The sequence below is a fragment of the Phlebotomus papatasi genome, unplaced genomic scaffold (assembly GCF_024763615.1).
Source record: "Phlebotomus papatasi isolate M1 unplaced genomic scaffold, Ppap_2.1 HiC_scaffold_131, whole genome shotgun sequence".
Lineage (NCBI taxonomy): Eukaryota > Metazoa > Arthropoda > Insecta > Diptera > Psychodidae > Phlebotomus > Phlebotomus papatasi.
The window spans coordinates 1-57000 of NW_026604378.1; the positions used below are offsets into that span (position 1 = coordinate 1).

At 31.9% G+C, this 57000-nt stretch overlaps 1 long non-coding RNA gene and 1 pseudogene across 1 annotated transcript; one reads left to right on the forward strand and one right to left on the reverse strand.

Moving 5' to 3' along the window:
• The first annotated feature begins 16070 nt into the window (after positions 1-16070).
• LOC129808859 (ubiquitin-60S ribosomal protein L40-like) lies at positions 16071-26203 on the forward strand (annotated as a pseudogene).
• Positions 26204-26512: 309 nt separating this feature from the next.
• LOC129808860 (uncharacterized) lies at positions 26513-27397 on the reverse strand. The gene is made up of 2 exons (XR_008752474.1): positions 27309-27397; positions 26513-27240 (listed from the first exon to the last, which is right to left on the reverse strand). It is a non-coding gene; the product is annotated as an uncharacterized LOC129808860 (long non-coding RNA).
• Positions 27398-57000: the final 29603 nt, after the last annotated feature.

Consider the following 57000-nt stretch of genomic DNA (forward strand, 5'->3'; position numbering starts at 1 on the left):
TCGTGAAAAAATCTATTGCGCCTAAAAACAAATTTGTCAAGGACAGGTTTTAGGGGGAAAGGATTTTGTGTTTTAGGTCGATGTTAAAACAGAGTTAAAAAAAAATTTTAAAAAAATTATGATACTTGGGTAAATAAAGCTTCGTGAAAAAATCTATTGGGGCTAAAAAAAAATTTGTCAAGGACAGGTTTTAGGGGGAAAGGATTTTGTGTTTTAGGTCGATGTAAAAACAGGGTTAAAAAAAAATTAAAAAAAAATTATGATACTTGGGTAAATAAAGCTTCGTGAAAAAATCTATTGGGGCTAAAAAAAATTTGTCAAGGACAGGTTTTAGGGGGAAAGGATTTTATGTTTTAGGTCGATGTAAAAACAGAGTTAAAAAAATTAAAAATAAATTATGATACTTGGGTAAATAAAGCTTCGTGAAAAATCTATTGGGGCTAAAAAAAATTTGTCAAGGACAGGTTTAAGGGGGAAAGGATTTTGTGTTTTAGGTCGATGTAAAAACAGGGTTAAAAAAAAATTAAAAAAAATTATGATACTTGGGTAAATGAAGCTTCGTGAAAAAATCTATTGCGCCTAAAAACAAATTTGTCAAGGACAGGTTTTAGGGGGAAAGGATTTTGTGTTTTAGGTCGATGTTAAAGCAGAGTTAAAAAAATTAAAAATAAATTATGATACTTGGGTAAATAAAGCTTCGTGAAAAAATCTATTGGGGCTAAAAAAATTTGTCAAGGACAGGTTTTAGGGGGAAAGGATTTTGTGTTTTAGGTCGATGTAAAAACAGGGTTAAAAAAAATTTTAAAAAAATTATGATACTTGGGTAAATAAAGCTTCGTGAAAAAATCTATTGCGCCTAAAAACAAATTTGTCAAGGACAGGTTTTAGGGGGAAAGGATTTTGTGTTTTAGGTCGATGTTAAAACAGAGTTAAAAAAAAATTAAAAAAAAAAAAGATATTGCTACTTGGGTAAATGAAAAAGGCTTCGTGAAAAAATCTATTGAGCCTAAAAAAAATTTGTCAAGGACAGATTTTAGGGGGAAAGGATTTTGTGTTTTAGGTCAATGTAAAAACAGGGTCACAAAAAAAAATAAAAAAAGATTATGATACTTGGGTAAATAAAGCTTCGTGAAAAATCTATTGAGGCTAAAAAAAATTGTCAAGGACATGTTTTATGGGGAAAGGATTTTGTATTTTAGGTCAATGTAAAAACAGGGTTAAAAAAAATTAAAAAAAAGATGCTCATGCTTGGGTAAATGAAAGAGGCTTCGTGAAAAATCTATTGGGGCTAAAAACAAATTTGTCAAGGACAGGTTTTAGGGGGAAAGGATTTTGTGTTTTATGTCGATGTAAAAACAGGGTTCAAAAAATTTAAAAAAAATTATGATACTTGGGTAAATAAAGCTTCGTGAAAAAATCTATTGCGCCTAAAAACAAATTTGTCAAGGACAGGTTTTAGGGGGAAAGGATTTTGTGTTTTAGGTCGATGTTAAAACAGAGTTAAAAAAAAATTTTAAAAAAATTATGATACTTGGGTAAATAAAGCTTCGTGAAAAAATCTATTGGGGCTAAAAAAAAATTTGTCAAGGACAGGTTTTAGGGGGAAAGGATTTTGTGTTTTAGGTCGATGTAAAAACAGGGTTAAAAAAAAATTAAAAAAAAATTATGATACTTGGGTAAATAAAGCTTCGTGAAAAAATCTATTGGGGCTAAAAAAAATTTGTCAAGGACAGGTTTTAGGGGGAAAGGATTTTATGTTTTAGGTCGATGTAAAAACAGAGTTAAAAAAATTAAAAATAAATTATGATACTTGGGTAAATAAAGCTTCGTGAAAAATCTATTGGGGCTAAAAAAAATTTGTCAAGGACAGGTTTAAGGGGGAAAGGATTTTGTGTTTTAGGTCGATGTAAAAACAGGGTTAAAAAAAAATTAAAAAAAATTATGATACTTGGGTAAATGAAGCTTCGTGAAAAAATCTATTGCGCCTAAAAACAAATTTGTCAAGGACAGGTTTTAGGGGGAAAGGATTTTATGTTTTAGGTCGATGTAAAAACAGAGTTAAAAAAATTAAAAAGAAATTATGATACTTGGGTAAATAAAGCTTCGTGAAAAAATCTATTGGGGCTAAAAAAATTTGTCAAGGACAGGTTTTAGGGGGAAAGGATTTTGTGTTTTAGGTCGATGTAAAAACAGGGTTAAAAAAAATTTTAAAAAAATTATGATACTTGGGTAAATAAAGCTTCGTGAAAAAATCTATTGCGCCTAAAAACAAATTTGTCAAGGACAGCTTTTAGGGGGAAAGGATTTTGTGTTTTAGGTCGATGTAAAAACAGGGTTAAAAAAAATTTTAAAAAAATTATGATACTTGGGTAAATAAAGCTTCGTGAAAAAATCTATTGCGCCTAAAAACAAATTTGTCAAGGACAGCTTTTAGGGGGAAAGGATTTTGTGTTTTATGTCGATGTAAAAACAGGGTTAAAAAAATTTAAAAAAAATTATGATACTTGGGTAAATAAAGCTTCGTGAAAAAATCTATTGCGCCTAAAAACAAATTTGTCAAGGACAGGTTTTAGGGGGAAAGGATTTTGTGTTTTAGGTCGATGTTAAAACAGAGTTAAAAAAAAATTAAAAAAAAATTATGATACTTGGGTAAATAAAGCTTCGTGAAAAAATCTATTGGGGCTAAAAAAAAATTTGTCAAGGACAGGTTTTAGGGGGAAAGGATTTTGTGTTTTAGGTCGATGTAAAAACAGGGTTAAAAAAAAATTAAAAAAAATTATGATACTTGGGTAAATAAAGCTTCGTGAAAAATCTATTGGGGCTAAGAAAAATTTGTCAAGGACAGGTTTTAGGGGGAAAGGATTTTGTGTTTTAGGTCGATGTAAAAACAGGGTTAAAAAAAAATTAAAAAAAAATTATGATACTTGGGTAAATGAAGCTTCGTGAAAAAATCTATTGCGCCTAAAAACAAATTTGTCAAGGACAGGTTTTAGGGGGAAAGGATTTTGTGTTTTAGGTCGATGTTAAAACAGGGTTAAAAAAATTTAAAAAAAAATTATGATACTTGGGTAAATAAAGCTTCGTGAAAAAATCTATTGCGCCTAAAAACAAATTTGTCAAGGACAGGTTTTAGGGGGAAAGGATTTTGTGTTTTAGGTCGATGTTAAAACAGAGTTAAAAAAAAATTAAAAAAAAATTATGATACTTGGGTAAATAAAGCTTCGTGAAAAAATCTATTGGGGCTAAAAAAATTTGTCAAGGACAGGTTTTAGGGGGAAAGGATTTTGTGTTTTAGGTCGATGTAAAAACAGAGTTAAAAAAATTTAAAAAAAAAATTATGATACTTGGGTAAATAAAGCTTCGTGAAAAAATCTATTGCGCCTAAAAACAAATTTGTCAAGGACAGCTTTTAGGGGGAAAGGATTTTGTGTTTTAGGTCGATGTAAAAACAGGGTTAAAAAAAATTTAAAAAAAATTATGATACTTGGGTAAATAAAGCTTCGTGAAAAAATCTATTGGGGCTAAAAAAATTTGTCAAGGACAGGTTTTAGGGGGAAAGGATTTTGTGTTTTAGGTCGATGTAAAAACAGGGTTAAAAAAAATTTTAAAAAAATTATGATACTTGGGTAAATAAAGCTTCGTGAAAAAATCTATTGCGCCTAAAAACAAATTTGTCAAGGACAGCTTTTAGGGGGAAAGGATTTTGTGTTTTAGGTCGATGTAAAAACAGGGTTAAAAAAAATTTTAAAAAAATTATGATACTTGGGTAAATAAAGCTTCGTGAAAAAATCTATTGCGCCTAAAAACAAATTTGTCAAGGACAGGTTTTAGGGGGAAAGGATTTTGTGTTTTAGGTCGATGTAAAAACAGGGTTAAAAAAAATTTTAAAAAATTATGATACTTGGGTAAATAAAGCTTCGTGAAAAAATCTATTGCGCCTAAAAACAAATTTGTCAAGGACAGGTTTTAGGGGGAAAGGATTTTGTGTTTTAGGTCGATGTTAAAACAGAGTTAAAAAAAAATTAAAAAAAAATTATGATACTTGGGTAAATAAAGCTTCGTGAAAAAATCTATTGGGGCTAAAAAAATTTGTCAAGGACAGGTTTTAGGGGGAAAGGATTTTGTGTTTTAGGTCGATGTAAAAACAGAGTTAAAAAAAATTTAAAAAAAAATTATGATACTTGGGTAAATAAAGCTTCGTGAAAAAATCTATTGCGCCTAAAAACAAATTTGTCAAGGACAGGTTTTAGGGGGAAAGGATTTTGTGTTTTAGGTCGATGTTAAAACAGAGTTAAAAAAAATTAAAAAAAAATTATGATACTTGGGTAAATAAAGCTTCGTGAAAAAATCTATTGGGGCTAAAAAAATTTGTCAAGGACAGGTTTTAGGGGGAAAGGATTTTGTGTTTTAGGTCGATGTAAAAACAGGGTTAAAAAAAATTTTAAAAAAATTATGATACTTGGGTAAATAAAGCTTCGTGAAAAAATCTATTGCGCCTAAAAACAAATTTGTCAAGGACAGCTTTTAGGGGGAAAGGATTTTGTGTTTTAGGTCGATGTAAAAACAGGGTTAAAAAAAATTTTAAAAAAATTATGATACTTGGGTAAATAAAGCTTCGTGAAAAAATCTATTGCGCCTAAAAACAAATTTGTCAAGGACAGCTTTTAGGGGGAAAGGATTTTGTGTTTTAGGTCGATGTAAAAACAGGGTTAAAAAAAATTAAAAAAAAATTATGATACTTGGGTAAATAAAGCTTCGTGAAAAAATCTATTGCGCCTAAAAACAAATTTGTCAAGGACAGGTTTTAGGGGGAAAGGATTTTGTGTTTTAGGTCGATGTTAAAACAGAGTTTAAAAAAAATTAAAAAAAATTATGATACTTGGGTAAATAAAGCTTCGTGAAAAAATCTATTGGGGCTAAAAAAATTTGTCAAGGACAGGTTTTAGGGGGAAAGGATTTTGTGTTTTAGGTCGATGTAAAAACGGGGTTAAAAAAAATTAAAAAGAAATTATGATACTTGGGTAAATAAAGCTTCGTGAAAAAATCTATTGCGCCTAAAAACAAATTTGTCAAGGACAGCTTTTAGGGGGAAAGGATTTTGTGTTTTAGGTCGATGTAAAAACAGGGTTAAAAAAAAAATTTAAAAAAAATTATGATACTTGGGTAAATGAAGCTTCGTGAAAAAATCTATTGCGCCTAAAAACAAATTTGTCAAGGACAGGTTTTAGGGGGAAAGGATTTTGTGTTTTAGGTCGATGTTAAAACAGAGTTAAAAAAAATTTAAAAAAATTATGATACTTGGGTAAATAAAGCTTCGTGAAAAAATCTATTGGGGCTAAAAAAAATTTGTCAAGGACAGGTTTTAGGGGGAAAGGATTTTATGTTTTAGGTCGATGTAAAAACAGAGTTAAAAAAATTAAAAATAAATTATGATACTTGGGTAAATAAAGCTTCGTGAAAAATCTATTGGGGCTAAAAAAAATTTGTCAAGGACAGGTTTAAGGGGGAAAGGATTTTGTGTTTTAGGTCGATGTAAAAACAGGGTTAAAAAAAAATTAAAAAAAATTATGATACTTGGGTAAATGAAGCTTCGTGAAAAAATCTATTGCGCCTAAAAACAAATTTGTCAAGGACAGGTTTTAGGGGGAAAGGATTTTGTGTTTTAGGTCGATGTTAAAACAGAGTTAAAAAAAAATTTAAAAAAAAATATGATACTTGGGTAAATAAAGCTTCGTGAAAAAATCTATTGGGGCTAAAAAAATTTGTCAAGGACAGGTCTTAGGAGAAAGGATTTTGTGTTTTAGGTCGATGTAAAAACAGAGTTAAAAAAAATTAAAAAAAAAAGATATTGCTACTTGGGTAAATGAAAAAGGCTTCGTGAAAAAATCTATTGAGCCTAAAAAAAATTTGTCAAGGACAGATTTTAGGGGGAAAGGATTTTGTGTTTTAGGTCAATGTAAAAACAGGGTCACAAAAAAAAATAAAAAAAGATTATGATACTTGGGTAAATAAAGCTTCGTGAAAAATCTATTGAGGCTAAAAAAAATTGTCAAGGACATGTTTTATGGGGAAAGGATTTTGTATTTTAGGTCAATGTAAAAACAGGGTTAAAAAAAATTAAAAAAAAGATGCTCATGCTTGGGTAAATGAAAGAGGCTTCGTGAAAAATCTATTGGGGCTAAAAACAAATTTGTCAAGGACAGGTTTTAGGGGGAAAGGATTTTGTGTTTTATGTCGATGTAAAAACAGGGTTCAAAAAATTTTAAAAAAATTATGATACTTGGGTAAATAAAGCTTCGTGAAAAAATCTATTGCGCCTAAAAACAAATTTGTCAAGGACAGGTTTTAGGGGGAAAGGATTTTGTGTTTTAGGTCGATGTTAAAACAGAGTTAAAAAAAAATTTTAAAAAAATTATGATACTTGGGTAAATAAAGCTTCGTGAAAAAATCTATTGGGGCTAAAAAAAAATTTGTCAAGGACAGGTTTTAGGGGGAAAGGATTTTGTGTTTTAGGTCGATGTAAAAACAGGGTTAAAAAAAAATTAAAAAAAAATTATGATACTTGGGTAAATAAAGCTTCGTGAAAAAATCTATTGGGCTAAAAAAAATTTGTCAAGGACAGGTTTTAGGGGGAAAGGATTTTATGTTTTAGGTCGATGTAAAAACAGAGTTAAAAAAATTAAAAATAAATTATGATACTTGGGTAAATAAAGCTTCGTGAAAAATCTATTGGGGCTAAAAAAAATTTGTCAAGGACAGGTTTAAGGGGGAAAGGATTTTGTGTTTTAGGTCGATGTAAAAACAGGGTTAAAAAAAAATTAAAAAAAATTATGATACTTGGGTAAATGAAGCTTCGTGAAAAAATCTATTGCGCCTAAAAACAAATTTGTCAAGGACAGGTTTTAGGGGGAAAGGATTTTGTGTTTTAGGTCGATGTTAAAGCAGAGTTAAAAAAAATTAAAAAAAAATTATGATACTTGGGTAAATAAAGCTTCGTGAAAAAATCTATTGGGGCTAAAAAAATTTGTCAAGGACAGGTTTTAGGGGGAAAGGATTTTGTGTTTTAGGTCGATGTAAAAACAGGGTTAAAAAAAATTTTAAAAAAATTATGATACTTGGGTAAATAAAGCTTCGTGAAAAAATCTATTGGGGCTAAAAAAATTTGTCAAGGACAGGTTTAAGGGGGAAAGGATTTTGTGTTTTAGGTCGATGTAAAAACAGGGTTAAAAAAAAATTAAAAAAAATTATGATACTTGGGTAAATGAAGCTTCGTGAAAAAATCTATTGCGCCTAAAAACAAATTTGTCAAGGACAGGTTTTAGGGGGAAAGGATTTTGTGTTTTAGGTCGATGTTAAAGCAGAGTTAAAAAAAATTAAAAAAAAATTATGATACTTGGGTAAATAAAGCTTCGTGAAAAAATCTATTGGGGCTAAAAAAATTTGTCAAGGACAGGTTTTAGGGGGAAAGGATTTTGTGTTTTAGGTCGATGTAAAAACAGGGTTAAAAAAAATTTTAAAAAAATTATGATACTTGGGTAAATAAAGCTTCGTGAAAAAATCTATTGGGGCTAAAAAAAATTTGTCAAGGACAGGTTTTAGGGGGAAAGGATTTTATGTTTTAGGTCGATGTAAAAACAGAGTTAAAAAAATTAAAAATAAATTATGATACTTGGGTAAATAAAGCTTCGTGAAAAATCTATTGGGGCTAAAAAAAATTTGTCAAGGACAGGTTTAAGGGGGAAAGGATTTTGTGTTTTAGGTCGATGTAAAAACAGGGTTAAAAAAAAATTAAAAAAAATTATGATACTTGGGTAAATGAAGCTTCGTGAAAAAATCTATTGCGCCTAAAAACAAATTTGTCAAGGACAGGTTTTAGGGGGAAAGGATTTTGTGTTTTAGGTCGATGTAAAAACAGAGTTAAAAAAATTAAAAATAAATTATGATACTTGGGTAAATAAAGCTTCGTGAAAAATCTATTGGGGCTAAAAAAAATTTGTCAAGGACAGGTTTAAGGGGGAAAGGATTTTGTGTTTTAGGTCGATGTTAAAACAGAGTTAAAAAAAAATTTAAAAAAAAATATGATACTTGGGTAAATAAAGCTTCGTGAAAAAATCTATTGGGGCTAAAAAAATTTGTCAAGGACAGGTCTTAGGAGAAAGGATTTTGTGTTTTAGGTCGATGTAAAAACAGAGTTAAAAAAAATTAAAAAAAAAAAGATATTGCTACTTGGGTAAATGAAAAAGGCTTCGTGAAAAAATCTATTGAGCCTAAAAAAAATTTGTCAAGGACAGATTTTAGGGGGAAAGGATTTTGTGTTTTAGGTCAATGTAAAAACAGGGTCACAAAAAAAAATAAAAAAAGATTATGATACTTGGGTAAATAAAGCTTCGTGAAAAATCTATTGAGGCTCAAAAAAATTGTCAAGGACATGTTTTATGGGGAAAGGATTTTGTATTTTAGGTCAATGTAAAAACAGGGTTAAAAAAAATTAAAAAAAAGATGCTGATGCTTGGGTAAATGAAAGAGGCTTCGTGAAAAATCTATTGGGGCTAAAAACAAATTTGTCAAGGACAGGTTTTAGGGGGAAAGGATTTTGTGTTTTATGTCGATGTAAAAACAGGGTTAAAAAAATTTAAAAAAAATTATGATACTTGGGTAAATAAAGCTTCGTGAAAAAATCTATTGCGCCTAAAAACAAATTTGTCAAGGACAGGTTTTAGGGGGAAAGGATTTTGTGTTTTAGGTCGATGTTAAAACAGAGTTAAAAAAAAATTAAAAAAAAATTATGATACTTGGGTAAATAAAGCTTCGTGAAAAAATCTATTGGGGCTAAAAAAAAATTTGTCAAGGACAGGTTTTAGGGGGAAAGGATTTTGTGTTTTAGGTCGATGTAAAAACAGGGTTAAAAAAATTAAAAAGAAATTATGATACTTGGGTAAATAAAGCTTCGTGAAAAATCTATTGGGGCTAAGAAAAATTTGTCAAGGACAGGTTTTAGGGGGAAAGGATTTTGTGTTTTAGGTCGATGTAAAAACAGGGTTAAAAAAAAATTAAAAAAAAATTATGATACTTGGGTAAATGAAGCTTCGTGAAAAAATCTATTGCGCCTAAAAACAAATTTGTCAAGGACAGGTTTTAGGGGGAAAGGATTTTGTGTTTTAGGTCGATGTTAAAACAGGGTTAAAAAAATTTAAAAAAAATTATGATACTTGGGTAAATAAAGCTTCGTGAAAAAATCTATTGCGCCTAAAAACAAATTTGTCAAGGACAGGTTTTAGGGGGAAAGGATTTTGTGTTTTAGGTCGATGTTAAAACAGAGTTAAAAAAAAATTAAAAAAAAATTATGATACTTGGGTAAATAAAGCTTCGTGAAAAAATCTATTGGGGCTAAAAAAATTTGTCAAGGACAGGTTTTAGGGGGAAAGGATTTTGTGTTTTAGGTCGATGTAAAAACAGAGTTAAAAAAATTTAAAAAAAAAATTATGATACTTGGGTAAATAAAGCTTCGTGAAAAAATCTATTGCGCCTAAAAACAAATTTGTCAAGGACAGCTTTTAGGGGGAAAGGATTTTGTGTTTTAGGTCGATGTAAAAACAGGGTTAAAAAAAATTTAAAAAAAATTATGATACTTGGGTAAATAAAGCTTCGTGAAAAAATCTATTGGGGCTAAAAAAATTTGTCAAGGACAGGTTTTAGGGGGAAAGGATTTTGTGTTTTAGGTCGATGTAAAAACAGGGTTAAAAAAAATTTTAAAAAAATTATGATACTTGGGTAAATAAAGCTTCGTGAAAAAATCTATTGCGCCTAAAAACAAATTTGTCAAGGACAGCTTTTAGGGGGAAAGGATTTTGTGTTTTAGGTCGATGTAAAAACAGGGTTAAAAAAAATTTTAAAAAAATTATGATACTTGGGTAAATAAAGCTTCGTGAAAAAATCTATTGCGCCTAAAAACAAATTTGTCAAGGACAGGTTTTGTCAAGGACAGCTTTTAGGGGGAAAGGATTTTGTGTTTTAGGTCGATGTAAAAACAGGGTTAAAAAAAATTTTAAAAAAATTATGATACTTGGGTAAATAAAGCTTCGTGAAAAAATCTATTGCGCCTAAAAACAAATTTGTCAAGGACAGGTTTTAGGGGGAAAGGATTTTGTGTTTTAGGTCGATGTTAAAACAGAGTTTAAAAAAAATTAAAAAGAAATTATGATACTTGGGTAAATAAAGCTTCGTGAAAAAATCTATTGCGCCTAAAAACAAATTTGTCAAGGACAGCTTTTAGGGGGAAAGGATTTTGTGTTTTAGGTCGATGTAAAAACAGGGTTAAAAAAAATTTTAAAAAAATTATGATACTTGGGTAAATAAAGCTTCGTGAAAAAATCTATTGCGCCTAAAAACAAATTTGTCAAGGACAGCTTTTAGGGGGAAAGGATTTTGTGTTTTAGGTCGATGTAAAAACAGGGTTAAAAAAAATTTTAAAAAAATTATGATACTTGGGTAAATAAAGCTTCGTGAAAAAATCTATTGCGCCTAAAAACAAATTTGTCAAGGACAGGTTTTAGGGGGAAAGGATTTTGTGTTTTAGGTCGATGTTAAAACAGAGTTTAAAAAAAATTAAAAAGAAATTATGATACTTGGGTAAATAAAGCTTCGTGAAAAAATCTATTGCGCCTAAAAACAAATTTGTCAAGGACAGCTTTTAGGGGGAAAGGATTTTGTGTTTTAGGTCGATGTAAAAACAGGGTTAAAAAAAATTTTAAAAAAATTATGATACTTGGGTAAATAAAGCTTCGTGAAAAAATCTATTGCGCCTAAAAACAAATTTGTCAAGGACAGGTTTTAGGGGGAAAGGATTTTGTGTTTTAGGTCGATGTAAAAACAGGGTTAAAAAAAATTTTAAAAAAATTATGATACTTGGGTAAATAAAGCTTCGTGAAAAAATCTATTGCGCCTAAAAACAAATTTGTCAAGGACAGGTTTTAGGGGGAAAGGATTTTGTGTTTTAGGTCGATGTTAAAACAGAGTTAAAAAAAAATTAAAAAAAAATTATGATACTTGGGTAAATAAAGCTTCGTGAAAAAATCTATTGGGGCTAAAAAAATTTGTCAAGGACAGGTTTTAGGGGGAAAGGATTTTGTGTTTTAGGTCGATGTAAAAACAGAGTTAAAAAAATTTAAAAAAAAAATTATGATACTTGGGTAAATAAAGCTTCGTGAAAAAATCTATTGCGCCTAAAAACAAATTTGTCAAGGACAGCTTTTAGGGGGAAAGGATTTTGTGTTTTAGGTCGATGTAAAAACAGGGTTAAAAAAAATTTAAAAAAAATTATGATACTTGGGTAAATAAAGCTTCGTGAAAAAATCTATTGGGGCTAAAAAAATTTGTCAAGGACAGGTTTTAGGGGGAAAGGATTTTGTGTTTTAGGTCGATGTAAAAACAGGGTTAAAAAAAATTTTAAAAAAATTATGATACTTGGGTAAATAAAGCTTCGTGAAAAAATCTATTGCGCCTAAAAACAAATTTGTCAAGGACAGCTTTTAGGGGGAAAGGATTTTGTGTTTTAGGTCGATGTAAAAACAGGGTTAAAAAAAATTTTAAAAAAATTATGATACTTGGGTAAATAAAGCTTCGTGAAAAAATCTATTGGGGCTAAAAAAATTTGTCAAGGACAGGTTTTAGGGGGAAAGGATTTTGTGTTTTAGGTCGATGTAAAAACAGGGTTAAAAAAAATTAAAAAGAAATTATGATACTTGGGTAAATAAAGCTTCGTGAAAAAATCTATTGCGCCTAAAAACAAATTTGTCAAGGACAGCTTTTAGGGGGAAAGGATTTTGTGTTTTAGGTCGATGTAAAAACAGGGTTAAAAAAAAAATTTAAAAAAAATTATGATACTTGGGTAAATAAAGCTTCGTGAAAAAATCTATTGCGCCTAAAAACAAATTTGTCAAGGACAGGTTTGTCAAGGACAGGTTTTAGGGGGAAAGGATTTTGTGTTTTAGGTCGATGTTAAAACAGAGTTAAAAAAAAATTAAAAAAAATTATGATACTTGGGTAAATAAAGCTTCGTGAAAAAATCTATTGGGGCTAAAAAAAATTTGTCAAGGACAGGTTTTAGGGGGAAAGGATTTTATGTTTTATGTCGATGTAAAAACAGAGTTAAAAAAAATTAAAAATAAATTATGATACTTGGGTAAATAAAGCTTCGTGAAAAATCTATTGGGGCTAAAAAAAATTTGTCAAGGACAGGTTTTAGGGGGAAAGGATTTTGTGTTTTAGGTCGATGTTAAAACAGGGTTAAAAAAAAATTAAAAAAAAAATTATGATACTTGGGTAAATGAAGCTTCGTGAAAAAATCTATTGCGCCTAAAAACAAATTTGTCAAGGACAGGTTTTAGGGGAAAGGATTTTGTGTTTTAGGTCGATGTTAAAACAGAGTTAAAAAAAAATTTTAAAAAAATTATGATACTTGGGTAAATAAAGCTTCGTGAAAAAATCTATTGGGGCTAAAAAAAATTGTCAAGGACAGGTCTTAGGAGAAAGGATTTTGTGTTTTAGGTCGATGTAAAAACAGAGTTAAAAAAATTAAAAAAAAATATGATACTTGGGTAAATGAAGCTTCGTGAAAAAATCTATTGCGCCTAAAAACAAATTTGTTAAGGACAGGTTTTAGGGGGAAAGGATTTTGTGTTTAAGGTCGATGTTAAAACAGGGTTAAAAAAATTAAAAAAAAATTATGATACTTGGGTAAATAAAGCTTCGTGAAAAAATCTATTGCGCCTAAAAACAAATTTGTCAAGGACAGGTTTTAGGGGGAAAGGATTTTGTGTTTTAGGTCGATGTTAAAACAGAGTTAAAAAAAAATTTTAAAAAAATTATGATACTTGGGTAAATAAAGCTTCGTGAAAAAATCTATTGGGGCTAAAAAAATTTGTCAAGGACAGGTTTTAGGGGGAAAGGATTTTGTGTTTTAGGTCGATGTAAAAACAGAGTTAAAAAAAATTTAAAAAAAAATTATGATACTTGGGTAAATAAAGCTTCGTGAAAAAATCTATTGCGCCTAAAAACAAATTTGTCAAGGACAGGTTTTAGGGGGAAAGGATTTTGTGTTTTAGGTCGATGTAAAAACAGGGTTAAAAAAAATTTAAAAAAAATTATGATACTTGGGTAAATAAAGCTTCGTGAAAAAATCTATTGGGGCTAAAAAAATTTGTCAAGGACAGGTTTTAGGGGGAAAGGATTTTGTGTTTTAGGTCGATGTAAAAACAGGGTTAAAAAAAATTTTAAAAAAATTATGATACTTGGGTAAATAAAGCTTCGTGAAAAAATCTATTGCGCCTAAAAACAAATTTGTCAAGGACAGCTTTTAGGGGGAAAGGATTTTGTGTTTTAGGTCGATGTAAAAACAGGGTTAAAAAAAATTTAAAAAAAATTATGATACTTGGGTAAATAAAGCTTCGTGAAAAAATCTATTGCGCCTAAAAACAAATTTGTCAAGGACAGGTTTTAGGGGGAAAGGATTTTGTGTTTTAGGTCGATGTTAAAACAGAGTTAAAAAAAAATTAAAAAAAATTGTGATACTTGGGTAAATAAAGCTTCGTGAAAAAATCTATTGCGCCTAAAAACAAATTTGTCAAGGACAGGTTTTAGGGGGAAAGGATTTTGTGTTTTAGGTCGATGTAAAAACAGGGTTAAAAAAAATTTTAAAAAAATTATGATACTTGGGTAAATAAAGCTTCGTGAAAAAATCTATTGGGGCTAAAAAAATTTGTCAAGGACAGGTTTTAGGGGGAAAGGATTTTGTGTTTTAGGTCGATGTAAAAACAGGGTTAAAAAAAATTAAAAAAAAATTATGATACTTGGGTAAATAAAGCTTCGTGAAAAAATCTATTGCGCCTAAAAACAAATTTGTCAAGGACAGGTTTTAGGGGGAAAGGATTTTGTGTTTTAGGTCGATGTAAAAACAGGGTTAAAAAAATTTAAAAAAAATTATGATACTTGGGTAAATAAAGCTTCGTGAAAAAATCTATTGCGCCTAAAAACAAATTTGTCAAGGACAGGTTTTAGGGGGAAAGGATTTTGTGTTTTAGGTCGATGTAAAAACAGGGTTAAAAAAAATTTAAAAAAAATTATGATACTTGGGTAAATAAAGCTTCGTGAAAAAATCTATTGCGCCTAAAAACAAATTTGTCAAGGACAGGTTTTAGGGGGAAAGGATTTTGTGTTTTAGGTCGATGTTAAAACAGAGTTAAAAAAAAAATTAAAAAAAATTATGATACTTGGGTAAATAAAGCTTCGTGAAAAAATCTATTGGGGCTAAAAAAATTTGTCAAGGACAGGTTTTAGGGGGAAAGGATTTTGTGTTTTAGGTCGATGTAAAAACAGGGTTAAAAAAAAATTGAAAAGAAATTATGATACTTGGGTAAATAAAGCTTCGTGAAAAAATCTATTTGTGCTAAAAAAAATTTGTCAAGGACGGGTTTTAGGGGGAAAGGATTTTATGTTTTAGGTCGATGTAAAAACAGAGTTAAAAAAAAATTAAAAATAAATTATGATACTTGGGTAAATGAAAAAGGCTTCGTGAAAAAATCTATTGGGGCTAAAAAAAATTTGTCAAGGACAGGTTTTAGGGGGAAAGGATTTTATGTTTTAGGTCGATGTAAAAACAGAGTTAAAAAAAATTAAAAATAAATTATGATACTTGGGTAAATAAAGCTTCGTGAAAAATCTATTGAGGCTAAAAAAAATTTGTCAAGGACAGGTTTTAGGGGGAAAGGATTTTGTGTTTTAGGTCGATGTAAAAACAGGGTTAAAAAAAAATTTAAAAAAAATTATGATACTTGGGTAAATGAAGCTTCGTGAAAAAATCTATTGCGCCTAAAAACAAATTTGTCAAGGACAGGTTTTAGGGGGAAAGGATTTTGTGTTTTAGGTCGATGTTAAAACAGATTTAAAAAAAATTAAAAAAAAATTATGATACTTGGGTAAATAAAGCTTCGTGAAAAAATCTATTGGGGCTAAAAAAATTTGTCAAGGACAGGTCTTAGGAGAAAGGATTTTGTGTTTTAGGTCGATGTAAAAACAGAGTTAAAAAAAATTAAAAAAAAAAAGATATTGCTACTTGGGTAAATGAAAAAGGCTTCGTGAAAAAATCTATTGAGCCTAAAAAAAATTTGTCAAGGACAGATTTTAGGGGGAAAGGATTTTGTGTTTTAGGTCACTGTAAAAACAGGGTCACAAAAAAAATAAAAAAAGATTATGATACTTGGGTAAATAAAGCTTCGTGAAAAATCTATTGAGGCTAAAAAAAAATGTCAAGGACATGTTTTATGGGGAAAGGATTTTGTATTTTAGGTCAATGTAAAAACAGGGTTAAAAAAAATTAAAAAAAAGATTCTGATGCTTGGGTAAATGAAAGAGTAGAGATGGTCAGAATATTTCACGGTGAAATTTCACGGTGAAATTTAACTAAATTTAACTAAATTTCATAGCGATTAAATTTCAAATGAAATTTCACAGTCTATTTCTCACCACAAGTGGTGAATATAATTCGAAAGTGAATTTTATTTGTTCGTTATTACACTGTTCAAGTTATGGTATAAAATGAATGAAATAGCGAAAAAGCAATCAAAATTATGACAAAATTAACTATTTTATGTGTTCCCCACAGCCTTCTAATTAAAAAGAATAGAAAATTCAATCAAGGGAAATACAAAACACAGAACACTCTGAAAAAATACGAAATTGTGAGGTTATGTGTCATTGTTTACATTTACTTTGACACAGTGTTGCTTGTTTTGCAATTAAATTACGCGATAATTTCGATAAAAACTAATGTATTTGTGCCTAAGGAAAGTGTAAATGCAGTCTGGAATAAAGAAATGTTTTTTCTCGTAGTTTTGAAACTAATTTTTCTGTGGCATACAATCCAATCTGCATAATGTTTTTTTTTCGGGGAGGCATAGAATCTCTGTGAATTCAGGATTATTAATTACCAGCTAATGAGCACACGAACAGGTAATTATGAGTTTCCCTGTGTGAAAATAGCCTGGGATTCTAAACTAAAAAAGATATTTCAACAGTTATTTCTCAGAACATTCCGGAGATCGCGCCTACAGAAGAGAGTGAGTTCGAAGATTTAGGACAAGGAGGGTGTTCCTCTGGATCAGCAGCGTCTGATCTTTGCCGGAAAGCAGGTTGAGGATGGCCGTACACTCTCGGACTACAATATCCAGAAGGAGAGCACCCTGCATCTCGTGGTAGCATCATCGAGCCATTGTTGAGGATTCTGGCCCAGAAGTACAACTGCGACATGATGATCTGCCGCAAGTGCTACGCCCGGCTCCATTCCAGGGCCACCAATTGTCGCAAGTGCGGATATACCAACAATCTCCGAGCCAAGAAAAAGCTAAAGTAGAGTGGATGGCTTTTGGTTGGGTAGGAGACTTCCGGAAACCGAATTGCTGTTCCCAAACCGAAAATTCTTGTGGTCAATAAAATGACTTCATCTCAAAAATAAAAAAAAATACGGAGGAAAGATCAAAGTGGATCTCTGTGACCGTGAAGTACTTGTCGACCAAGAATTTCCAGCATCTGCAGTGATAGGATATAGACGCAAATCTGCTAATTTTCTGAAATTTCACCATTAGACTCGATCGACTGGAAACGCCATTTCATTATTATAAATTGCAAAGGTATGTTTTTGATTCACGTTATTAGAAGCTACTATGAAACATAGAAATATAACACTATGCAACACGATTTTTGGCACACAGAACTCACATGGTACGTTTGGTATAGTCAAGTCTCCTCCTAATTAATATTAATTGGTTTTTGCTGTTTTGTCTCTTATTGTCAATTTTTCCTATGTTTCTAGTGTACAGAACTTAATAAATGGGCATCCATTGGAAAGGTACTTCGACTTAAAAGTATGTGAAATTTGTAAAAAAAAACAAAAAAAGATCCTTGGAGATAAAAATACAAAGTCTGACTAAACATTCTCAAAAGTTACCTTAGAGAAGAAATTTAGAAAAATCATATAAACTAAACAAACCAAATGGTATTGTATCCTCTTTGGCACTCAATAGATACTACTTAGGATTACATTTTTGCTCACATTTTTGACAGCCTGCTCCGATTCCCCTAAATGCTTTATTTTTTGATTTTATTTGTCTTCCAAAAAACACAAATTTTATATCTTTTTGCTAAAACACTTATTTTCTGAACGAAATGATGCTTGTACCGACTTGAAATGTTCTAAGTATCCAAGTTAGTTCCAACAATCTAAATTTAACACCACAATTTCCTTCCCACGCCTCTCCTTACTTCCAGAAACCATTCTTTTGGGAATATCTGAAGAACTAAAACTAAACCATCGATGCTTTTCTGTTTTAGACATGTTTTATAGGTCATCCTAGTGAACATTTTACCCATCCATTCCAAAAATGTCCCACTCTTCCTTTCCACAAATGGTAATAATCTGGTTAAAAAAAATTCTTCTATTGAATTTTCTAAATAAAATTAAAAAGCATTTAGAGTAGAGGAATTGGATCAGGTCAGTATATCTTCTATGAACAAAAATGTAGTCCTAAGTGATATCTATTGATTGTCAAAGAGGGTACATTAATATTTGGTTTCGTTTAGTTTATATGATTTTCAGAACTTCCTGTAAGGCTATTTTTAAGAATTTTTAGTTTGACATATTTCTTTGCCCCCAAGGATTTTTTTTTCAAAAATATTATGTATTTTTAAAGTTGAAGCACAACTTTCCAACGGATGCCCATTTATTAAGTTTTGTACACTAAAACTGGAGGAATAATTGATAATATGAGACAAATCTGCAAAAAAATCATTAACCCTTTAAGGACGATTGGAACACCGGTGACCCATAAAGAAAATTATTTTTCCTGACCACCTAAAGTTATTAGGTGTGATTCCTTCTAATCACACCTATTTTTTCCTTATGTTTGTACGTAATTTCAAAGTAGAAGTTTGAAGGAATCTAGGATATTTTCTATATTGTAAATTTTTAATCTAAAAAATGATGAATTTTTAAATTCTCAGAATGAAAATTAATTTTAAATATTTTTTATACTTTCATTTTTTTTAAGCGAAACCGTTTTGTGAAAAGAAACTGCAATACTCAAACATAATATTTTTCATTAGATTGAAAATTATCATTCATTAGTATTGTCAGAAAAATTACTTAATTTTTTTTGTCCCAATCATTCGTAGAGGCAAGAAATAAATCAAATCAGACTCTGTTGGCTTTTCGAAGGTCAGATATAAGACCTTTTAATGCTTTTGTTCATTGGTTTCATTTTTATTGCTGATTTTCGATCCACGAAAATGGTCTCGTTGTTAAAGGGTTACAATCGTGGGCAATATTAAGATGTATCTTGACTAAAGGAATGAATGTTCTCAGTTTTATTGTTTTATATTTTATATCAGCGACATAATAATCAAAACTTTTTAATCTCATTAGCCAGCAGTGTAATTTAAAAAACATGTTTTTTATAAAAAGTTTCAGAGATTATACGCTCTTGTTTTTTTTACTTAAAGATTTTAAACATCAAAATTATATGCGGGGATGTTTGGGACACCTGAAAGGGGATGAATGGGACGTTGATTTTTGACAAGATTGTAGGCGGTGTGCAATTTTTCATTGTAAAAACGGAGAGTAATGCCTAGTTTCTACTGGAAATCTCCCTCTTGTGCAAAACCAACAATGTTTTGGGATTCAATCATTTCTTCTCCAGAGGATATTTGAACTTTGCCCAATCCCGTTAAAAAATGTTTTCTCAAAACTTTCTTGAGCAATATCCTCTACAAATCTCACAAGTTCTCAAGGCAAGGCGAGAGCTTATTCAGAGAAATGTGGAAGAAACAGGTACCATGCAGTTGTCATAAAATGAAACGCGTTCAAAAATAAAAGTTGCAAGAAAATGTACTCGCCTGAGGAATTTGATAATCATGATCATGGGCGTACCCAGCTAGGGGCAGGGGGGGGGCAGCTGCCCCCCCTAGAAGCGTAAAAAAAATTCAAAAACAAATGAGAAGTAAAAAAATCTATTTGGTTAGCAAAAAAAAAATTTGATCAGTAAAAAAAAAATCTTTTCAAAAATGGGCTTCATTTTTCAATCCATAATGATCGAAAGTTTCATGAAAATTCTACTGATTTTAAAGTTGTAAATTTAGTCACTTCCAAAATTTGATGTTTTACTGCTCATTTGTAGAGGGTCAATACAGAAATGAACTTATAAAAACTCAAAAACTATTAAAAGCCCGATGAGAAGGGGGGCAGGACAAGGCTCTTGTCCGTATTGTTCAAGAATTAAAAAAGTGTAAAAATGGACAAATTTCGTAACTATTTTTGATTTCTTTTTATAACGTAATTTCAGTAATAAATTTATTCAGTAATATATTTTTCGAAAAGAAGGTCACGTAATCTTTGTCATAAAATAAAAGGATATTTAAGGATTTAAACCGAAAATCTAAAAAGCCACGCAGAAAGTAAAAACAAAGGATTAGAATTTGTTTTAGAAAAGTCGTCATCGAGACCTCTAAAAATCGTTTTTTTTTTGCACCAACAATTTAACATATATACTATTATTGAGAAGAGAGCAAGTTTCTTAAAATAATTTATCGATATTAATTTCTTTTAAATCTTATCCTTAAGATATCTTAGTAACTTGGCGTGATGGACCTCAAGTTTCTTCGGGAGATATATTTAAAAAAAAAGCACCAACGACTCCGAAAGTTTATTTGAAACCATCAGATGGAGCAGTCAGAGGTGAAATTTAAGAATAATATAATTAAAGCTGAGGTCGTACATTGACTTTGAACTTTGAACTTTAATCTGTTGAGGGGCTATGTGGGTGAAGAAGGCTGAAAATAGCATATTTTCTAACTTTTTTCTCAACATAATAAAAATGCTATTTAATTCAAGCTCCTACCTAGACATATAAAAACATAACATTTAAACTATTTTTTGACATTTTATTAAAAAAAAATTAAAAATTCGGCGGTAAGGACCAGATTATCGGACACGTTTATTGAAAAAACTTACTTTTCGTTAGTAACGATTACTCAGAGTAGCTTCATTTGACCCAAAAAACCAATTATTTCCATACAGATGAGTTAACAGATGAGTTAAACCAGTACTTAAACTTGAAAAAAGATTTTGAAAAAAGATTAAATTGGGTTTTTGGGAAAATTTAATACAAAAAATTTGAAAAATGCAGTTCAAAAATTTTGTATTTTTACATAGTTAAGAGCTTAAATTGAATTAATTTTATTACGTTGACAAAAATGAAAGAAAACATGCTGGTTTTAGGCTGCGTCTAAAAACAGCATATTTTTCTCTAATATTATATTTTTGCAACAATAAAAAGTTCATGTAATTCAAGCTCTTAGACATATAAAAGTACAACATTTTTTAAAGTGTATGATCTGAAGGATCTGAAGTTTTCTGTTAAAAATTGAGCTACAGGGATCTGATATTCGGAAATCTTTTAAAAAAAAAAAAAAAACTTTTCGATGGACAAGATTTCTTGAAATAAGTTCATCCTAAATCCAAAAACTAAATATTTCCTGCTAGCCAATGAGCTAAATCAGTCCTTAATCATTATCATTTTCAACCGCTTGTCCCTATTGGGGTCGCGTCCATGAACGAAGAATTTCGGAAAAAATGAAATTTTGAATTTTTGGAAGAATATTCTACAAGAATAGTATTTTTGAAGTATTTTACACCACGTTTCGTCTTATAGAATAAGTTATAAATTATGATTAAGTAAACATAAAATTCTTCGTGCGAAGACTAGTATAATTCATCACCTAACAGAAAATATTTGCATTGCTAATATCAGATAACATGGCCCAATGGCTGAATTTTGAAAATTTTTGAAATAAAATTCAGAAAATATAGTTTAAATGTTGTTCTTTTTATGCCTAAGAAGGTAAAGGTATCCTAAAGGTATCATGAAACGAAATGTTAAGATCTATGCTCTATATTAAGTTTAAAAAATATATAAGCTCCAAAACAGTATTTCATGTTTTTGTATATGCCAATTGGTATATTAGTGATAGTGATTCATTTTACCATATATAAATTTGCGCGTTTATAATCAGAATAAAGATAGGTGTAATAGTAAAAATACACTGTGTTATACGGATCGGAAGGGACTTAATTAAGTGTTTCACGGATAGTTGGTTCTATAGATTAAATATGAACTAAACGAAATGTCTTACTTACTGTAGTAATTTGGTAAAAAGTAGCGAAAAATGTCTAAAAATTAATTTTATTTTTGGTTAACAATATGGGAGAGAATGTACTGGTCCGAGGAACACTTACGATCGTTCCTTATCAATACCTACAAATTGGGCTTAGGCTAATCTATGATGAAAAGAAGGGCCAGCTTGTATTTATAGATACTTTATCCCATTTTATTTCTTCTCTTTTTTTCAAATTAAAAATTATGTACACCCCCCCCCCCCCGCCAACAAAATTTCAGACTTAGCCCACCCCTAACTAAAATCCTGGGTACGCCCTTGATCATGATTGCAATATTTAGAACAAAAAACATAGAAAGGTAGATAGAAAATATGAAGAAAATACTTTAAATAATTGATTGACAATAAATTACTCTACTGTACAAATTAAATTGATATTAATTTCTAAGTATGAAATAAAAGATTAAACATTTTTATTTCTATTAGAAATATTTTTAATCTAATATATAAAATTAATTGACGTGCTTCAATAATGCAATTTATGCGAGAAAAAACGCGTTCCAAGCATCCCCTTTTGTGTCCCATACTGCCCCACATCAGGGAGGTTTGGGATAAAGCGTCAAGTTAAATGTTTTATCTTCTCCAAGAAAACTCAGTTGTTTTCCAAGTTTATCGAGTACTTTTTATAAAGTCAATACCCGTATCCTACAGACCACATAAAATTGTACTAATACATTATCGTGATTTTTTGGAATACTATCTCAAAGTCAAAACATGAAAAAGTGTCCCAAACCTCCCCGGTCTCCCATATTTATTTTTGACAAATGGGTATTAAATTAACTTTCAGATATTAACAATTTTAATACCTTTTGATCATTTAATTAAATTATAATACTTTTATATACATTCTGTTGAAATATCATAATATTTCTAAAAGTACAAAAATAAAGAAAAACTGCAAGTTTTTAAGGCAATGGGTCTTATGGCGTCGACACACTAGTAGATTTTTTTAAAATGCCTTTTTTAAAAAAAATTCTGACGTTTCTGCCTACAAAGATGGGGAAAATTTTCATTAAAACGATATTTAAAAAATTCTACTAATGTGTAGACGCCACTAGAACACAATTTTTTTTTAATTATCAATATATCAGGTAATTATTAAACATAAATATATTCGCCATGTAGAAATTCTTTTGGTTTCTGAGATCATTGCCTTCAAGACCTTATTTTTCTTACTTTATTTTTTGTCTTTAAAAATTACCCATGATATTTAAGCAGAATTCCTGTAACACTTCATAAAAACAATTATAATTTAATAATTATAGTTACAAATTAAATTAGAAAGACTAAAAGCTCTTGTTTTTGTGAAACATAAAAAATTCAACAGCGTTTAAAAACACACACAGCTCAATCATAAAACTGTAAATGCGCCTAAAATCCCGCACAACTCAATCATAACACGGTAAATGCGCCTAAAATCACGCACTGCTCAAACATAAAACGGTAAATGCTCTTAAAATTACATACAGCTGAATTATAAAACGATTATGATTGCGCTTAAAAGCACGCACAACTCAATCATAAAACGGTAAATGCGCCTAAAATCACGCACTGCTCAAACATAAAACGGTAAATGCTCTTAAAATCACATACAGCTCAATTATAAAACGATTATGATTGCGCTTAAAAACACGCACAACTCAATCATAAAATGGTAAATACGCTTAAAATCACGCTTTGCTCAACCATAAAACGGTAAATGCGCTCAAAATCACGCACAGCTGAATTATAAAATGGTAAATACGCTCAAAATCACACATAGCTCAATCATAAAACAGTAAATGCTCTTAAAATCACGCATACCTCAATCATAACATGGTAAATGCGCTTAAAAACACGCACTGCTCAATCATAAAACAGTAAATGCTCTTAAAATCACGCAAGGCTCGATCATAAAATGGTACATACGCCTAAAATCTCTTACAGCTCAATCATAAAACGGTAAATACGCTTACAAACACGCACAACTTAATCATAAAATGATTTACTGTGCTTAGAAACACGAACAGATCAATCATAGAACAGATAATTATCTTAATTGTTTTATGATTGAGTTGTGCATGTTTTTAAGCGCAATCAATCGTTTTATTAGCTGTACGTGATTTCAAGTGTATTTACACTTTTATGATCGAGCTATGTGTGATTTTAAGCGCATTTACCATTTTATGATTGGGCTGTGCAAATTTTAAGCCCATCTACTATTTTATGATTGAGCTGTGCGCTGTGCGTGATTTTAAGCACATTTACCATTTTATGATTGGACTGTACATGATTTTAAGCGCATTTACCATTTTATGATTGAGCTGTGAGTGTTCTTAAGCGCCATCAATAGCTTTATGATTGAGTTGTGCGTGTTTTTAAGCGCTATCATAATCATTCTACGATTTATCTGTTTGTGATTTTAAGCGCGTTTACCGTTTATTATCGAGCTGTGCGTGATTTTAAAAGCATTTTTTGTTTTATAATTGGGCTGCGCGTAATTTTAAACGCATTTACCGTTTTATGATTGAGCTGTGCGTAACTTTAAGCGCATGTACCGTTTTATGATCGAGCTGTGCGTGATTTTAAGCGTTTTTAACATTTTATGACTGAGCTGTGCGTGATTTTGAGCACATTTGCTGTCTTATGATCCAGATGTGCGTGATTTTAAGCGCATTTGCCGTTTTATGAAAGATTTGTACGTGATTTTAAGCGCATTTACCATTTCATGTTTGAGTTATATGTGATTTTAAGCGCAAGCAATCGTTTTATGATTATGTTGTGCATGTTTTAAGCGTAAACTTAACCGTTTTATAATTCAGCAGTGCGGGTCTTTATGCTCAATCTTAATCGTTTTAGAATTTAGGAGTGTAGCTATTAATACGCAATTATTATCGTTTTAAATTTTAGCAGCGCGAACCTTTCTGCGCAATTTTAATCAGTTTTTTGCAAATTCATATAAGAATGGTGAGAATTTTAGTTGCGGGACTGATTCGTCTTATATGATTGACTTATTTTTTTTCTTGCCACATTTTTCATTAATTTATTTTGGGTATTTTTTCTTTTTTTAATTTTGTTTTAAATGGAATTTATATTTTCTGTTTTTCTCATACAATTTCAGAGGCTAATCTGCACTGTTTCCTGAGCTCTATATATGATTTGGGAAATGTATACGAGAACGCTTTATATTCTGCGTGATGTACACAACACTTCGAAAATTAATACTACAATAGATTGTATATTTTATACTAATTTTATTATAAAATTCACTAAATTTAAAAGAAAGATAAATTAAGAGTATATGTAAGAATAGTGAACTTGAAATTAAAAATGAATCCAAATTTGGGATTTTATTTTAAAAAAGAAAGTTGTATTATCGGCCAGAAAAATGTTGGCTTAGTTCATATTAAATACGGGGAATTCTAGGACAGAGAAAAGATTCGCAATTTGTGACATTAAAATAGTTGAATACAAGTAAGAAATATCTTTTAAAATGGAAAGCATTTTTCGCACCAATTTAGATATTTGATATAATAAATAATAATTATTAATATTAATTAATTTTGTTAATACACAAACAACGCGAAAATAAGTAATAAATTTGACTAGAGTTCCTTAATAGAATTATCAGAAGACTATTCAAAAATAGCTTAAATTTTAAATAAGGTAAAGTACCCTCGAGTCGGCCGGTTCCTTAACTCGGCCTGTTGAATTATTTATCCAATTTTTTTTAACGTTTTATAATCAATTTCTATGAAATTTTCACTGATTTACTTTATATATAATATAATAGACCTTATAATGTTAGATCGGTAAAACCATATTATAACTAATCTAAGTAAATTGAATAAATAGTCCCACTGGCCAAGTTGAGAAACCGGCCGACTAGAGGGTACTTTAACTTATTTTAAAAATTTTTCTTCTGATAAAAATAGATATTAAATGTTTTCAAACTTATTGAGCCATAAATTAGGGAAAACTGAGGCAGTAGTTGTACACGGGGAAGTTGTAAACACTGCGATTTTTTAAAATATGTATTAGACTTCAGATGAAAAGATCTATACTAATTCATAAATACTTAAGAGATTCATGACCCCTAAAGAAGTGGACGAAACAAGTCCAAGTAGAGTAGACATAAAAATCAGTGTTTAAAACTACCCGATTTTTATTAGTGCCCCAGTCTCTCTTATATACAATAGCCTTATAATAGCCAAATTATTTTTATTTAATTAAATTTGTTTAATTTAATTAATCTAATTTATTTATTTAATTAAATTTAAAAATTACTACATATGTAACACTTTGTTACAGTTTTACTGACATTTCATTTGAAGATAAATCTAAATTAAAGCTCTGTAGATTTGTTTTTTGTGACGATGTTTAGTATGGTAGAGTTAGTACTTTTCGCCACCATTAAGCTTTAGGGGCCTCGTAAGGAATGATATTTTTGTCAGACTAAATTGAATTTTTGTATCAAGATACTTTGAAGGAATATCTATCTATATATCTAGGATACGTCTCAAGAATTTTAGTGAATCTCATTGAAAAATGTGCATTTTTCCCAAGTATGCTTGTTTCAATACTTTTGTCCATCTGTTTTAAAGCGAATTTCAATTAATTAATAGACGTAATAACGTATTAGGACTCTACCCTATTATTTCTCAATAATATGCAAAACTCATTGTTATATTTCTAATCCGGATATTACTTATCCCGAGATTCTCCTTAAAGAAAATAATGTGTTATCCGTTAGATCTGATACCAAATTGTATTTAAAAAAATAAAATTTTGGTCTTTTTAATTGGTTTCAGTACCTGAAATATTTTTATAAATAATTCTTAGAAATCTGAATGTAAAATAAAACAAAATATTCCACCATTTATTATTCAATATAATTGTACTGTACCATTGCATGTATTTATTTTTAATAAAGTATTTCATATTCTTTTCTCTGTTTTCTTAAACCTTGGTTTTAGTGTAATTGCTTTATTTATTTAACAAAGGTTTTTGAAAAGAAACGATGAGTAATGTTATAAAATTAATTATTAATTGTGGAGCTCGGAATGAAAAATGAACACATTATCTATAGTTATGCATAGAAAAAAAAGAATAAGTTTATTTTTCTTTCTGAGCTCCACAATTAATAATAATAATAATTAATTAATTAATAATTATTAATTAATAATCCGAGATTTTTCTAACGAAAAAAGACATTAAATCCGATATTTTAAGAACATAATTAAAAGAAACTGGATTTATTTAGCGCTTATTTATTCCCACATTCCTTAATTTCATTACAAATCAAAGAGTTTACGAAACTCTTATGTTTTCAGTTTTTAATATATTTTAATCAATAATATACTTATTGTTCGTCCATGAGCTGTGCAAGATCCTCTAGCGTCTAGCCGGTGACCTTCGCAGGATTATTTTGTATTCTGCTTCAAAACTATAACAAATCTAACAAAATCTGCAAGTTTTCAGTTTTTTTATTTCCAAAACTGAAAAGGTTTTACTAAAGAGACTGAAGATATTCTTTTGTTTCCGGATACGATGAAAAGTCAATGCTTGTAGAGAATTTCGATTCAGAATTAAAATAGTGTTTTCCAGTTAGTTTGGGACTGAACTTCAAGCTCAATATACTGCCCACTGATCGCTGCCCGGAATCTTACTAAAATCAGATTTTCTGGATTTTCCTTACTGCTCAATCCGGAATGTAGCTATATAGCTACATATAGCTGTGTAGTCGCACAATATCAGATTGTATGTTGGCTTGTCCGGACATCCGGACACTTCCCTGTGGCTTCTGGGAGTCTCAATGCAAAAATCACCATAAATCAAACACAGCTTACTAGTAATCTCCCGCATTTCCTTCTTCATCCACTTTTCTGATCATCAGCACCCTAATGATTGTACTCCAGGATGTGATTATATTGTGGTTACTCCGTCTGAACTCTGGATGCCTCCCTAAATCTTCCTTCGAAGCTTAATGATGTAAAATTGACAATCAAATTGCATGTGGGTTCCTCTAGCTGCTTCCTTATCTCACTCACTTTCCTGGACATTTTGACTATCACTGCTGGAGTGAAGATGTTGCATTATCAGCTGGGGCACTTAAACAAGCCTTCTCATTAACCATATTTTCTTCACAAATTCAGACAAATACAACTTTGTGAGGTTATGACACTTTGAGCGCAATTTGGGTACATTTTTTCTCGTGTACCATTTTCACCGCGGAAAAAAATTCACCACCCGTGGTAAATTTATGACAAAAAATTTATCAAATATCTAAAAATTTGTTCAAATTGTATCAAGATTATGTGCGTAAATAATAAAATAAACATTAATTTTGCTATATTTCCTCTCAATTCAACTATATTTGAATATCATAAAAATAATCAGTGGTGAAATTCACCCGTGAAATTTCACAGTGAAATTTATATAAATTTCAAAATTGTGAAATTTCATGAAATTTGCCATCTCTATGAAAGAGGCTTCGTGAAAAATCTATTGGGGCTAAAAACAAATTTGTCAAGGACAGGTTTAGGGGGAAAGGATTTTGTGTTTTATGTCGATGTAAAAACAGAGTTAAAAAAAAATTAAAAAAAAATTATGATACTTGGGTAAATAAAGCTTCGCGAAAAAATCTATTGGGGCTAAAAAAAATTTGTCAAGGACAGGTTTTAGGGGGAAAGGATTTTGTGTTTTAGGTCGATGTAAAAACAGGGTTAAAAAAATTAAAAAGAAATTATTGTTGTGGATGGGACTTCCGGGAAGGCAGCTGATCGCGGAAAAGGGGCTCGACGATGAATTTTGGAGGGAATATGTCCCCCTTGACAGATGAACCAATGACAACACAACCTTTTGTTTACTTCTGGGTTTTATTAAATTTCCACTAGGGGCGCTATCAGCGCAAATGTACAAAGTCGATAATGCAGGCAAAATACAAGGTTATGTCTTCAAGAGGCAAATGTCAAGAGTTGTTTTGGTTTTGTGGTGATGTGGTAGTGATCGTGACGGTGGACTTTCCTGGACTATCAGAGGGTTTTGGTGAGTATTTCCTTTTCCGCCTGCTTCACCCAGGCCTGATCTCCTTTGTCTAACAACAGCTGGAGGGTATACAGCGGTGACAAAGCCAACAGCTGGAGCAAGAAGATCCTCCTTGGCGTAGAGGACAGGGTGGTTAGGCAACTCTCTCAAGGGCCTCCGTGGGGGTGGGTTTATCCCAGCACAGCCAATGCCTTCTGTCTCAAGGCCAGAGGCTTCTACGAGCTGCTTCCGGTGATGGTGTCGCGGCTTAGCTCGTGTCAACAGCCTACTTGGGGCCGAGGTTACTCCCGGACGAAATGAGGGTGGCCAAAATGCAGGTGAACACCGGTATAGGGCGTCTTGGGTGCAACACAACCTCTACGTGGCAACAGACTTCACGGAGATGCTGCCCCCAGGCCAGAGTGTTCACCAGGGCACGTAATCCCTCACGCAACGTCTGCAGGGAGATCAGGCTTCTGGCTTTTCCAGACTACACTCGCAGGGAGTCCGGATACTTTCACCGCACGGGGATGCCCGGGAAAAAGGGAAATCACTGCTGCAGTTCGATCCTCCGAACACTGCAAAACCCACAAGGGAAGGTAAGGTAAGTAGAGTGTGTGAGAGGAAGGGAAATTTTAGCGCACTAGGAGCTATTCAGGACGCTAGTTCCACCAGCGATTCTGAATGCTTCCCGCCAGTGCAAGATTAAGGGATCTCGGTCACCAGGAGCTATTTAGAGCGCTAGTCTCAGCCCGCGCTTCTAAATGCTTCTGACCAGGGCAATACAGAGGGACTCTCAAGTGCTACCGGGAGCTATTTAGAGCGCTAGATTAACCCGCGCCTCTGAATGCTCTATCCAGCAACAGTAAGGGTGACAGGAATGGCCACTGAGAGCTATAAGGAGCGTGGCTTTTATGCTACGCTGCGGTATGCTACCTGATCAGTGGAAGAGTGGGAAGGAGACGACTTACTTATTTCTCTCTCTTTCTCTCTCTTTAGGTCACACACATACACTAATTCACCAGAGTTGGCTTTAAGAGTGTGCCAAAGGAATTGATTGCATTGTCAAAACCAACAACTAGGTCATTGCCCGATATTTCTGGTGTACGCCTGAAGTATACGGGGATTTTACAAAAAGGCATTTTTCGTCCCTAAAACACTCATAGGGTGCCGAATCCCACCCCAAAAGGATTCGACACAACACTGCCCTCCTCCTAGTTCTGGCCGTCCCGGCCAGCATTAACACCCCGGTAAGGAGCTAAACGATTCACGTGAGCAATGCGGGAGCGACCTCTAGCCTTCTTCCGGATACGATATACCACCTCATTTATCTTCTCGGACACCAAATAGGGCCCATCCCAGTCACTCTGTAACTTGGGAGACCTTCCCACCTTCCTAAGGGGTTTGTACCACCAAACAGGCTGCCCTGGTGCAAAGGTCAAGAGATGCTGAGTGTGGTCATAGTAGTCCTTGGCCACTCGAGGAAAAAATTGCAAGCGTTCTCGCCCCTTCCGGTGTATGTCGTTCATTGTCTGACGTGGGTTTTCTACGACATGTAGATCAGGTCTATCCTTAGACGGCTTTCCGCACTCCATTGGGAATTTCCTGGGTGGTGGCTTAATGGGAGCGCTATCTCCTGTGTCTATCGGGTGCTCCACTAACTGAGTGCGCCCAATACCCCGTGGGACTTTGGAGAAAACTTCCGATTGCTTTCTCGGCAGTTCCCTCTCCATCTCGGCTTGAGTCTCATGGCGGGGAGCTAGGACGACAGCCTCACTAGTACATATCCGCACTATCCCATCCTCACCAATCGTCCTCTCATTAACCTTCTCGGAGAAAGTTAATTTCATTGATTCCAGATCCAACCGGGCCACCTGTTGTCGCAAAAACACCAACCCCAGGACGCAATCATCTACAATATCCGCCACCAAAACAGTGACATGATGTATGCAGTCCTCCAGTGCCAGTGTCACCTCCAGTTCTCCTAGGATGGGGGAGCTTTGTCCAGTGGCTGTCGTTAGAACCCATCGCACAGGGCGGATTGGAGGCTGGGGAGACATAGCCTCATATATCCGGCGGCCAATCAGGGTGTAATTTGCCCCCGTATCCACCACTACGTCACAGGCCACATTATTCACTTGCCCCCTCACCACCAGTCCACGGGCCGAATAATCTATCGCCATCCCATTTTGGGGACCTACCCGTGTTCCACGACACAATGGGGCTCCAGCATTGGACTCAGTAGTAGGTGCGTGAGGGTTCCCAGACCGATCACCAGTTCCTGTGTTCCCGGAACTCTGTCCAATAGACTCCGATGGTCCCGTGGGTGCATCACCTCCGCTTCCAGACGCGCTACCCCCAGAACCTCCTCTCCTACGGTTCCAATTTCCCCTGTACCGATTTCTAGCAGGGGCAGAGGCCTCGCCTCTTTGATACGAGGGGGCTCCTCCCTGAGTCCCTGCCACTGGCTCGGAGGAGGCGGTTTCCTGTTCCGCCACGGCGGCTCTAGAGACGCTGCGGGAAGCTCGATTGGCTCTCCGGGCAGCCTCATAATCCAAGGCCGCATAAACAGCTTGCTCCATAGAACAAGGTCTTGTTAATCTGACAAGGTCTTGTAAATCCAGGTCCCACAAACCATCCACGAATTGACCTAGGGCAATCTTGTCGCGTGCAACCTCTGGGCAGTCCCGAAAAGCGAGGCGCGTGAGCCTTCGGATCTCCAGAGCAAAAGCCCCTATCTCCTCCCCGGGCTTCTGCCTACGGTTCCTCAAGTGGAGATGTGACAATCCCTGCTGGAACTCACGCCCAAACCGACTCCTCAAGGCCCGTACCAACTCGACCAGACTCCCCCGTTTAGCCGGTGGGATTTCAGAGAGTACGGCTAATGCATCCCCCCTTAAAGAAGAGGCCAGCATGATGGCCTGTTCAGAGGCATTCCATCCGCGGGCCTTGGCGACCATCTCAAATTGCAATAAGTAATCTTCTAAGACCACTTTACCATCAAAATGGTCCACTTTCAATTTTAGATGGTTCATGTCACGATTCAGCCGTGAATTTCCTGGCCCAGTACCCCCTTCTAGAGTTTCAAAAGCTCTTTCTTCCAGGTACTGTTGAGAGGGCAAACGCCCAGTCCGAACCTGAGTCACCCGGATCCCAGATTCAGCAGGTAAGGCATTAGGGGTTCCCTGAGGGGCGATGACCTCATCATGGGTCGCAGGTAGTGGGTCAGAGGCCAAAAACCCCAGACGGCTGGATTCCAAGGTCGCACGATCTTCCTCCAAAATTTGAGCGATACTTGGGTAATTTGCGGCCGCCACACGGCCACCAGGGGCTCCAGTTGAGCAGAGCTCAGGTGGTACCTGGAAAGAGGCCTCTTCCGGCGGTACTTGCCCAGCCGGTAGAGGAGCATCTCCGGATAATCTTCCGGTCATTTGGAATGTCCAGAGACTGATTTGCTGTCTCAATTCCATCATCTCCCTGTCCGTGCGCTCATTGCGCTGTCTTTGCAACTCCTCATTGCGCTTTTGAAGGTCCAGGATCCTAGTCAAAGTGGAGCTTTGACGGGCTTCAGAATCTTCCTGCTGGGTGCGAAGTTCCTGCAGAAACCCATCGTACCTCTCCATCCTGTCCGTGAGCCATTCCTTCAATCCGTCCAATATCTGGCCGGCCTCAGCTGCCTCCATACTCGCAAGTGGTCAGGCAAATCCCACTTCTGACACCAGTGTTGTGGATGGGACTTCCGGGAAGGCAGCTGATCGCGGAAAAGGGGCTCGACGATGAATTTTGGAGGGAATCTGTCCCCCTTGACAGATGAACCAATGACAACACAACCTTTTGTTTACTTCTGGGTTTTATTAAATTTCCACTAGGGGCGCTATCAGCGCAAATGTACAAAGTCGATAATGCAGGCAAAATACAAGGTTATGTCTTCAAGAGGCAAATGTCAAGAGTTGTTTTGGTTTTGTGGTGATGTGGTAGTGATCGTGACGGTGGACTTTCCTGGACTATCAGAGGGTTTTGGTGAGTATTTCCTTTTCCGCCTGCTTCACCCAGGCCTGATCTCCTTTGTCTAACAACAGCTGGAGGGTATACAGCGGTGACAAAGCCAACAGCTGGAGCAAGAAGATCCTCCTTGGCGTAGAGGACAGGGTGGTTAGGCAACTCTCTCAAGGGCCTCCGTGGGGGTGGGTTTATCCCAGCACAGCCAATGCCTTCTGTCTCAAGGCCAGAGGCTTCTACGAGCTGCTTCCGGTGATGGTGTCGCGGCTTAGCTCGTGTCAACAGCCTACTTGGGGCCGAGGTTACTCCCGGACGAAATGAGGGTGGCCAAAATGCAGGTGAACACCGGTATAGGGCGTCTTGGGTGCAACACAACCTCTACGTGGCAACAGACTTCACGGAGATGCTGCCCCCAGGCCAGAGTGTTCACCAGGGCACGTAATCCCTCACGCAACGTCTGCAGGGAGATCAGGCTTCTGGCTTTTCCAGACTACACTCGCAGGGAGTCCGGATACTTTCACCGCACGGGGATGCCCGGGAAAAAGGGAAATCACTGCTGCAGTTCGATCCTCCGAACACTGCAAAACCCACAAGGGAAGGAAAGGTAAGTAGAGTGTGTGAGAGGAAGGGAAATTTTAGCGCACTAGGAGCTATTCAGGACGCTAGTTCCACCAGCGATTCTGAATGCTTCCCGCCAGTGCAAGATTAAGGGATCTCGGTCACCAGGAGCTATTTAGAGCGCTAGTCTCAGCCCGCGCTTCTAAATGCTTCTGACCAGGGCAATACAGAGGGACTCTCAAGTGCTACCGGGAGCTATTTAGAGCGCTAGATTAACCCGCGCCTCTGAATGCTCTATCCAGCAACAGTAAGGGTGACAGGAATGGCCACTGAGAGCTATAAGGAGCGTGGCTTTTATGCTACGCTGCGGTATGCTACCTGATCAGTGGAAGAGTGGGAAGGAGACGACTTACTTATTTCTCTCTCTTTCTCTCTCTTTAGGTCACACACATACACTAATTCACCAGAGTTGGCTTTAAGAGTGTGCCAAAGGAATTGATTGCATTGTCAAAACCAACAACTAGGTCATTGCCCGATATTTCTGGTGTACGCCTGAAGTATACGGGGATTTTACAAAAAGGCATTTTTCGCCCCTTAAACACTCATAGGGTGCCGAATCCCACCCCAAAAGGATTCGACACAACATTATGATACTTGGGTAAATAAAGCTTCGTGAAAAATCTATTGGGGCTAAGAAAAATTTGTCAAGGACAGGTTTTAGGGGGAAAGGATTTTGTGTTTTAGGTCGATGTAAAAACAGGGTTAAAAAAAATTTTAAAAAAAAATATGATACTTGGGTAAATGAAGCTTCGTGAAAAAATATATTGCGCCTAAAAACAAATTTGTCAAGGACAGGTTTTAGGGGGAAAGGATTTTGTGTTTTAGGTCGATGTTAAAACAGGGTTAAAAAAATTTTAAAAAAATTATGATACTTGGGTAAATAAAGCTTCGTGAAAAAATCTATTGCGCCTAAAAACAAATTTGTCAAGGACAGGTTTTAGGGGGAAAGGATTTTGTGTTTTAGGTCGATGTTAAAACAGAGTTAAAAAAAAAATTAAAAAAAAAATTATGATACTAGGGTAAATAAAGCTTCGTGAAAAAATCTATTGGGGCTAAAAAAATTTGTCAAGGACAGGTTTTAGGGGGAAAGGATTTTGTGTTTTAGGTCGATGTAAAAACAGAGTTAAAAAAAATTTAAAAAAATTATGATACTTGGGTAAATAAAGCTTCGTGAAAAAATCTATTGCGCCTAAAAACAAATTTGTCAAGGACAGGTTTTAGGGGGAAAGGATTTTGTGTTTTAGGTCGATGTTAAAACAGAGTTAAAAAAAAAATTAAAAAAAAATTATGATACTTGGGTAAATAAAGCTTCGTGAAAAAATCTATTGGGGCTAAAAAAATTTGTCAAGGACAGGTTTTAGGGGGAAAGGATTTTGTGTTTTAGGTCGATGTAAAAACAGGGTTAAAAAAATTTTAAAAAAAATTATGATACTTGGGTAAATAAAGCTTCGTGAAAAAATCTATTGCGCCTAAAAACAAATTTGTCAAGGACAGCTTTTAGGGGGAAAGGATTTTGTGTTTTAGGTCGATGTAAAAACAGGGTTAAAAAAAAATTAAAAAAAAATTATGATACTTGGGTAAATAAAGCTTCGTGAAAAAATCTATTGCGCCTAAAAACAAATTTGTCAAGGACAGGTTTTAGGGGGAAAGGATTTTGTGTTTTAGGTCGATGTTAAAACAGAGTTAAAAAAAAATTAAAAAAAATTATGATACTTGGGTAAATAAAGCTTCGTGAAAAAATCTATTGGGGCTAAAAAAAATTTGTCAAGGACAGATTTTAGGGGAAAGGATTTTGTATTTCAGGTCAATGTAAAAACAGGTTTAAAAATAATTTAAAAAAAGATTCTGATGTTTGGGTAAATGAAAGAGGCTTCGTGAAAAATCTATTGGGGCTAAAAAAAAATTTGTCAAGGACAGGTTTTAGAGGGAAAGGATTTTGTGTTTTAGGTCAATGTAAAACAGGGTTAAAAAAAAATTTAAAAAAAAGATTATACTTGGGTAAATGAAAAAGGCTTCGTGAAAAAATCTATTGAGCCTAAAAAAATTTGTCAAGGACAGATTTTAGGGGGAAAGGATTTTGTGCTTTAGGTCGATGTAAAAACAGGGTTAAAAAAAATTAAAAAAAATTATGATACTTGGGTAAATAAAGCTTCGTGAAAAAATCTATTGGGGCTAAAAAAAAATTTGTCAAGGACAGGTTTTAGGGGGGAAAGGATTTTGTGTTTTAGGTCGATGTAAAAACAGGGTTAAAAAAATTTTAAAAAAATTATGATACTAGGGTAAATAAAGCTTCGTGAAAAAATCTATTGGGGCTAAAAAAAATTTGTCAAGGACAGGTTTTAGGGGGAAAGGATTTTGTGTTTTAGGTCGATGTAAAAACAGGGTTAAAAAAAAATTAAAAAAAAATTATGATACTTGGGTAAATAAAGCTTCGTGAAAAAATCTATTGAGCCTAAAAAAAATTTGTCAAGGACATGTTTTATGGGGAAAGGATTTTGTATTTTAGGTCAATGTAAAAACAGGGTTACAAAAATTTAAAAAAGATTATGATACTTGGGTAAATAAAAAAAGCTTCGTGAAAAAATCTATTGGGGCTAAAAAAATTTGTCAAGGACAGGTTTTAGGGGGAAAGAATTTTGTGTTTTAGGTCGATGTAAAAACAGGGTTAAAAAAAATAAAAAGAAATTATGATACTTGGGTAAATAAAGCTTCGTGAAAAAATCTATTGGGGCTAAAAAAAATTTGTCAAGGACAGGTTTTAGGGGGAAAGGATTTTGTGTTTTAGGTCGATGTAAAAACAGGGTTAAAAAAAATTTTAAAAAAATTATTTTACTTGGGTAAATAAAGCTTCGTGAAAAAATCTATTGCGCCTAAAAAAATTTGTCAAGGACATGTTTTATGGGGAAAGGATTTTGTATTTTAGGTCAATGTAAAAACAGGGTTACAAAAATTTAAAAAAGATTATGATACTTGGGTAAATAAAAAAAGCTTCGTGAAAAAATCTATTGGTGCTAAAAAAAAATTTGTCAAGGACAGGTTTTAGGGGGAAAGAATTTTGTGTTTTTGGTCGATGTTAAAACAGAGTTAAAAAAAAAATTAAAAAAAAATTATGATACTTGGGTAAATAAAGCTTCGTGAAAAAATCTATTGGGGCTAAAAAAATTTGTCAAGGACAGGTTTTAGGGGGAAAGGATTTTGTGTTTTAGGTCGATGTAAAAACAGAGTTTAAAAAAAAATTAAATAAAATTATGATACTTGGGTAAATAAAGCTTCGTGAAAAAATCTATTGAGCCTAAAAAAAAATTGTCAAGGACAGATTTTAGGGGGAAAGGATTTTGTGCTTTAGGTCGATGTAAAAACAGGGTTAAAAAAAATAAAAAGAAATTATGATACTTGGGTAAATAAAGCTTCGTGAAAAAATCTATTGGGGCTAAAAAAAATTTGTCAAGGACAGGTTTTAGGGGGAAAGGATTTTGTGTTTTAGGTCGATGTAAAAACAGGGTTAAAAAAAATTTTAAAAAAATTATGATACTTGGGTAAATAAAGCTTCGTGAAAAAATCTATTGCGCCTAAAAAAATTTGTCAAGGACATGTTTTATGGGGAAAGGATTTTGTATTTTAGGTCAATGTAAAAACAGGGTTACAAAAATTTAAAAAAGATTATGATACTTGGGTAAATAAAAAAAGCTTCGTGAAAAAATCTATTGGTGCTAAAAAAAAAATTTGTCAAGGACAGGTTTTAGGGGGAAAGAATTTTGTGTTTTTGGTCGATGTTAAAACAGAGTTAAAAAAAAAATTAAAAAAAAATTATGATACTTGGGTAAATAAAGCTTCGTGAAAAAATCTATTGGGGCTAAAAAAATTTGTCAAGGACGGGTTTTAGGGGGAAAGGATTTTGTGTTTTAGGTCGATGTAAAAACAGAGTTTAAAAAAAAATTAAAAAAAATTATGATACTTGGGTAAATAAAGCTTCGTGAAAAAATCTATTGAGCCTAAAAAAAAATTGTCAAGGACAGATTTTAGGGGGAAAGGATTTTGTGCTTTAGGTCGATGTAAAAACAGGGTTAAAAAAAATTTAAAAAAAATTATGATACTTGGGTAAATAAAGCTTCGTGAAAAAATCTATTGAGGCTAAAAAAAAATTTGTCAAGGACAGGTTTTAGGGGGAAAGGATTTTGTGTTTTAGGTCGATGTAAAAACAGGGTTAAAAAAATTTTAAAAAAGTTATGATACTAAGGTAAATAAAGCTTCGTGAAAAAATCTATTGGGGCTAAAAAAAATTTGTCAAGGACAGCTTTTAGGGGGAAAGGATTTTGTGTTTTAGGTCGATGTAAAAACAGGGTTAAAAAAAATTTAAAAAAAATTATGATACTTGGGTAAATAAAGCTTCGTGAAAAAATCTATTGGGGCTAAAAAAATTTGTCAAGGACAGGTTTTAGGGGGAAAGGATTTTGTGTTTTAGGTCGATGTTAAAACAGAGTTAAAAAAAAATTAAAAAAAATATGATACTTGGGTAAATGAAGCTTCGTGAAAAAATCTATTGCGCCTAAAAACAAATTTGTCAAGGACAGGTTTTAGGGGGAAAGGATTTTGTGTTTTAGGTCGATGTTAAAACAGGGTTAAAAAAATTTAAAAAAAATTATGATACTTGGGTAAATAAAGCTTCGTGAAAAAATCTATTGCGCCTAAAAACAAATTTGTCAAGGACGGGGTTTAGGGGGAAAGGATTTTGTGTTTTAGGTCGATGTAAAAACAGGGTTAAAAAAATTTTAAAAAAGTTATGATACTAGGGTAAATAAAGCTTCGTGAAAAAATCTATTGGGGCTAAAAAAAATTTGTCAAGGACAGGTTTTAGGGGGAAAGGATTTTGTGTTTTAGGTCGATGTTAAAACAGAGTTAAAAAAAAAATTTTAAAAAAATTATGATACTTGGGTAAATAAAGCTTCGTGAAAAAATCTATTGGGGCTAAAAAAAATTTGTCAAGGACAGGTTTTAGGGGGAAAGGATTTTGTGTTTTAGGTCGATGTAAAAACAGGGTTAAAAAAATTAAAAAGAAATTATGATACTTGGGTAAATAAAGCTTCGTGAAAAATCTATTGGGGCTAAGAAAAATTTGTCAAGGACAGGTTTTAGGGGGAAAGGATTTTGTGTTTTAGGTCGATGTAAAAACAGGGTTAAAAAAAATTAAAAAAAAATTATGATACTTGGGTAAATGAAGCTTCGTGAAAAAATCTATTGCGCCTAAAAACAAATTTGTCAAGGACAGGTTTTAGGGGGAAAGGATTTTGTGTTTTAGGTCGATGTTAAAACAGGGTTAAAAAAATTTAAAAAAAATTATGATACTTGGGTAAATAAAGCTTCGTGAAAAAATCTATTGCGCCTAAAAACAAATTTGTCAAGGACAGGGTTTAGGGGGAAAGGATTTTGTGTTTTAGGTCGATGTAAAAACAGGGTTAAAAAAAAATTTAAAAAAATTATGATACTTGGGTAAATAAAGCTTAGTGAAAAAATCTATTGGGGCTAAAAAAAATTTGTCAAGGACAGGTTTTAGGGGGAAAGGATTTTGTGTTTTAGGTCGATGTAAAAACAGGGTTAAAAAAATTAAAAAGAAATTATGATACTTGGGTAAATAAAGCTTCGTGAAAAATCTATTGGGGCTAAGAAAAATTTGTCAAGGACAGGTTTTAGGGGGAAAGGATTTTGTGATTTAGGTCGATGTAAAAACAGGGTTAAAAAAAATTAAAAAAAAATTATGATACTTGGGTAAATGAAGCTTCGTGAAAAAATCTATTGCGCCTAAAAACAAATTTGTCAAGGACAGGTTTTAGGGGGAAAGGATTTTGTGTTTTAGGTCGATGTTAAAACAGGGTTAAAAAAATTTAAAAAAAATTATGATACTTGGGTAAATAAAGCTTCGTGAAAAAATCTATTGGGGCTAAAAAAATTTGTCAAGGACAGGTTTTAGGGGGAAAGGATTTTGTGTTTTAGGTCGATGTAAAAACAGGGTTAAAAAAATTTTAAAAAAGTTATGATACTAGGGTAAATAAAGCTTCGTGAAAAAATCTATTGGGGCTAAAAAAAATTTGTCAAGGACAGCTTTTAGGGGGAAAGGATTTTGTGTTTTAGGTCGATGTAAAAACAGAGTTAAAAAAATTAAAAATAAATTATGATACTTGGGTAAATAAAGCTTCGTGAAAAAATCTATTGCGCCTAAAAACAAATTTGTCAAGGACAGCTTTTAGGGGGAAAGGATTTTGTGTTTTAGGTCGATGTAAAAACAGGGTTAAAAAAAATTTTAAAAAAATTATGATACTTGGGTAAATAAAGCTTCGTGAAAAAATCTATTGCGCCTAAAAACAAATTTGTCAAGGACAGCTTTTAGGTGGAAAGGATTTTGTGTTTTAGGTCGATGTAAAAAAAGGGTTAAAAAAAAATTAAAAAAAATTATGATACTTGGGTAAATAAAGCTTCGTGAAAAAATCTATTGCGCCTAAAAACAAATTTGTCAAGGACAGGTTTTAGGGGGAAAGGATTTTGTGTTTTAGGTCGATGTTAAAACAGAGTTAAAAAAAAATTAAAAAAATTATGATACTTGGGTAAATAAAGCTTCGTGAAAAATCTATTGGGGCTAAAAAAATTTGTCAAGGACAGGTTTTAGGGGGAAAGGATTTTGTGTTTTAGGTCGATGTAAAAACAGGGTTAAAAAAAATTTTAAAAAAATTATGATACTTGGGTAAATAAAGCTTCGTGAAAAAATCTATTGCGCCTAAAAACAAATTTGTCAAGGACAGCTTTTAGGGGGAAAGGATTTTGTGTTTTAGGTCGATGTAAAAACAGGGTTAAAAAAAATTTAAAAAAAATTATGATACTTGGGTAAATAAAGCTTCGTGAAAAAATCTATTGCGCCTAAAAACAAATTTGTCAAGGACAGGTTTTAGGGGGAAAGGATTTTGTGTTTTAGGTCGATGTTAAAACAGAGTTAAAAAAAATTTAAAAAAATTATGATACTTGGGTAAATAAAGCTTCGTGAAAAAATCTATTGGGGCTAAAAAAAATTTGTCAAGGACAGATTTTAGGGGGAAAGGATTTTATGTTTTAGGTCGATGTAAAAACAGAGTTAAAAAAAATTAAAAATAAATTATGATACTTGGGTAAATAAAGCTTCGTGAAAAATCTATTGGGGCTAAAAAAAATTTGTCAAGGACAGGTTTTAGGGGGAAAGGATTTTGTGTTTTAGGTCGATGTAAAAACAGGGTTAAAAAAAATTTTTAAAAAAATTATGATACTTGGGTAAATGAAGCTTCGTGAAAAAATCTATTGCGCCTAAAAACAAATTTGTCAAGGACAGGTTTTAGGGGGAAAGGATTTTGTGTTTTAGGTCGATGTTAAAACAGAGTTAAAAAAAAATTAAAAAAAAATTATGAAACTTGGGTAAATAAAGCTTCGTGAAAAAATCTATTGGGGCTAAAAAAATTTGTCAAGGACAGGTCTTAGGAGAAAGGATTTTGTGTTTTAGGTCGATGTAAAAACAGAGTTAAAAAAAATTAAAAAAAAAAAAAAAAGATATTGCTACTTGGGTAAATGAAAAAGGCTTCGTGAAAAAATCTATTGAGCCTAAAAAAAATTTGTCAAGGACAGATTTTAGGGGGAAAGGATTTTGTGTTTTAGGTCAATGTAAAAACAGGGTCACAAAAAAAATAAAAAAAAGATTATGATACTTGGGTAAATAAAGCTTCGTGAAAAATCTATTGAGGCTAAAAAAAATTGTCAAGGACATGTTTTATGGGGGAAAGGATTTTGTATTTTAGGTCAATGTAAAAACAGGGTTAAAAAAAATTTAAAAAAAATTATGATACTTGGGTAAATAAAGCTTCGTGAAAAAATCTATTGGGGCTAAAAAAAATTTGTCAAGGACAGGTTTTAGGGGGAAAGGATTTTGTGTTTTAGGTCGATGTAAAAACAGGGTTAAAAAAATTAAAAAGAAATTATGATACTTGGGTAAATAAAGCTTCGTGAAAAATCTATTGGGGCTAAGAAAAATTTGTCAAGGACAGGTTTTAGGGGGAAAGGATTTTGTGTTTTAGGTCGATGTAAAAACAGGGTTAAAAAAAAATTAAAAAAAAAAATATGATACTTGGGTAAATGAAGCTTCGTGAAAAAATCTATTGCGCCTAAAAACAAATTTGTCAAGGACAGGTTTTAGGGGGAAAGGATTTTGTGTTTTAGGTCGATGTTAAAACAGAGTTAAAAAAAAATTTAAAAAAAATTATGATACTTGGGTAAATAAAGCTTCGTGAAAAAATCTATTGGGGCTAAAAAAATTTGTCAAGGACAGGTCTTAGGAGAAAGGATTTTGTGTTTTAGGTCGATGTAAAAACAGAGTTAAAAAAAATTAAAAAAAAAAGATATTGCTACTTGGGTAAATGAAAAAGGCTTCGTGAAAAAATCTATTGAGCCTAAAAAAAATTTGTCAAGGACAGATTTTAGGGGGAAAGGATTTTGTGTTTTAGGTCAATGTAAAAACAGGGTCACAAAAAAAATAAAAAAAGATTATGATACTTGGGTAAATAAAGCTTCGTGAAAAATCTATTGAGCCTAAAAAAAATTTGTCAAGGACAGGTTTTAGGGGGAAAGGATTTTGTGTTTTAGGTCGATGTAAAAACAGGGTTAAAAAAAAATTTAAAAAAAATTATGATACTTGGGTAAATAAAGCTTCGTGAAAAAATCTATTGGGGCTAAAAAAAATTTGTCAAGGACAGGTTTTAGGGGGAAAGGATTTTGTGTTTTAGGTCGATGTAAAAACAGGGTTAAAAAAATTAAAAAGAAATTATGATACTTGGGTAAATAAAGCTTCGTGAAAAATCTATTGGGGCTAAGAAAAATTTGTCAAGGACAGGTTTTAGGGGGAAAGGATTTTGTGTTTTAGGTCGATGTAAAAACAGGGTTAAAAAAAAATTAAAAAAAAAAATATGATACTTGGGTAAATGAAGCTTCGTGAAAAAATCTATTGCGCCTAAAAACAAATTTGTCAAGGACAGGTTTTAGGGGGAAAGGATTTTGTGTTTTAGGTCGATGTTAAAACAGGGTTAAAAAAATTTTAAAAAAATTATGATACTTGGGTAAATAAAGCTTCGTGAAAAAATCTATTGCGCCTAAAAACAAATTTGTCAAGGACAGGTTTTAGGGGGAAAGGATTTTGTGTTTTAGGTCGATGTTAAAACAGAGTTAAAAAAAAAATTAAAAAAAAATTATGATACTTGGGTAAATAAAGCTTCGTGAAAAAATCTATTGGGGCTAAAAAAAATTTGTCAAGGACAGATTTTAGGGGGAAAGGATTTTATGTTTTAGGTCGATGTAAAAACAGAGTTAAAAAAAATTAAAAATAAATTATGATACTTGGGTAAATAAAGCTTCGTGAAAAATCTATTGGGGCTAAAAAAAATTTGTCAAGGACAGGTTTTAGGGGGAAAGGATTTTGTGTTTTAGGTCGATGTAAAAACAGGGTTAAAAAAAAATTTTAAAAAAATTATGATACTTGGGTAAATGAAGCTTCGTGAAAAAATCTATTGCGCCTAAAAACAAATTTGTCAAGGACAGGTTTTAGGGGGAAAGGATTTTGTGTTTTAGGTCGATGTTAAAACAGAGTTAAAAAAAAATTAAAAAAAAATTATGATACTTGGGTAAATAAAGCTTCGTGAAAAAATCTATTGGGGCTAAAAAAATTTGTCAAGGACAGGTCTTAGGAGAAAGGATTTTGTGTTTTAGGTCGATGTAAAAACAGAGTTAAAAAAAATTTAAAAAAAAAAAGATATTGCTACTTGGGTAAATGAAAAAGGCTTCGTGAAAAAATCTATTGAGCCTAAAAAAAATTTGTCAAGGACAGATTTTAGGGGGAAAGGATTTTGTGTTTTAGGTCAATGTAAAAACAGGGTTCTAAAAAAAAAATAAAAAAAAGATTATGATACTTGGGTAAATAAAGCTTCTTGAAAAATCTATTGAGGCTAAAAAAAATTGTCAAGGACATGTTTTATGGGGGAAAGGATTTTGTATTTTAGGTCAATGTAAAAACAGGGTTAAAAAAAATTTAAAAAAAATTATGATACTTGGGTAAATAAAGCTTCGTGAAAAAATCTATTGCACCTAAAAACAAATTTGGCAAGGACAGCTTTTAGGGGGAAAGGATTTTGTGTTTTAGGTCGATGTAAAAACAGGGTTAAAAAAAAATTTTAAAAAAATTATGATACTTGGGTAAATAAAGCTTCGTGAAAAAATCTATTGCGCCTAAAAACAAATTTGTCAAGGACAGGTTTTAGGGGGAAAGGATTTTGTGCTTTAGGTCGATGTAAAAACAGGGTTAAAAAAAATTAAAAAAAATTATGATACTTGGGTAAATAAAGCTTCGTGAAAAAATCTATTGGGGCTAAAAAAAATTTGTCAAGGACAGGTTTTAGGGGGAAAGGATTTTGTGTTTTAGGTCGATGTAAAAACAGGGTTAAAAAAATTAAAAAGAAATTATGATACTTGGGTAAATAAAGCTTCGTGAAAAATCTATTGGGGCTAAGAAAAATTTGTCAAGGACAGGTTTTAGGGGGAAAGGATTTTGTGTTTTAGGTCAATGTAAAAACAGGGTTAAAAAAATTTAAAAAAAAAAATATGATACTTGGGTAAATGAAGCTTCGTGAAAAAATCTATTGCGCCTAAAAACAAATTTGTCAAGGACAGGTTTTAGGGGGAAAGGATTTTGTGTTTTAGGTCGATGTTAAAACAGGGTTAAAAAAATTAAAAAAAAATTATGATACTTGGGTAAATAAAGCTTCGTGAAAAAATCTATTGCGCCTAAAAACAAATTTGTCAAGGACAGGTTTTAGGGGGAAAGGATTTTGTGTTTTAGGTCGATGTTAAAACAGAGTTAAAAAAAAAAATTTAAAAAAAATTATGATACTTGGGTAAATAAAGCTTCGTGAAAAAATCTATTGGGGCTAAAAAAATTTGTCAAGGACAGGTTTTAGGGGGAAAGGATTTTGTGTTTTAGGTCGATGTAAAAACAGAGTTAAAAAAAATTTAAAAAAATTATGATACTTGGGTAAATAAAGCTTCGTGAAAAAATCTATTGCGCCTAAAAACAAATTTGTCAAGGACAGGTTTTAGGGGGAAAGGATTTTGTGTTTTAGGTCGATGTTAAAACAGAGTTAAAAAAAAAAATTAAAAAAAAAATTATGATACTTGGGTAAATAAAGCTTCGTGAAAAAATCTATTGGGGCTAAAAAAAATTTGTCAAGGACAGGTTTTAGGGGGAAAGGATTTTGTGTTTTAGGTCGATGTAAAAACAGGGTTAAAAAAATTTTAAAAAAAATTATGATACTTGGGTAAATAAAGCTTCGTGAAAAAATCTATTGGGGCTAAAAAAATTTGTCAAGGACAGGTTTTAGGGGGAAAGGATTTTGTGTTTTAGGTCGATGTAAAAACAGGGTTAAAAAAAAATTTAAAAAAATTATGATACTTGGGTAAATAAAGCTTCGTGAAAAAATCTATTGAGCCTAAAAAAATTTGTCAAGGACAGGTTTTATGGGGAAAGGATTTTGTATTTTAGGTCAATGTAAAAACAGGGTTACAAAAATTTAAAAAAGATTATGATACTTGGGTAAATAAAAAAAGCTTCGTGAAAAAATCTATTGGGGCTAAAAAAAAAATTTGTCAAGGACAGGTTTTAGGGGGAAAGAATTTTGTGTTTTAGGTCGATGTAAAAACAGGGTTAAAAAAAAATTTAAAAAAATTATGATACTTGGGTAAATAAAGCTTCGTGAAAAAATCTATTGGGGCTAAAAAAATTTGTCAAGGACAGGTTTTAGGGGGAAAGGATTTTGTTTTTTAGGTCGATGTAAAAACAGGGTTAAAAAAAAATTAAAAAAAATTATGATACTTGGGTAAATAAAGCTTCGTGAAAAAATCTATTGAGCCTAAAAAAATTTGTCAAGGACAGGTTTTATGGGGAAAGGATTTTGTATTTTAGGTCAATGTAAAAACAGGGTTACAAAAATTTAAAAAAGATTATGATACTTGGGTAAATAAAAAAAGCTTCGTGAAAAAATCTATTGGGGCTAAAAAAATTTGTCAAGGACAGGTTTTATGGGGAAAGGATTTTGTATTTTAGGTCAATGTAAAAACAGGGTTACAAAAATTTAAAAAAGATTATGATACTTGGGTAAATAAAAAAAGCTTCGTGAAAAAATCTATTGGGGCTAAAAAAAAATTTGTCAAGGACAGGTTTTAGGGGGAAAGAATTTTGTGTTTTAGGTCGATGTAAAAACAGGGTTAAAAAAAATAAAAAGAAATTATGATACTTGGGTAAATAAAGCTTCGTGAAAAAATCTATTGGGGCTAAAAAAAATTTGTCAAGGACAGGTTTTAGGGGGAAAGGATTTTGTGTTTTAGGTCGATGTAAAAACAGGGTTAAAAAAAATTTTAAAAAAATTATGATACTTGGGTAAATAAAGCTTCGTGAAAAAATCTATTGCGCCTAAAAAAATTTGTCAAGGACATGTTTTATGGGGAAAGGATTTTGTATTTTAGGTCAATGTAAAAACAGGGTTACAAAAATTTAAAAAAAAAAAATGATACTTGGGTAAATGAAGCTTCGTGAAAAAATCTATTGCGCCTAAAAACAAATTTGTCAAGGACAGGTTTTAGGGGGAAAGGATTTTGTGTTTTAGGTCGATGTTAAAACAGGGTTAAAAAAATTTTAAAAAAATTATGATACTTGGGTAAATAAAGCTTCGTGAAAAAATCTATTGCGCCTAAAAACAAATTTGTCAAGGACAGGTTTTAGGGGGAAAGGATTTTGTGTTTTAGGTCGATGTTAAAACAGAGTTTAAAAAAAAATTTAAAAAAAATTATGATACTTGGGTAAATAAAGCTTCGTGAAAAAATCTATTGGGGCTAAAAAAATTTGTCAAGGACAGGTTTTAGGGGGAAAGGATTTTGTGTTTTAGGTCGATGTAAAAACAGGGTTAAAAAAAAATTTAAAAAAATTATGATACTTGGGTAAATAAAGCTTCGTGAAAAAATCTATTGAGCCTAAAAAAATTTGTCAAGGACAGGTTTTATGGGGAAAGGATTTTGTATTTTAGGTCAATGTAAAAACAGGGTTACAAAAATTTAAAAAAGATTATGATACTTGGGTAAATAAAAAAAGCTTCGTGAAAAAATCTATTGGGGCTAAAAAAAATTTGTCAAGGACAGGTTTTAGGGGGAAAGGATTTTGTGTTTTAGGTCGATGTAAAAACAGGGTTAAAAAAAATTTAAAAAAATTATGATACTTGGGTAAATAAAGCTTCGTGAAAAAATCTATTGAGCCTAAAAAAATTTGTCAAGGACAGGTTTTATGGGGAAAGGATTTTGTATTTTAGGTCAATGTAAAAACAGGGTTACAAAAATTTAAAAAAGATTATGATACTTGGGTAAATAAAAAAAGCTTCGTGAAAAAATCTATTGGGGCTAAAAAAATTTGTCAAGGACAGGTTTTAGGGGGAAAGGATTTTGTGTTTTAGGTCGATGTAAAAACAGGGTTAAAAAAAAATTAAAAAAAAATTATGATACTTGGGTAAATAAAGCTTCGTGAAAAAATCTATTGAGCCTAAAAAAATTTGTCAAGGACAGGTTTTATGGGGAAAGGATTTTGTATTTTAGGTCAATGTAAAAACAGGGTTACAAAAATTTAAAAAAGATTATGATACTTGGGTAAATAAAAAAAGCTTCGTGAAAAAATCTATTGGGGCTAAAAAAAAAATTTGTCAAGGACAGGTTTTAGGGGGAAAGAATTTTGTGTTTTAGGTCGATGTAAAAACAGGGTTAAAAAAAATAAAAAGAAATTATGATACTTGGGTAAATAAAGCTTCGTGAAAAAATCTATTGGGGCTAAAAAAAATTTGTCAAGGACAGGTTTTAGGGGGAAAGGATTTTGTGTTTTAGGTCGATGTAAAAACAGGGTTAAAAAAAATTTTAAAAAAATTATGATACTTGGGTAAATAAAGCTTCGTGAAAAAATCTATTGCGCCTAAAAAAATTTGTCAAGGACATGTTTTATGGGGAAAGGATTTTGTATTTTAGGTCAATGTAAAAACAGGGTTACAAAAATTAAAAAAAAAAATGATACTTGGGTAAATGAAGCTTCGTGAAAAAATCTATTGCGCCTAAAAACAAATTTGTCAAGGACAGGTTTTAGGGGGAAAGGATTTTGTGTTTTAGGTCGATGTTAAAACAGGGTTAAAAACATTTTTAAAAAATTATGATACTTGGGTAAATAAAGCTTCGTGAAAAAATCTATTGCGCCTAAAAACAAATTTGTCAAGGACCGGTTTTAGGGGGAAAGGATTTTGTGTTTTAGGTCGATGTTAAAACAGAGTTAAAAAAAAAATTAAAAAAAATTATGATACTTGGGTAAATAAAGCTTCGTGAAAAAATCTATTGGGGCTAAAAAAATTTGTCAAGGACAGGTTTTAGGGGGAAAGGATTTTGTGTTTTAGGTCGATGTAAAAACAGAGTTAAAAAAAATTTAAAAAATTATGATACTTGGGTAAATAAAGCTTCGTGAAAAAATCTATTGCGCCTAAAAACAAATTTGTCAAGGACAGGTTTTAGGGGGAAAGGATTTTGTGTTTTAGGTCGATGTTAAAACAGAGTTAAAAAAAAAAATTAAAAAAAAATTATGATACTTGGGTAAATAAAGCTTCGTGAAAAAATCTATTGGGGCTAAAAAAATTTGTCAAGGACAGGTTTTAGGGGGAAAGGATTTTGTGTTTTAGGTCGATGTAAAAACAGGGTTAAAAAAATTTTAAAAAAAATTATGATACTTGGGTAAATAAAGCTTCGTGAAAAAATCTATTGCGCCTAAAAACAAATTTGTCAAGGACAGCTTTTAGGGGGAAAGGATTTTGTGTTTTAGGTCGATGTAAAAACAGGGTTAAAAAAAATTAAAAAAAAATTATGATACTTGGGTAAATAAAGCTTCGTGAAAAAATCTATTGCGCCTAAAAACGAATTTGTCAAGGACAGGTTTTAGGGGAAAAGGATTTTGTGTTTTAGGACGATGTTAAAACAGAGTTAAAAAAAAATTTAAAAAAATTATGATACTTGGGTAAATAAAGCTTCGTGAAAAAATCTATTGGGGCTAAAAAAAATTTGTCAAGGACAGGTTTTAGGGGGAAAGGATTTTGTGTTTTAGGTCGATGTAAAAACAGGGTTAAAAAAAAATTAAAAAAAATTATGATACTTGGGTAAATAAAGCTTCGTGAAAAAATCTATTGAGCCTAAAAAAATTTGTCAAGGACAGGTTTTATGGGGAAAGGATTTTGTATTTTAGGTCAATGTAAAAACAGGGTTACAAAAATTTAAAAAAGATTATGATACTTGGGTAAATAAAAAAAGCTTCGTGAAAAAATCTATTGGGGCTAAAAAAAAAATTTGTCAAGGACAGGTTTTAGGGGGAAAGAATTTTGTGTTTTAGGTCGATGTAAAAACAGGGTTAAAAAAAATAAAAAGAAATTATGATACTTGGGTAAATAAAGCTTCGTGAAAAAATCTATTGGGGCTAAAAAAAATTTTTAAAGGACAGGTTTTAGGGGGAAAGGATTTTGTGTTTTAGGTCGATGTAAAAACAGGGTTAAAAAAAATTTAAAAAAAATTATGATACTTGGGTAAATAAAGCTTCGTGAAAAAATCTATTGCGCCTAAAAAAATTTGTCAAGGACATGTTTTATGGGGAAAGGATTTTGTATTTTAGGTCAATGTAAAAACAGGGTTACAAAAATTTAAAAAAGATTATGATGCTTGGGTAAATAAAAAAAAGCTTCGTGAAAAAATCTATTGGTGCTAAAAAAAAAATTTGTCAAGGACAGGTTTTAGGGGGAAAGGATTTTGTGTTTTAGGTCGATGTAAAAACAGGGTTAAAAAAAATTAAAAATAAATTATGATACTTGGGTAAATAAAGCTTCGTGAAAAAATCTATTGAGGCTAAAAAAAAATTGTCAAGGACAGATTTTAGGGGGAAAGGATTTTGTGCTTTAGGTCGATGTAAAAACAGGGTTAAAAAAAATTAAAAAAAATTATGATACATGGGTAAATAAAGCTTCGTGAAAAAATCTATTGGGCCTAAAAAAAAAATTTGTCAAGGACAGGTTTTAGGGGGAAAGAATTTTGTGTTTTAGGTCGATGTAAAAACAGGGTTAAAAAAAATAAAAAGAAATTATGATACTTGGGTAAATAAAGCTTCGTGAAAAAATCTATTGGGGCAAAAAAAAATTTGTCAAGGACAGGTTTTAGGGGGAAAGGATTTTGTGTTTTAGGTCGATGTAAAAACAGGGTTAAAAAAATTTAAAAAAAATTATGATACTTGGGTAAATAAAGCTTCGTGAAAAAATCTATTGCGCCTAAAAAAATTTGTCAAGGACATGTTTTATGGGGAAAGGATTTTGTATTTTAGGTCAATGTAAAAACAGGGTTACAAAAATTTAAAAAAGATTATGATACTTGGGTAAATAAAAAAAGCTTCGTGAAAAAATCTATTGGTGCTAAAAAAAAAAATTTGTCAAGGACAGGTTTTAGGGGGAAAGAATTTTGTGTTTTTGGTCGATGTTAAAACAGAGTTAAAAAAAAAATTAAAAAAAATTATGATACTTGGGTAAATAAAGCTTCGTGAAAAAATCTATTGGGGCTAAAAAAATTTGTCAAGGACAGGTTTTAGGGGGAAAGGATTTTGTGTTTTAGGTCGATGTAAAAACAGAGTTTAAAAAAAAATTTAAAAAAATTATGATACTTGGGTAAATAAAGCTTCGTGAAAAAATCTATTGAGCCTAAAAAAAAATTGTCAAGGACAGATTTTAGGGGGAAAGGATTTTGTGCTTTAGGTCGATGTAAAAACAGGGTTAAAAAAAATTTAAAAAAAATTATGATACTTGGGTAAATAAAGCTTCGTGAAAAAATCTATTGAGGCTAAAAAAAAATTTGTCAAGGACAGGTTTTAGGGGGAAAGGATTTTGTGTCTTAGGTCGATGTAAAAACAGGGTTAAAAAAAATAAAAAGAAATTATGATACTTGGGTAAATAAAGCTTCGTGAAAAAATCTATTGGGGCTAAAAAAAATTTGTCAAGGACAGGTTTTAGGGGGAAAGGATTTTGTGTTTTAGGTCGATGTAAAAACAGGGTTAAAAAAATTTAAAAAAAATTATGATACTTGGGTAAATAAAGCTTCGTGAAAAAATCTATTGCGCCTAAAAAAATTTGTCAAGGACATGTTTTATGGGGAAAGGATTTTGTATTTTAGGTCAATGTAAAAACAGGGTTACAAAAATTTAAAAAAGATTATGATACTTGGGTAAATAAAAAAAGCTTCGTGAAAAAATCTATTGGTGCTAAAAAAAAAAATTTGTCAAGGACAGGTTTTAGGGGGAAAGAATTTTGTGTTTTTGGTCGATGTTAAAACAGAGTTAAAAAAAAAATTAAAAAAAAATTATGATACTTGGGTAAATAAAGCTTCGTGAAAAAATCTATTGGGGCTAAAAAAATTTGTCAAGGACAGGTTTTAGGGGGAAAGGATTTTGTGTTTTAGGTCGATGTAAAAACAGAGTTTAAAAAAAAATTTAAAAAAATTATGATACTTGGGTAAATAAAGCTTCGTGAAAAAATCTATTGAGCCTAAAAAAAAATTGTCAAGGACAGATTTTAGGGGGAAAGGATTTTGTGCTTTAGGTCGATGTAAAAACAGGGTTAAAAAAAATTAAAAAAAATTATGATACTTGGGTAAATAAAGCTTCGTGAAAAAATCTATTGAGGCTAAAAAAAAATTTGTCAAGGACAGGTTTTAGGGGGAAAGGATTTTGTGTTTTAGGTCGATGTAAAAACAGGGTTAAAAAAATTTTAAAAAAGTTATGATACTAGGGTAAATAAAGCTTCGTGAAAAAATCTATTGGGGCTAAAAAAAATTTGTCAAGGACAGCTTTTAGGGGGAAAGGATTTTGTGTTTTAGGTCGATGTAAAAACAGAGTTAAAAAAATTTTTAAAAAATTATGATACTTGGGTAAATAAAGCTTCGTGAAAAAATCTATTGCGCCTAAAAACAAATTTGTCAAGGACCGGTTTTAGGGGGAAAGGATTTTGTGTTTTAGGTCGATGTTAAAACAGAGTTAAAAAAAAAATTAAAAAAAATTATGATACTTGGGTAAATAAAGCTTCGTGAAAAAATCTATTGGGGCTAAAAAAATTTGTCAAGGACAGGTTTTAGGGGGAAAGGATTTTGTGTTTTAGGTCGATGTAAAAACAGAGTTAAAAAAAATTTAAAAAAATTATGATACTTGGGTAAATAAAGCTTCGTGAAAAAATCTATTGCGCCTAAAAACAAATTTGTCAAGGACAGGTTTTAGGGGGAAAGGATTTTGTGTTTTAGGTCGATGTTAAAACAGAGTTAAAAAAAAAATTAAAAAAAAATTATGATACTTGGGTAAATAAAGCTTCGTGAAAAAATCTATTGGGGCTAAAAAATTTGTCAAGGACAGGTTTTAGGGGGAAAGGATTTTGTGTTTTAGGTCGATGTAAAAACAGGGTTAAAAAAATTTTAAAAAAAATTATGATACTTGGGTAAATAAAGCTTCGTGAAAAAATCTATTGCGCCTAAAAACAAATTTGTCAAGGACAGCTTTTAGGGGGAAAGGATTTTGTGTTTTAGGTCGATGTAAAAACAGGGTTAAAGAAAATTAAAAAAAAAATTATGATACTTGGGTAAATAAAGCTTCGTGAAAAAATCTATTGGGGCTAAAAAAAATTTGTCAAGGACAGCTTTTAGGGGGAAAGGATTTTGTGTTTTAGGTCGATGTAAAAACAGAGTTAAAAAAATTAAAAATAAATTATGATACTTGGGTAAATAAAGCTTCGTGAAAAAATCTATTGCGCCTAAAAACAAATTTGTCAAGGACAGCTTTTAGGGGGAAAGGATTTTGTGTTTTAGGTCGATGTAAAAACAGGGTTAAAAAAAAATTTTAAAAAAATTATGATACTTGGGTAAATAAAGCTTCGTGAAAAAATCTATTGCGCCTAAAAACAAATTTGTCAAGGACAGGTTTTAGGGGGAAAGGATTTTGTGTTTTAGGACGATGTTAAAACAGAGTTAAAAAAAAATTTAAAAAAATTATGATACTTGGGTAAATAAAGCTTCGTGAAAAAATCTATTGGGGCTAAAAAAATTTGTCAAGGACAGGTCTTAGGAGAAAGGATTTTGTGTTTTAGGTCGATGTAAAAACAGAGTTAAAAAAAATTTAAAAATAAATTATGATACTTGGGTAAATAAAGCTTCGTGAAAAAATCTATTGGGGCTAAAAAAAATTTGTCAAGGACAGGTTTTAGGGGGAAAGGATTTTATGTTTTAGGTCGATGTAAAAACAGAGTTAAAAAAAATTAAAAATAAATTATGATACTTGGGTAAATAAAGCTTCGTGAAAAATCTATTGGGGCTAAAAAAAATTTGTCAAGGACAGGTTTTAGGGGGAAAGGATTTTGTGTTTTAGGTCGATGTAAAAACAGAGTTAAAAAAAAATTAAAAAAAAAATTATGATACTTGGGTAAATGAAGCTTCGTGAAAAAATCTATTGCGCCTAAAAACAAATTTGTCAAGGACAGGTTTTAGGGGGAAAGGATTTTGTGTTTTAGGTCGATGTTAAAACAGAGATAAAAAAAAATTAAAAAAAATTATGATACTTGGGTAAATAAAGCTTCGTGAAAAAATCTATTGGGGCTAAAAAAATTTGTCAAGGACAGGTCTTAGGAGAAAGGATTTTGTGTTTTAGGTCGATGTAAAAACAGAGTTAAAAAAAATTTAAAAAAAAAAAAAAGATTTTGCTACTTGGGTAAATGAAAAAGGCTTCGTGAAAAAATCTATTGAGCCTTAAAAAAATTTGTCAAGGACAGATTTTAGGGGGAAAGGATTTTGTGTTTTAGGTCGATGTAAAAACAGAGTTAAAAAAAAATTAAAAAAAAATTATGATACTTGGGTAAATAAAGCTTCGTGAAAAAATCTATTGGGGCTAAAAAAATTTGTCAAGGACAGGTTTTAGGGGGAAAGGATTTTGTGTTTTAGGTCGATGTAAAAACAGGGTTAAAAAAATTAAAAAGAAATTATGATACTTGGGTAAATAAAGCTTCGTGAAAAAATCTATTGCGCCTAAAAACAAATTTGTCAAGGACAGCTTTTAGGGGGAAAGGATTTTGTGTTTTAGGTCGATGTTAAAACAGAGTTAAAAAAAAATTTAAAAAATATTATGATACTTGGGTAAATAAAGCTTCGTGAAAAAATCTATTGGGGCTAAAAAAATTTGTCAAGGACAGGTTTTAGGGGGAAAGGATTTTGTGTTTTAGGTCGATGTAAAAACAGGGTTAAAAAAAATTAAAAAAAAATTATGATACTTGGGTAAATAAAGCTTCGTGAAAAAATCTATTGGGGCTAAAAAAATTTGTCAAGGACAGGTTTTAGGGGGAAAGGATTTTGTGTTTTAGGTCGATGTTAAAACAGAGTTAAAAAAAAATTAAAAAAAATTATGATACTTGGGTAAATAAAGCTTCGTGAAAAAATCTATTGGGGCTAAAAAAATTTGTCAAGGACAGGTTTTAGGGGGAAAGGATTTTGTGTTTTAGGTCGATGTAAAAACAGGGTTAAAAAAAATTTTAAAAAAATTATGATACTTGGGTAAATAAAGCTTCGTGAAAAAATCTATTGCGCCTAAAAACAAATTTGTCAAGGACAGCTTTTAGGGGGAAAGGATTTTGTGTTTTAGGTCGATGTAAAAACAGGGTTAAAGAAAATTTAAAAAAAATTATGATACTTGGGTAAATAAAGCTTCGTGAAAAAATCTATTGGGGCTAAAAAAAATTTGTCAAGGACAGGTTTCAGGGGGAAAGAATTTTGTGTTTTAGGTCGATGTTAAAACAGGGTTAAAAAAAATTAAAAATAAATTATGATACTTGGGTAAATAAAGCTTCGTGAAAAAATCTATTGCGCCTAAAAACAAATTTGTCAAGGACAGGTTTTAGGGGGAAAGGATTTTGTGTTTTATGTCGATGTAAAAACAGGGTTTAAAAAAATTTAAAAAAAATTATGATACTTGGGTAAATAAAGCTTCGTGAAAAAATCTATTGCGACTAAAAAAATTTGTCAAGGACATGTTTTATGGGGAAAGGATTTTGTATTTTAGGTCAATGTAAAAACAGGGTTACAAAAATTTAAAAAAGATTATGATACTTGGGTAAATAAAAAAAGCTTCGTGAAAAAATCTATTGGGGCTAAAAAAAAAATTTGTCAAGGACAGGTCTTAGGAGAAAGGATTTTGTGTTTTAGGTCGATGTAAAAACAGAGTTAAAAAAAATTAAAAAAAAAAAAGATTTTGCTACTTGGGTAAATGAAAAAGGCTTCGTGAAAAAATCTATTGAGCCTAAAAAAAATTTGTCAAGGACATATTTTAGGGGGAAAGGATTTTGTGTTTTAGGTCAATGTAAAAACAGGGTCACAAAAAAAAAATAAAAAAAAGATTATGATACTTGGGTAAATAAAGCTTCGTGAAAAATCTATTGAGGCTAAAAAAAATTGTCAAGGACATGTTTTATGGGGAAAGGATTTTGTATTTTAGGTCAATGTAAAAACAGGGTTAAAAAAAATTAAAAAAAGATTCTGATGCTTGGGTAAATGAAAGAGGCTTCGTGAAAAATCTATTGGGGCTAAAAACAAATTTGTCAAGGACAGGTTTTAGGGGGAAAGGATTTTGTGTTTTATGTCGATGTAAAAACAGGGTTAAAAAAAATTTTAAAAAAATTATGATACTTGGGTAAATAAAGCTTCGTGAAAAAATCTATTGCGCCTAAAAACAAATTTGTCAAGGGCAGGTTTTAGGGGGAAAGGATTTTGTGTTTTAGGTCGATGTTAAAACAGGGTTAAAAAAACTTAAAAAAAATTATGATACTTGGGTAAATAAAGCTTCGTGAAAAAATCTATTGGGGCTAAAAAAATTTGTCAAGGACAGGTTTTAGGGGGAAAGGATTTTGTGTTTTAGGTCGATGTAAAAACAGGGTTAAAAAAAATTTAAAAAAAAATTATGATACTTGGGTAAATAAAGCTTCGTGAAAAAATCTATTGCGCCTAAAAACAAATTTGTCAAGGACAGCTTTTAGGGGGAAAGGATTTTGTGTTTTAGGTCGATGTAAAAACAGGGTTAAAAAAAATTTTAAAAAAATTATGATACTTGGGTAAATAAAGCTTCGTGAAAAAATCTATTGGGGCTAAAAACAAATTTGTCAAGGACAGGTTTTAGGGGGAAAGGATTTTGTGTTTTAGGTCGATGTTAAAACAGAGTTAAAAAAAAATTTAAAAAAATTATGATACTTGGGTAAATAAAGCTTCGTGAAAAAATCTATTGGGGCTAAAAAAAATTTGTCAAGGACAGGTTTTAGGGGGAAAGAATTTTGTGTTTTAGGTCGATGTAAAAACAGGGTTAAAAAAAATTAAAAATAAATTATGATACTTGGGTAAATAAAGCTTCGTGAAAAAATCTATTGGGGCTAAAAAAAATTTGTCAAGGACAGGTTTTAGGGGGAAAGGATTTTGTGTTTTATGTCGATGTAAAAACAGGGTTTAAAAAAATTTAAAAAAAATTATGATACTTGGGTAAATAAAGCTTCGTGAAAAAATCTATTGGGGCTAAAAACAAATTTGTCAAGGACAGGTTTTAGGGGGAAAGGATTTTGTGTTTTAGGTCGATGTTAAAACAGAGTTAAAAAAAAATTTAAAAAAATTATGATACTTGGGTAAATAAAGCTTCGTGAAAAAATCTATTGGGGCTAAAAAAAATTTGTCAAGGACAGGTTTTAGGGGGAAAGAATTTTGTGTTTTAGGTCGATGTAAAAACAGGGTTAAAAAAAATTAAAAATAAATTATGATACTTGGGTAAATAAAGCTTCGTGAAAAAATCTATTGGGGCTAAAAAAAATTTGTCAAGGACAGGTTTTAGGGGGAAAGGATTTTGTGTTTTATGTCGATGTAAAAACAGGGTTTAAAAAAATTTAAAAAAAATTATGATACTTGGGTAAATAAAGCTTCGTGAAAAAATCTATTGGGGCTAAAAACAAATTTGTCAAGGACAGGTTTTAGGGGGAAAGGATTTTGTGTTTTAGGTCGATGTTAAAACAGAGTTAAAAAAAAATTTAAAAAAATTATGATACTTGGGTAAATAAAGCTTCGTGAAAAAATTTATTGGGGCTAAAAAAAATTTGTCAAGGACAGGTTTTAGGGGGAAAGAATTTTGTGTTTTAGGTCGATGTAAAAACAGGGTTAAAAAAAATTAAAAATAAATTATGATACTTGGGTAAATAAAGCTTCGTGAAAAAATCTATTTGGGCTAAAAAAAATTTGTCAAGGACAGGTTTTAGGGGGAAAGGATTTTGTGTTTTATGTCGATGTAAAAACAGGGTTTAAAAAAATTTAAAAAAAATTATGATACTTGGGTAAATAAAGCTTCGTGAAAAAATCTATTGCGACTAAAAAAATTTGTCAAGGACATGTTTTATGGGGAAAGGATTTTGTATTTTAGGTCAATGTAAAAACAGGGTTACAAAAATTTAAAAAAGATTATGATACTTGGGTAAATAAAAAAAGCTTCGTGAAAAAATCTATTGGGGCTAAAAAAAAAATTTGTCAAGGACAGGTCTTAGGAGAAAGGATTTTGTGTTTTAGGTCGATGTAAAAACAGAGTTAAAAAAAATTAAAAAAAAAAAAAAGATTTTGCTACTTGGGTAAATGAAAAAGGCTTCGTGAAAAAATCTATTGAGCCTAAAAAAAATTTGTCAAGGACATATTTTAGGGGGAAAGGATTTTGTGTTTTAGGTCAATGTAAAAACAGGGTCACAAAAAAAAAATAAAAAAAAGATTATGATACTTGGGTAAATAAAGCTTCGTGAAAAATCTATTGAGGCTAAAAAAAATTGTCAAGGACATGTTTTATGGGGAAAGGATTTTGTATTTTAGGTCAATGTAAAAACAGGGTTAAAAAAAATTAAAAAAAGATTCTGATGCTTG